The sequence below is a fragment of the Caretta caretta genome, chromosome 9, assembly GCF_965140235.1.
Source record: "Caretta caretta isolate rCarCar2 chromosome 9, rCarCar1.hap1, whole genome shotgun sequence".
Classification (NCBI taxonomy): Eukaryota; Metazoa; Chordata; order Testudines; family Cheloniidae; genus Caretta; species Caretta caretta.
In genome coordinates, this window is record NC_134214.1 from 54,219,346 (window position 1) to 54,285,795 (window position 66,450).

At 47.8% G+C, this 66,450-nt stretch overlaps 2 protein-coding genes across 2 annotated transcripts; one reads left to right on the forward strand and one right to left on the reverse strand.

Annotated features, from left to right (window-relative positions):
• The first annotated feature begins 34,123 nt into the window (after positions 1 to 34,123).
• LOC125642809 (galactose-3-O-sulfotransferase 2) lies at positions 34,124 to 42,138 on the forward strand. The gene is given in 4 exon segments (XM_048864618.2): positions 34,124 to 34,230; positions 35,878 to 36,865; positions 37,685 to 37,876; positions 37,879 to 42,138. Coding segments are annotated over 3 exon segments (1,614 nt in total). The 5' UTR covers positions 34,124 to 34,230; positions 35,878 to 36,085; the 3' UTR covers positions 38,521 to 42,138.
• A 2,092-nt stretch (positions 42,139 to 44,230) lies between these two features.
• On the reverse strand, positions 44,231 to 56,318 carry LOC125642534 (aquaporin-12-like). The gene is made up of 4 exons (XM_048864083.2): positions 55,712 to 56,318; positions 53,392 to 53,508; positions 45,752 to 52,524; positions 44,231 to 44,758 (listed from the first exon to the last, which is right to left on the reverse strand). The coding sequence occupies exons 1-3, from the start codon at positions 56,316 to 56,318 to the stop codon at positions 52,364 to 52,366; spliced, it is 885 nt and encodes a 294-aa protein (XP_048720040.1). The 3' UTR covers positions 44,231 to 44,758; positions 45,752 to 52,363.
• Positions 56,319 to 66,450: the final 10,132 nt, after the last annotated feature.

A 66,450-nucleotide genomic window follows, 5' to 3' on the forward strand; every position in this document is an offset into this window, starting at 1 on the left:
TTGCCCATTGCTATCACAGAGGGAGGGCAGGGAGGCTGGTAGCAGATGGTGCTGCTGGCTGGGAAAGCTATTCCTCTGCCAATATTCCAGGCAGGACTGAATCTCCATTAGACAAAGCTTAAAGAAGAGAATGACCTGAGTCACTCCCATTTATGTGCAGGCGCCCCTGACAGACTTTACCGAGGTCTGCCAGGAGCACCCATGTCCGACCAGGCACCCCAACCGACCTGACCAAGGCCGGTTAGAGCACCCAGGAGACGATGAGGACAGATACCAGTCATACTGCACCATCTGCTGCCACAGAGCAATGACCTGCTGCTGTGTAGCAACGCAGTCTCACGTCTGCCAGCAACCAGGAGACATACGGTGACGGTGAGCTGAGCGGGCTCCATGCTCGCCGTGGTATGGTGTCTGCACGGGTAACCCAGGAAAAAAGGCGCGAAACGATCGTCTGCCGTTGCTTTCACGGAGGGAGGGAGGGAATGGGGCCTGATGACATATACCCAGAACCACCCACAACAATGTTTTCTGCCCCATCAGGCATTGGGATCTCAACCCAGAATTCCAATGGGCGGCGGAGACTGCGGGATAGCTACCCACCGTACAATGCTCCAGAAGTCAACCCTAGCCTCGGTACTGTGGACGCGCTCCGCCGACTTAATGGGCTTAATGGTTTTAAGTGGGGACACACACAATCAGGGGTATAAAATCGCTTTCTAAAAATTTAACTTCTATAAATTCGACCTAAATTTCATAGTGTAGACATACCCTTAGACTCTATTGAGAGTCTTGTTAAATGCTGCAGAGCTGAAGTCACTGATACCTAGGTCTAAGTATTAGATTTACTTTAGAACCAGGTCTCTGATGCAAGAGACTGCCCAGTCTGCACTAGCAGCAAAGCTTTTGCACTAACAGGTGAAATCATTGAGAGCTGTGTTAAGTGGTGGAACCTGAAGACATCTTCGCAAGCTGGTGGAGAGGCGCAGCCAGCAGGGTAGCTGGCGGAAAGATGTGGGGAGCAGCCAGTAGGATGGCTGGTGGAGACGGCCAGAGCAGAGCCCTGCAGGGAGGCTAGCAGAGAGGGGCAGTGAGTGAGTGCCTGAACAGCGGACTGAGTAAGGTGCCTCCTTACCACCCCCTCCACCCAGGGTGGGAGGTGACCTCTGTAGGTGCACCTCTGAACTCTGGGGCTGCACTGACCAAGGACAGCAACTGTGAGTGGGTTGCAGGGATGGGCACATTAAAGGGACTTTTGGGTTGCTGGACTTAAGAACCTGAGGGGAAAAGGGCACTGCCCAACTTACTTGGGAGTTGGTCTTTTGCTCATGGTTTATGTTTATGAACCCTGTTTGCGGTGTTTTCCCAAATTAATGCCAAGTTACTTCCTTCCTTTTATTAAAAGGTTTTTGCTATGCTCAGACTCTGTGCTTGCGAGAGGGGAAGTATTGCCTCTTTAGAGGCACCTAGGGGCTGGTGTGTAATTGTCCCAGGTCCCTGGGTGGGGGTGCTCAAGCCGGTTTTGTGTTGTATTGTTGAAAAAGAACCCCTAGATAGTGAACCCGGCCCTTGTTGCTGCCAACTCTGACTGGGAGAAGGGTTACACAAGTTACATTTAGAATTGCTGGCCTCTACACTGCTCTATGCTCATCTTCTTGAAACTCTGGACCTCAACATGACTCTTCCTTCCCCAAGAGTCTGCACCATGCTGCACCTGGAGTCTCTCCCCAGGAGCTCTTACAGCTCAACTTCTGGTGCTCTACCCACACTCCCTTCCCCTCCTGCAGAGGGTCTCCCTGGTGCACCTTGCAGAGACCTCCATCACTTGTAACACTTTTCTGACTGATCTTGTCCCTTCTTGGTTCCAGAAGCAGAGGGTAAAGCCTGTTCTTGGAAAGCCATGATGCTGGGTGAACTGCAAAAGTGGGCTTTCTGGGAACAGGGCCAAGTGGAGAGGCACTCCAACGGCATTGCAATGCTTCGGTCTCATTCAGCATCCCCCCTTTGTTAACATGGCCCTGGTTTCAGTACATCACTGACTGCATCACACTTTATGCCGATCCTAAGGATCTGAGCTAGAGTCCATGGAAGTCAAAAATAAATCTTCCCACTCAGTACAGTGGGCTTTGGTGCTAATGGCTACCTGGGCTCTCTTCAGGTCTAGCTGGCACTCAGAGCAATAAGCTCACCTGGCAGGAAAGAGAAGCTACACAAAGACCTCAGGCTAGGCTGCTGACAGCAGGCATGTGAGGACTTTACCAGTAAGGAACTTTGGGTTCCTCCAGTCCCCACTGAGAGTCCAGGTATCTAGACCTGACGGGAGAGGTCTCGCTCATTTATCCAGAAATTACATCTTGGCATTTTTTGTTTGTTACACTGACATTCCTTGGCCAGTTCAGTGTTTTCAGTGTGACACTTCATGACAGTGAATAAACAGCTGGCAACACACAGATCTCGCTACACTTTACAAAGGGAGAAGTTGAATTTTTAGGGTTTTTTACATTTGAAAAAGCACAGTAATGACCCCCACTAGGTGGCGCTATAGCACAACAGCCACGGCAGGGTCCTCTGTATAGTGCCTGGACATGGCATTCAGAATGCAGCAGCCTAGCCCGTCACTTTGCCCACATCACCCTCTCTCTGCATCCCTCCACTGGCTCCCCCCTCTCTAGCACATCAAACATACGCTACTTGTCTTCACTTGCAAGGCCCGTCCCAGTCAATTCCCACCCTGCCTCTCATCTCTCACTGCCTGTGCTTAGCTTCAATTGGCCTGCCATGCCAACCTGTCCTGCTGCTGAATAGTCTCATTGTGTCCTTGTACTCCCCTGTCTGTATCCAGCTGTTGTGTCTTGTCTTAGATTGTAAGCTCCTTGGGGCAAGAACTGTCCTTTTGCTCTGTGTATGTACAGCACCCAGCACAGTGGGGTCCTGGGCCAGGCCTAGGCTCTATGATAACAATAAAAATAATCAGTGTATGCTCTTGTGTCAGAGAGGAGCTGGTTTGCATTTCTGCAATCTGTGTCCACCTGAGCTGAAGGTTTAAAAGCAGACAGCCTGGGAGAATGGGAACCTCTGTCACCACTAGCCAGTGCAGTGAAGTGTAGGATTAACTACATGAAGGTCAGAGATTTACTACCATTTTTAATGGGTAGATATTTTAGATGGAGCAGGGCCAGCCCTTGAGTTTACAGGGCTCTGGGCCAAAATAAGATGTGTAGGAAAGCACCATTTGCAGATTTCTGCACACTTGAGAAAGTGAGAGGGGCTGATGCCCACTGGAGTGCCTGGGGCAGGGCCCTAAGGCACTTGCTCGGGAGGGGTCAGATTGATTCTCAGGAGCTGGTAGGGTCTCCACACCTTGAAGGATGGAGCTGTGTTGTGTGAGAAGAGGAGGGGCTGTGGGGTGGGATCATGGCAAGCGGGTGGCCTTGTGGTTAAGGCACTCAATTAGTACTCAGGAGGCCTAGATTCAATTCCTAGCTCTGCCACAGACTGTGTGTGACCTTGGGCAAGCCACACTCTCTCTGTGCCTTAGTTCCCTGCCTGTAAAAGGGAGGATGATACCTCCTTGCCTCACAGGAGTGACATGAAGGCATTTCTGAAGTACTCACATGCTATGGTGGTGAAGGCCATGTAAGTAGCCTCAGTCATTGCTGCTGAAATTTGCTATTTTTTTCCACACCAGAAGCTCATGTCCACCCTGTCCTTCTTACTGCCCTTTGATGGTCCCACACCTGGATCCACCCCCAAACGCTATTCACGTGTCTGCCCCCTCTCCCTTGCAGCGCTCCTAGAGTGTAATGATACATGCAGATAGAACTTCACACAGTAGGGGGCGCTGTACCATAAAATTATCACCAACCCGTAGCCATGTGTGCACACTGCTGTTTAGCCAGCTGAACACAAAATGGAGGGGTCTCCCAGGGGCTTAAATAGACTTTATCTTGTGGGTAGAGACCCCCCCCCCCTCCTATGCAAAGTCCAGCTCCAAGATGAAGTTTTGGAGTCACATGGGCAAGGCACAAGTCCACGCATGACTCAGAACTTAGAGGTGGCAGCCATGGTTCACATGCTTCCTTGAATGTCCTCAGGTAGGCTTCTTATGTGGATTGCAGCCTTACAAGATTCATTGTCCTTCAAGTGTTTCTTGATTGGGTGCCTAATTTGCACATTCCTTTCTCAAGGAACTGACCAACTGCTCTACTAAGGTTATTCAGAAATCAAGCCAGTACACAGCCAATATTCATAACTTTGAATACAAAAATGATACATGCATACAAATAGGATTAATAGATTCAGTAGATCATAACCTTTACATAGATATGTTATATGGCATATGTAGCAATAAACATATTCCATTTATATCAGATATATATTAATAAGCATATTTCCATAAAGCCTGGTGGAGGCACCATCACAGAGATGTCATCATAATCATGGGTGACTTTAATGCTTAGATAGGAAAGGACAATACTACATGGGCAATCACAATTGGGAAGTTTGGTATCAAGCCAAAAAACAGGAATGGGGAGCAACTGCTGGAATTTGTGGCTGCCAATGAGATGGAGGTCACTGATTCACTTTTCTGTCACCCAGGATTTCACAACGAGATCTGGTACAGCCCAGAACATTTCACAAGGACATGGTCAGGAACAGTCCTAATTAACAGTCATTGGGGGCCAGTGGACATGCATGTACGAGTTTGAAGAAGTGCTGAACTTGACACTGACCATCAGCTTCTGCTGAAAAATCTGCACCTCTGATTTCTAAGACAGTTAATTGGCTGAAATTAGTTCAATTATCAGACTCTGATTATCACCAAGCTATCAGACCTTTTCTGTTTGGAACTGCTTGTGGCAATCAGCAATGGTGTTATTTCATCAGTGCTGACTGCTGTCAGCTCGGTACTGGGGCCTCAGCCCTTCAAACCCCATCCGTAGATCACTGAGGAGATGCTCCTGCCAGAGAGCGGGGTCAGGACAGGCTTGCAGAGGAGCCAGCCCAACTCCCCGGCAGCGTGGTGAGTGGGGCAGAGGCTAGCCCCTGGCCCCTCTCCTTCTGCTCCCCTTCCTCTCTGCCTCCCTCCCTCTCAGTCACAGTTCCCCCAACACCCGGGCAGCGTGGCTGCAACTCCGGCTGGGCAACACAGCTATAGCGCTGCCAGACCTGGTGCTCCAGGGTGGCGCAGTCAGGGGGAGTTCTGGGGGGGGGGAGGGGGGCAGAGGAGGCAAGGAACGGGGGGGGTTGCGGGGCAGTCAAGAGGACTGTGCCCTGCTGCCAGGGACAGGGGCAGAGCAAGCCAGGGCCCCCCTCCACCTCCAGCATGGTTGGCCCCTGTCCCCAGCAGCAAAGCCCAGACAGGGAGTGAGGCCTGCTTGAGTGCCAGGGAGAGCAGCCAAACGAGCAGGGGAAATGCACAGGGAAAGGATTGAGCCCCTTTCCCTCACCCCACAGGTAACGTGGGGCAGGGAGAGCAGGGAGGGTTGGATGGGGGCAGCGGTGCCCTAGGAGGGCAGTCAGGGGTGGGGAGCAGGGGAGATTGGATAGGGGACAGGCATCCCTGCGGGATGGTCAGAGGGCAGAGAGCAGGGGTGTTCGGATCGGATGCAGGAGTCCCAGGGGGCAGTCAGAGGTGTGGAGCAGGGGGGGTTGGATGGGGGTGGGAGTTCTGGGGGGCTGGAATGGGGGTGGGGGCCAGGCCATGCCTCACTGTTTTGGGAGGCATAGTCTCCCCCAGCCTTCCCTACCCAGCTCTCTATACAATTTCTATACCCGATGTGGCCCTAGGGCCAAAAAGTTTGCCCACCCCTGATCTAGACCATCCTTGACAGGTGTTTGTCTAACCAGCTCTTAAAAAATCTCCACTGATGGAGATTCCACAACCTCCCTGGGCAATTTATTCCAGTGCTTAACCCCCCCAACAGGAAGCGTTTCCTAATGTCCAACCTAAACCACCCTTGCTGCAATTTAATCCCATTGTTTCTTGTCTATCCCCAGAGGTGAAAGAGAACAGTTTTTCTCCCTCCTCCTTGTAACAACATTTTATGTACTTGAAAACTGTTATGACCCCTCTGTTTTCTCTTCTCCAGACTAAACAAACCCAGTTTTTTCAATTTTCTCTCATAGGTCATGTTTTCTAGACCTTTAATCATTTTTGTTGCTCTTCTCTGGACTTTCTCCAATTTGTCCACAGCCCTCCTGAAATGTGGCTCCCAGAACGGGCACAATACTCCAGCTGAGTCCTAATCAGCGCAGAGTAGATCAGAAGAATTACTTCTCATGTCTCGCTTACAACACTCCTGTTAATCCATCCCAGAATGATGTCCCCCCCCCCTTTTTTTTTTGTAACTGTTGACTCATATTTACCTTGTGATTCACTGTGACCCCTAGATCCCGTTCTGCAGTATTCCTTCCTAGGCAGTCATTTCCCATTTTGAATATGGGCAATTGATTGGTCCTTCCTAAGTGGAGTACTTTGCGTTTGTCCTTATTGAATTTCATCCTACTTACTTCAGATCTTTTCTCCAGTTTGTCCAGATCATTTTGAATTTTAATCCTATCCGCTGAAGCACTTGCAACCCCTCCCAGCTTGGTATCATCTGCAAACTTTATAAGTGTACTCTCTCTGCCATTATCTAAATCATTGATGAAGATATTGAACAGGACTTCACCCAGAACTGATCCCTGTGGGACCCTGCTTGATATGCCCTTCCAGCTTGACTGTGAACCCTCTGTGAAAGGTTTTCCAATCAGTTATGCACCCACCTCATAGTAGCTTCATCTATGTTGTATTTCCCTAGTTTATGAGAAGGTCATGCGAGATAGTATAAAAAGCCTTACTAAAGTCAAGATATACCACATCTACCTCTTCCCCCTGTCCACCAGACTCAGTACCCTGTCAAAGAAAGCTATTGGGTTGGTTTGACGTGATTTGTTCTTGACAAATCCATGCTGACTGTTACTTATCACCTTATCTTCTAGGTGTTTGCAACTTGATTGTGTAATTGTTTGCTCCATTATCTTTCTGGGTACTGAATTTAAGCTGACTGGTCTGTGATTCCCCGGGTTGTCCTTATTTCCCATTTTATAGATTGGCACTGTATTTGGCCTTTTCAAGTCCTCTGGAATCTCTCCCGTCTTCCATGACTTTCTGCAGATAATCACTAATAACTCAGATATCTCCTCAGTCAGCTCCTTGAGTATTCTAGGATGCACTTCATCAGGTCTTGGTGACTTGAAGACATATAACTTTTCTAATTTTAAACTCATTCTTTCCCTATTTTAGTCTCTGATCCTACCTCATTTTCACTGGCATTCACTATGTTAGCAGTGCAATCACTACTAGCCTTTTTGGTGAAAACCAAAACAAAAATCAGTCACTTAGCATTTCTGCCATTTCCACATTTGCTATTATTGTTTTTTCCCCTTGGAGTGATGGGCCTACCCTGTCCTTGGACTTCCTCTTGCTTCTAATGTATTTGTAGAGTGTTTTCTTGTTACCCTTTATGTCTCTAGATATTTAATCTCATTTTGTGCCTTGGCCTTTCTAATTTTGTCCCTATATACTTGTGCTATTTGTTTACATTCATCCTTTGTAATTAGACCTAGTTTCCACTTTTTGTGGCACTCTTTTTTGAGCATAGGCTCTTTCAGACAATCTGGTGCACAAATACCATCCAAGATGACTGGAAGAAGGGAGTTACTTTGCCTCTGTTCAAAAGGGGTGATAAGGCAGAGTAACAACTGCAAAGGTGTTATGCTATTGTCAGTCCCTGGAGAAGCCTTCACTTCCATGCTAAATGTCTTAAATCAACTGCCCTTTGTGGCAAAGTCTGGGATGCTCAGTATGGCTTTAGACCTGGTCATCTACTGTTGACCAGATCTTTACCTAGAGACAGTTTTTTGAGAAGATGGTTGATTTAGTTGGGGATTGGTCCTCCTTTGAGCAGGGGGTTGGACTAGATGACCTCCAGAGATCCCTTCCAACCCTGATATTGTATGATTCTGTGATTTGGTGCTTTGAGTGGGATCTGATGAGGAGTCCCTGGGAAGATAGGCTCAGTGATGGAAGAGCTCTATAATGGAACAGAAAGCTGTGGTCGAGTATGTGGCAGATACACGGCATGGTTTCCTATCTCCATGAGAGTTTGGCAAGGCTGTGTTCTGTCACCATCGCTTTCAATACCAGCAGATTGGCTGATGGGTAAGCGTGAGGAGGCAGCTATCAGTAGCATTGAGCTGAACACCATTCTGCTTTGTGATAGCATCATCAGTGCATCTGAGGTCTTTTTGACTCAGTTTGGTGAATCACTGCAACTGATGGCTGATCTGGTCAGGCAAGAAGCTGAGAGCATCAGTCTGATTCTTAATCTCAATAAAATGAAGCCCTGACCGTCACCATCAAGTAGCCTCCAGCTTCAGATTACAACCAGCTCACCATTAATCTGTCCAGATGGTACGTCAAGCAGCTGGCAGCTGTCAAATATTTAGGTAGGATCATAGACAGTGCCGGAGGACGCTTAAATAGCAGTAGCTGCTGCCATGTTTCAGGCCCTTCAACAGCCTCTGTGGGGACATCAAGACATCAAGCCTGCTATGAAGCTGTGGCTCTATAGAACCACAGTTATACTAACTCTGCTGTTAGTGAAACGTGGTACTGAGGAAGGCTGAGGAGCACTGGATTGACGTTTTCGATTCTCATAGTCTTCATCAGCTGCTCCATATTAAGCAGAGGGACAAGACCAGAAATGAGAATATGTGAAGCTGAGTCCAGAAACCACCTCCATCAGCACTGGTTCAGTTTCGGTGGCTTTCTTGGTGTAGACATATTAGAATGGAAGACCAACAAACTCGGAAGCATGTGTACCAAGGAATGCTGCTGTATGGCTGGTGATCACATCGGTGTCAAAAGCTTTGGAGGTGCGACAAGCTTGCTAGTGATGGACAAACTGAATATACAACCAGGCTGCCGTAAGCTCCTTGCCAGAGATCCTTGCCATGATGATGATGAAAATGATCATCCCATAGATGCAACTGGTCCTGCAGCCTCTGACAGAAGCTGTCATCCCAATTCTTTATTGGACCAGCTGGTGCCATCTTTCCTCTCAAGCACCACAAAGTTGAGTAGAGGCTGTGCAGATCGTGCCTGGTGGCAGCCTGTTCTCAACTGGCCACCCAAGGTGACCACCAGGATTCCTTATCTTCTTTACACAATGACTCTCTGCAGTCAAACCCGTTTACCTTTTGCTTTTGCTCTCAACCAACATGTCTGAAGATTCATATTGTAGCGTCTCTTTCTACTTAGCTCCAACTTCTGGGAACATCTCCTTGGTGATCCATGGATGGGGTTCAAAGGGCTGAGGCCCCAGCACTGAGCTGACAGTGCTCAGCACTGGTGAAATACTACCATTCCTCATCAGATGACAGAAGGAGTGAGACTTCTGTCTCTAATGCACTGATTGCCTTCAGCAGTTCAGAACAGAAAGCCATTGGACAGCGTGGTTGCAATCAGAGTCTCTGGTTGAATTGGGCTAATTTTGGCCCATTAACTGTCTGTCTTTAAAATTGGAAGTGCACTTTTGTCAGCAGAAGCCAATGGTCAGCAACAAGTTCAGTCCTTCTTCAAACTCATATTCATGACTGCTGGCTGCCAATAACAGTAAATGAGACATAGAATCATAGAAGATTAGGGTTGGAAGAGTCCTCAGGAGGTCATCTAGTCCAACCCCCTGCTTAAAGCAGGGCCAACGCCAACTAAATCATCCCAGCCAGGGCTTTGTCAAGCCAGGCCTTAAAAACTTCTCAGGATGGAGATTCCACCACCTCCCTAGGTAACCCATTCCAGTGCTTCACCACCCTCCTAGTGAAACAGTGTTTCCTAATATCCAACCTAGACCTCCCCCACATCAACTTGAGACCATTGGTTTTTGTTCTGTCATCTGCCACCACTGAGAACAGCCGAGCTCCATCCTCTTTGGAACCCCCTTCAGGTAATTGAAGGCTGATATCAAATCCCCCCTCACTCTTCTCTTCTGCAGACTAAACAAGCCCAGTTCCCTCAGCCACTCCTCGTAAGTCATGTGCCCCAACCCCCTGATCACTTTCGTTGCCCTCCGCTGGACTCTCTCTAATTTTTCCACATCCTTTCTGTAGTGGGGGGCCCAAAACTGGACGCAATACTCCAGATGTGGCCTCACCAGTGCCGAATAGAGGGGAATAATCACTTCCCTCAATCTGCTGGCAACGCTCCTACTAATGCAGCCCAGTATGCCGTTAGCCTTCTTGGCAACACGGGCACACTGTTGACTCATATTCAGCATCTCATCCACTGTAATCCCCAGGTCCTTTTCTGCAGAACTGCTACTTAGCCATTCGGTCCCTACCCTGTAGCGGTGAGTGGGATTCTTCCGTCCTAAGTGCAGGACTCTTCACTTGTCCTTGTTGAATCTCATCAGATTTCTTTTGGCCCAGTCCTCTAATTTGTCTAAGTCACTCTGGACCCTATCCCTACCCTCAGCGTATCTACCTTCCCCCCCCCCCCAGCTTTGTGTCATCCGCGAACATGATCAATAACAGCCCTAGTGAAATATCTGAGCCAAACCAGCTCTGCTTGTGGGTGACTGGAGAGCAAATCAGCAATCACCATATCATTGGAAGCCACAAATTCCAGCAGTTTCTCCTCATTCCTGTTCTTCTACCCAACTCCCAGACTTCCCAAGCATATTTGCCCAGATGTCATTAGCCTTTCCTACCTGCACATTAAAGTTGCCGGGGATCATGGTGACTTCTCTTCATTAAGGACTGATTGAAGTTGCTGATAAAAATTGTCTGCAGACACATATCCTGACCATACAGTGCAATGATGATAAGATGGCCACAGCCAGTATGGAAGCAGACACTTATCAGCCACTTATTAACCACCTGCCAACCCTGCAATGCCCATCAGGCATTGAGTGAAATACAACGGTCACCCCTTGCTGAAGGAATCTGTCAGGTTAGCCTGAGAACGGAAAATATATGGGCTTTAACTTTCTGTTCGCTGCTTCCTGCCCGAAGCACTTTACAGAAGGTAAAGATATCAATATTTGGGGTTTTCCCTGCTTGACGAGGAGGACATCTTGGGTTGTTTTGGACAATGTTCAAACATTCCAGGCACCAATTTGACATTTGCCACCAACATGCCAGTTACCAGAATGGCTCTTTTGCAAGTTTTTGTTGAGTATTTTTGCCTTAGCTCCAGAGAAACCCTTCGGCTACAAGGATAATTTACCAGATTGTCACAGGAGATGGGATGGCATAGAAACACCCTCACAACATGATGGGACTGACCCCGGAGCACAAGAATGCTACAATTTGGGATTTGCTATGATGATGAGGAGGAGATATGCAGGACACTTAAGAGGAGGCATCAAGAGAAGGAGGATTATTCCCAGAAGTAACAGGGACAGATGTTAGATTGTAGCAACGGCCTCAAATTTAAAAAGGAAAAATGCAAGTTGCAGAGTAGGAGAAATATCCCTACATTATTTTCCCTTCCCCTCTTTCTTTATTGTCCTCATATCCCTGTATCCCTAACTTGTTGCATTCACTCTGTCTCTTACCTGCGTTTTTCTTTCCATTCTGTACCAGCCTTTCACAGGTTCAGAGCTTTTCCCCAGGCACATGACCAACCCTTTTTCTACCTCTGTGATGCAAAAAACTCTGTTAGCTTTGTTCCACAGGTGCAAGAAGAGCATCCGTGCAACCTGGGGTGGCTTCTCACCCAGGTCTATGGTTAAAGGAGGAAAGCTGCCAAGCAGCAAACACATCAACTTCTATTGTTTCAAGATGAGCACAGGTGAAACAGAAAGGTGGGAACCTGCCCCTGATATGGCCGACACCTACATGTGGGGTGCAATGGGTAACAAAGACCCAAGTCAAGGGACACAAAACCTATTCCTCCAGGAGGAAAGTTCAAACACTGTGGAATTCCTTCTCTAGTGCAAATCACTCTTGCTAGATCAGCAGGGCCATGACTGCTTTTCTGTTGTAACTAACTTGCAACAACAGAAGTGAGGAGATGCCAAATTGAGGGGAACATAAGTAAAAATGGGACTAAACTGAATGATGTCCCTTAAACTAAGGGATGCTTGGAAGATCTGGATTTGTTAGGAGTGAGACACCCCCCCTTAAAGAACTCTGTGAATCTGGTAACAAAAAACATTCCCCACAGACTTTTCTCCTGGCTAGAGACCTTCCTAACAGGAGTGGAAGGCAGTGAGGGCAATTCAACAACTCCCAAGAGAGCAGGCAACAGCCTAGAGTGCTCTCCTGCTAGATTTTAAATCTGCATACAGGCTCGTTCTGCATGTGGCGGGATCTAGCAGTGCTGATAACCCAGCACACAGCTGGATGGCATAGCAGCAAATCTTACAGGGAGCTACTTCCACCACCAGCAGAAGGAACAAGGGAAAACATACCTACTGAGCACACTTCTGCTGCAGGCAGCTTAGTGAGTTTTAAAGTGAGATCGGAGTGGGAAAGCACTCCCCCAGGCTTGCTGTACCAGCGATCCCCACAACTCTCCACCTTCGTGGCTGGCATGCTGAGAGTTCTCCATCCTGTTGCAATCTACTCAAACAGCTGGGCACAAAGGGCTGCTGTGATTTGTGACATGGTGCTGGTGGGAAGTAGTAGTGTGGCTATGGGAGTGGAGTATGTACAGGAGCCAAACAAGATCATCCTGCCCCCCAGTCATCCAAGTGCCAGCATTTCACTCCCAGGGAAGGGAACCACTAATAAATATTGAACCAAGTCATTCAGTATCCAGATACCCTTCCCACCCTGTTGGCAAATAACTACAAACAACGCAGGGAAGTCTGTTGGCTCTCATTCAGTGTGCTATTTGGGTTGGGATGAAGGCAGGGTGTGGCATGCAGTGTTTCTGGGCTGGGGAAAAAACAGTTCCTGGATCAGCCCCTGGCTGTACTTCCGCTTCTCAGGGCTTGTCTACACAGAGGGGCAAGACGCTCTACACGGGTGCCATTCCCAAAGCGTGCTATCATGCTGCATGTTCATTGGTCCATGTAGCCCCTACTGATGGATGGGACTGGAGTGCTGTGTGAAACAATACTATGCCAAAGCGCATGAGTAACGAGTTCGTGCACACCACCAGGGGCTACCGAGACCAAGGAATGTGCATCACCTGAGCGCAGAGTAAAATCACACCTCCAATTGGAGCACACAGATCCACCACAGAGACAAGCCCTCACCCTCCAACTGAGCTCCTTCACCACAAGTGAGAGGATGAGAGAGAACAAACCCCACGGGCCAGAGGTCAGTCGCCTTTTTAGTGCAAGGCTGCAATTACTCATGGTGAGGAGTCCTGATGCTCTCCGCTGGCTTTTCCTACCCCTCTCATCAACACTAGTTGGTAGGCAATAATTAGCAGGCTCTCCTGATGCAGGCATCTCCAGAGAGTCCCCTACCTTGCCTGGGGTGGAAGCCATGGTGCTGGAAGGGAGCTGTGCCATGCAGGGCCAGCCTTAGGGAAAATGGCACCCTGGGCAAACTTGTATTTTGCGCCCCCCCATCACTCCCAGCCCCCACGGGCTCCCTGGGCTTCCACCACCCATCACCTCTGGGCCCTGTTGCTGGCCACAATGTTTAATTTGTATTGAAAGAGATGCCAGAGCTCAGCCCTGGTTCAAATTAAGCACTGGCAGGGCGGATTGATACTGGCGGGTGCTGGCTGGACACCCAGCTCTGAGGGCAATGCCACTGCCAGCAGCAGTGCAGAAGTAAGGGTGGCCTGGCATATCGTGTACTGCCACCCTTCTGCACTGTTGCTGTGGCTTGTGGTGCCTGATGCTCGGCATGTGGCTCAAGGTGGACTTCGAGCTGTCACACGTGGGCTGCATCTTGCCAGAACCCATGGCCCTCCTGCAGCCCTCTGACCACTCCTGGCTCACCTAGGGTACCATTTCAGATTTGGGGGGAGGAAACCTTAACCATGATTCTAGGGACTACTTAGGCACCTGAACACTCTGGTGTTTTTGCAGATAACAACTTAGGAATTAGCTGACAGGAGCACTGTATCTAATTGTTATATAAAGAAAGAAAAAAATACACAAATGCCAATTAAAGCCAGGTTTAAAGTTTATATGTAAATTTAGATCAGAAGATAATACAGCAAAATGTTCCCAATCCCAAGCCTGGAGGTATCAGTTCTGGAGCTTTAATGCAGATATCAAAAACACACGTTTGATACTTTGTGCACTATCTTTACTAGAGATAAATAAAAATAAATAAAATCTGCTTACTTTCTCTAACAGACACACGGTGTTACTGCTATTATCTCGTCTATTTTAGTCAATTGTTTTTCACTTAAAACATAATTTTAATATATGTGATTAAGGGGTTTTTTCCTCTTTTATTAAGAAAGGGAATTAATTTTTCTAATTATTTTGGCATTTATGTTTACCGATCACAATCATGTATGTGACTCATTAACATTTGACTCCATCATTGCTATTGGTATCACAGTATCATGGTATCAACTGCATTTATTTTCATGCAAATTTTAAGTTATTTTACAGATATAACTAAAAATACAATTTGAAAATAAGCGACCTTCATCTACACAGTGTCTATAGTTATGTGTTTAGCTAATGTTTTTTAAACTGACATTACTAAAGTAATGACTCCATGTCTAGTTGGCAGGCAGTATCAAGCGGAGTGTCCCAAGGGTCAGTCCTGGGGCCAGTTTTGTTCAATATCTTCATTAACGATCTGGAGGATGGCGTGGATTGCACCCTCAGCAAGTCTGCAGAGGACACTAAACTGGGAGGAGTGGTAGATACGCTGGAAGGTAGGGATAGGATACAGAGGGACCTAGACAAATTAGAGGATTGGGCCAAAAGAAATCTGATGAGGTTCAGCAAGGACAAGTGCAGAGTCCTGTACTTAGGACGGAAGAATCCCATGCACTACTACAGAATAGGGACCAAGCGGCTAGGAAGCAGTTCTGCAGAAAAGGACCTAGGGGTTACAGTGGACAAGAAGCTGGATATGAGTCAACAGTGTGCCCTTGTTGCCAAGAAAGCCAATGGCATTTTGGGGTGTATAAGTAGGGACATTGCCAGCAGATCGAGGGACGTGATCATTCCCCTCTATTCAGCATTGGTGAGGCCTCATCTGGACTAGTGTGTCCTGTTTGAGCCCCACACTACAAGAAGGATGTGGAAAAATTGGAAAGCGTCCAGCGGAGGGCAACAAAAATGATAAGGGGGCTGGAACACATGATTTATGAGGAGAGGATAAGGGAACTGGGATTATTTAGTCTGCAGAAGAGAAGAATGAGGGGGGATTTGATAGCTGCTTTCAACTACCTGAAAGGGGGTTCCAAAGAGGATGGATCTAGATGGTGCTCAGTGGTAGCAGATGACAGAACGAGAAGTAATGGTCTCAAGTTGCAGTGGGGGAAGTTTAGGTTGGATATTAGGAAACAATATTTCACAAGGAGGGTGGTGAAGCACTGGAATGGGTTACCTAAGCTAGGGAGGTGGTGGAATCTCCTTCCTTAGGAGTTTTTAAGGTCAGGCTTGACAAAGCCCTGGCTGGGATGATTTAGCTGGGGATTGGTCCTGCTTTGAGCAGGGGGTTGGACTAGATGACCTTCTGAGGATCCTTCCAACCCTGATATTTTATGATTCTATGATTCTAAGTGAGTACAAGATAAAGTTACATTCTAGGAGGATACTATTATTTGATTGTACCACTTTAAATAATGAATGACAAAGCACAATGTGATATAACAGTATTAATGATAATTACTCTAGCCAGGACAGGTTAGGCATTTTAGAACTCACTACTCAAAGAATTCAATGTAAGCATGAGAGAAATAAAATTATGAAATGCACAGACCAGTCAAAAAACTAAAATAGCAGCACTTTGAAAGAATAAAATTAGAGACAATATATGTGTATTGCAGGAAATACCAACAAGTAACAACAATATAAGTATGTGTTGGGGGGTGATGAGCGTGAAAGAGACAGCGTGTGTGAGCTGGGGGAGTGAGAGAGAGACCACGTGCTGCCCGGGGCAGCTCTAGACTAGCTGCCAGCAACTGGTGCCTAGGCGAACCATGCAATCGGCACCCCCCACCACCAAAACCCGAAGGGCAGATCTAGGTTGAGGTTTTTGGTAAACTTTTTTTCCTTTTAATGTTTTTTAAGCTTTTTTTTTTTTTTTTTAAACAGAGGCTTAATTATTCAGTTTGTCCATTCTTCCGTCTGTCCAACCAATGTTTCTGAGATCAGATAAAATAGAGACACAATTTTCAGAATAGATTTGTACACAACCGCTAGATGATATTTCAGTCCAATTTCAAATAAAAATGCATTAAAAATGTTAATTATAATTTTTAATACTACAAATCCAAAATCATCCATTATGCTATCCTGCTTTAACTGCCATTACCACCACATCCAATATAGAAAGAAATAAGAAAACTCTTCAACGAACTATAACCTGTATTTACAAAACAAACACTCTGTGCTCTTAAAACATGATTTTTCTTGCGTTAAGTTTTGAAAATTCAGTCACTAGTTCTTTTAGATCCAGTTTTCCAGCTATTTCATGCTCTATTGACATTACAGCAAGTCCAACATGTCTCTCTTGCACCATTCTTTCCCCAAAATATCCCCCCAAGCTCTACACACCCCCTTTCCTGGGGAAGGCTTGATAATAATCCTCACCAATTGGTACAGGTGAACACAGACCCAAACCCTTGGATCTTAAGAACAATGAAAAAGCAATCAGGTTCTTAAAAGAAGAATTTTAATTAAAGAAAAGGTAAAAGAATCACCTCTGTAAAATCAGGATGGAAAATACTTTACAGGGTAATCAGATTTAAAACATAGAGAATCCTCCTCTGGGCAAAACCTTAAAGTTACAGAAAACAGGAATAAACTTTCCTCTTAACACGGAAAATTCACATAAAACAAAGATAAACTATTCCACCTTGCCTGGCTTACCTATACTGGTAGCAATATTGGAGACTTGGATTAGGATGGGTTGGAGAAGATGGATTTCTGTCTGACCTCTCTCAGTCCCAAGAGAGAACAACAGGTAAACAAAGAGCACAAACAAAAGCCTTCCCTCCCCCCCCCCCCCCCCCCCCCAATATTTGAAAGTATCTTGTTCCCTTATTGGTCAGGTGCCAGCCAGGTTAGCTGAGCTTCTTAACCCTTTACAGGCAACAGGATGTTGCCTCTGGCCAGGAGGGATTTTATGGCACTGTATACAGAAAGGTGGTTACCCTTCCCTTTATATTTAAGACACCCTGTGAGGGAGGGCACTGGTGCTGAACCAGGTAGTCCTGTCCATGCTCTGGCACCGGCTCAACACCCTGAGCCCGGCCCCGAGAATCCTGGCCAGGCTCCAGATGATGGCTCTGGAGTTCTTCTGGCTGGGGCTGCACTGGGTTTCTGCTGGGATCCTGAGTCTCCCCCTGGAGGAGGGAGGACAGGGCCTGGTTTGCTTGCGCAGCCAGGTCCATGTCTTCCACCTCCAGGCCCTACAGAGGCTCCTTTATGGTGCAGGTAGTCCGGCGTGGAGCACATTGGCACACGCCTTCCTCTGCTGCCTCCGAGGTCTCCGATATGACCGGCAGCTGTTTTTTCGCCATCCGAGTGGTCTTCTACGAGACCTCTCCAAGCTGCCAGTCTTCTACCAGGACCTCCTCCAGACCTGGAAGCTTTTTTCGGTGACCAGGTCGTTTATGGCCACCGAGGGAGTGGACCTCCTCGCGGAGCCCCTGCTACACAACCTCAATCTGTGTGTGCAGGTGGCGGAGTCTCCCAGGGAAATATAAAGGGAAGGTTTCAGAGGAACAGCCGTGTTAGTCTGTATTCGCAAAAAGAAAAGGAGTACTTGTGGCACCTTAGAGACTAACCAATTTATTTGAGCATGAGCTTTCGTGAGCTACAGCTGATGAAGTGAGCTGTAGCTCACGAAAGCTCATGCTCAAATAAATTGGTTAGTCTCTAAGGTGCCACAAGTACTCCTTTTCTTTTTGCATAAAGGGAAGGGTAACCACCTTTCTGTATACAGTGCCAGGAGTTGTGAGTCCTGGGCAGGACGGGACATGTGGGGAAGACACTCCAAAGTATCCCACCGCAGAGGGAACTAGAGGCGAACTGGGACCCTGAGGCCTTGGACCAAGGGTGAATGGGAGCTGAAGCTGCCCAGACTGGCCCAGGCAGCTCTCCACAGCCGCATGCCAGACTTGCTGTGCTAGGAGTGTGAAACCAGCCTATTAAAGCCTCCCGTAAATGTGCACCAACGGAGACATGCTGTGGTACTTCGACCATGTGTTTTTAACTAGCCGAGCATGGGAATGGCTGGGACATAGAGAAGGCTGCCCTAGGACATGGCTTTATAAGGCACCTCTCCACCCTGAGCGAGGGCTAAGGAAAACTAAACAGAACAGCTCAGCTCACCTTGTGCACAGGATTTATTTAGCTGTTCAAAAGCTGTTCAAAAATCGATAAGGTGCCATAGAGATCAAAGAAGGACGTCTGTGGAAAAGGACAGAGTCCCAGCCCAGGCTAAAGACTAGTCCAGCCAGAGGGGAAGTGTGTCTGCTCAGCAATGCCTGTAGCATGTGCAGGTCTCTGTGCAGAGCCTCAGCTGGCTCTCTCTCCTCCTGCAACCTGACCACCAATCATAGACCCTGCTCTGGGCATGCAGAGACTGATGGACCACCTTGCTCCAGACAGGATGAGGCCAGAGCCTGCCTGCTCCTGTCAGACAGGCGGGGAGCCACCCGCTGCCAGGGGTATATCTCTGGGCTCAGCTCAGCTAGTTCAGCCACCCAGAGCAGCCAGGGCACTTTATTAAAAGCCCCAGCCTCTCCCCTCACTTTCCATCCATCCAGCCTCACGCACACGGACCTCTGCCATCAGCAGCACATTGACACCAGCACTGCATGGGCCAAACTTGCAGCCACTGCCAAGGTCAGTGGTTCCATATGGAGCCTGCTGCCTCCTTGCCTGCATTTTCAAAAGGCTCTGGTGCTCTCAGCTGCCTCTGTCACTAGGCACCTGGCTCCCGTATTAAATAGCTGATCACCAGTGCCCATCTGGCCCTAGAACCTATGAGTAAAGTCAAGAGGGTCTTTGTTCTGCCAAGTGCTGCCAGCTACCAGCACTCAGTAACACCTGGGGCTGAGCCACTGCTCAGCAGTAAATGGCCAGAGACGGCACTGGTATGGCTAGGCAAGCAAGCTGGTGTCAGAGAAAAACAGAGTTCTCACTCTCAGGTTGGGTGCAGCGAGTCAGATACACGTTATTACCTCAAGCAACTGCACAGAGGGAGAGAATGCGCTAGGACTCAGGGTTTCCCCCACCTAGGCAGGCCTCTCCCAGATAAACAATTGGAGCGAGTATTTACACCTTTATTACAGACAATAATAAGCAACAACTGCAGATTGTTTATACATATTCCTTCATGAAATCTTATTTTTCTTACCATTTCTCTTATAGTCTGCATTCTATTCTTATCTAATACAAGGTCACAACAGCCTCTTTCACCGTTGTTTTCCACTCGCTTCGCACTATCCCTGCTTCTACAAATCTTGCGTTATAAAAGCTAGAGTTAGCCTGACTCCTGCTCATGTCAGAGGCCTGCATCCAAATTCCCTTTATCTACTTCCACACCGGTGACTTGCTGGTAACACAGAAAGAGCTGAACAGGACTGTGGGGCTTTCCAGCTGGAGAGCAAGCTTGATTACATGTCCCCCACCTTGAAGGCTACATTAAACCTGGGTAAACATGAGGCAGAACACATGTTCAACTCTAATCTAACCTATCCAGGAATGCTGGAGTCTCTGCGAAAAGTCACCGAGAGATCGTTGTGGTAATTCAATGACTAGGTCTGTCCATCCAGGCAGTTGCAGTTACAAAGCAAATAGCATACTTCACTGGAGTGCTTTGTGGGAAAAAAGCCCTCCCTGAAGTTTTCCCAGTGGGAAAGTCCATTTTACCTGCAGGAAGTTTCTAAAGTGTGCTTAAAGGGGATTCTCTCCCCCTGCCCTATAACTGTTAAAATTTGAGGAAACAGGAAATGGGGCGGGGGGGAGGGAAACGCCACAAGTTCTAAACAAAAATTCTGAAAAATTTCAGTTTTTTTCCTCCCAAAAACTTCACTTCAGAAAATGCATTTAATCAAAAATGATTTTTCTACCCTCAGAATTTCATTTGATGAAACCATGTTTTCCAATAAAACACTTGGTCAGAGAATTTTTGTTTTAAATCAACTCTGCCTGCATGAACTGGAACAGGTAGAAAACCCGAGACCAACGGTCCACACCAGTTCTCCTGTCCTGTGTTAAGCTTTGGGCACCTCATTTCAAGGGAGCTCTAACAACTGTCTGGAAGGTCTAGGGAAGAGTCCTGTTGGTAAGGGGTTAGGGGTCCAAGCAAGCAGTGTAACAGAGCACACTGGCATGGCTAAACTTTCAGAGAGGCCGAAGAGGCGATTCTGTCCCATTCATAGCACTCTGGAGAGGTATAAGGGGCAGAAATACCCCTAGAGAATACCATTCCAAACAGGGCTACTCAGGGCTTCAGTACAGCCGAAAGGTGGCAGCTCCTGAAAATCAGAGCAACCCCAGGGCTGCTCTAACTTGTGCCAGGGCCAAACCAGCCCATAATGTGCGGTTCAGTTGACCTTTGATCTCCCCCTGCCTAGACTCTGACCCCTGTGAAGTGCAGCACAAAATAATGCTTGTTTTGCCTTCCTTACCCTGCTCTATCACTTTTTGCCATGATTCTGCATCTTGGCTCTGGAGAAGGGGGCCGGCACCATGTTTAACAACATTGGTCAGACTGAGCATCAGACTGAGATACTGATACAAGGTGGGGACTGGAAGGGGGACCTGCCTGTGGCCCTGCAAATATACAGTGCTGCTGCCCTTCTTCCAGGCCATGATCTCAGACGGGAGCGACACTGATCTGTTGGCTGTGGTTTGCTGTCATCACAGTTAGAGGCACTTTTGTTGATCTTGGCTCACCGAGATACAGATGTATGAAACAGAGCAAGACCTGTTTGTGTCTCGGACGTCAGCGCGATATGGCTCTGCCTGGTATACTTTCTTCCCTTGTGTTTCTGGGAACTCTTGTAAACAAACATGGGCCTTTGGTGGATTGGGACCAAACTTTATGGACTCTTGAGAACGGCTGAATGACAAACCCCACAGATTGCTTGCCGTGGGAGCGATCAGCTGCCTCACTGCCCCTGAAATAGCCCGACACCTCCCAGAGATACCCAGGGTTGAGGGGCACCTCGCTACCACCTGTCCTTCGCAGATCTGTGCCCGATGTAGATCAGCTCCCTGACTCCACCAGCCCCTGGAAGCACAAGCACTGCCTCTGCAGGCCTCACTCTCTCCATACAGGCTAACACCATGTCCACACCCTAACCCCTAAGTCCTCTGAGCATCCCTCTGGAGTGCTCAGGCCTGGCTCCCTGAATGCTCAGAGCTCTCGGATCCTGTACTCCCAAAGAAACAGGACAAACCAGCTTCCTAGGTTCAGCTCAGGACTCCACACCCGTCCACTTTGCACATGGTACTTACAAGGAAAACAAGGTACATTTATTATTCAAACAACAGAGATTTAAATGATAGTGAGTAAGACTACTGGAAACCAATGGGTACATGTAACACAAAATCATAACATGCTTTTCTAGAGCCTACACTTCACTCACAGGACATTCCTGTATGGTAGCTTACCCCAAGTCCTGTCCCCATGATTTTCAGCCAGCTAGCTGAGATGCCCACTCAGAAGATCAAGCCCACTGGTGGACTGAAGGATGCCAGAGCGTCTCTGCATCCCCAGATAGACCAGACCAGACCTTTGATGGTCACCTGAAAGCAGGGTGTCTCCCCACACCGCGTATCTCTTCCAGTTAATATCCTTCTGCTGCTTCATACCCACAAGCTCATCACTAGCATTTGACTTAGTCTACACTAATAGACTTCTCTGGTAAGACACACGGTACACAGTGGCCCACCAAGGAATTAAGCTTCTCCCACCTCCTATCCGGAGAGGTTTGTCTCCAGCCATGCTACTTTTGAGTGACCTGCCTTTAACTATAAGGCCTAGGGCAGTGGTTCTCAATGAGGACTATGCACATCCGTGGAGTGCACAGAGGTCTCCCATAGGGTGTATCAACTCCTCTAGATGTTTGCCTAGGTTTACAACAGGCTACATGAAAAGCACGAGCGAAATCAGTACAAATTAAAATTTCAGAGAGACAATGACTTGTTTATGCTGCTCTTTATACTATACACTGAAATGCAAGTACAATACTTACATTCCAGTTGATTATATGATAAAATGAGGCAGTAGCAATGCTTCAGTACTAGTGTGCTGGGACACTTTTGTATTTTAATGTCTGGTTTTGTAAGCAGGTAGTTTTTAAGTGAGGTGAAACTTGGGGTACACAAGACAAATCAGACTCTGGAAAGGTCAAGAGCCACTGGCCTAGAGAACATAATTTTCAGCATATACACATAACTCCTCACATATTTCCATATATACAGCTCACCGTGATTATAATGACCAGTGTGCCACAGGCTTTCATCACAGACCTAGCATGATCCCTTTTGGTGAACCCAGGGGATCTCTGTACACCAGTTGGCATCAGGAGGTCCTTGGATCACATATTCCAGAGAAACAGCCAAAGTGGGTGGGTTAAGTACTGTAAATGGAAAACATGGAAATTAAATGGTCAGAAAAAGAAGTGATGAGATTAGCATAGGGTGACTTCTCAGAGTAATGTTAACCACAATTAGCTTAAATTTTCAAAAGTGAATAGTAAAGCTGGTGGGAAAGATGGAAAAGCTAGTTTTATAACAGTGTCTGAAGTTGATCGTATTACAAAGGGTTTGACACAATACCCTCTTGCCCCCTGCCACCCCGCTTTTAATATTCTTTCAATTTTGCAGAAAATTTTAAGCAAAAGTTTTCAGAATTCTTCATTTTCCAGAAACGAGATTTTTTGGAGAAAAAGTAAATTTTTCCATGAAGTAGTGTGAATATTTTACACAAAAAATGGGTAACATTTACATTTTTTTCAGGAAAATTCTTTTTGGAAAAAAAAGTCCATTTTTTTCAATAGAAAACTCTTCAAAAAATTTCAGCCAGCTATTGTGACTTTTGATGCCCAACCCAAGGCATCTTAGAGGTGCCAGAATTTCAGAGAGTGGACAATCAGGTCCCTTTTAGGTGGACAGTCGGGTGCCCAAATATTAAGGACAATAGAGTTGCCAAAGTCATAACAGGTGAACACTGAACAATTTGAAAAGGGTGGTGGAAAGAGCAGATGGGTGTGTTTAACTGACACTGCACTGACTACAAGACATGACTTGTCATTGTTTAATGCATTGGCCTAACACTGTGAAATGGAAGAGAAGTTTGACTGGCATTGGATAAACTTGAGGCTGGAGGAGAAGGAGTTCTTTCAGGGTTCAATCTTTCTTTGTTTTAGGCTCTCTTATGAAATAACTCCTGATCCCCATGCATTCCTGTTACTCATTTACAATGTACAGCTTGCAGAATGAAAAGGAGTACTTGTGGCACCTTAGAGACTAACAAATTTATTTGAGCATAAGCTTTCATGAGCTACAGATCACTTCGTCGGATGCATTCAGTGGAAAAATTTATATACTCAGAGAACATGAAACAATGGGTGTTACCATACACACTGTAACGAGAGTGATCTGGTAAGGTGAGCTATTACCAGCAGGAAAGCGGTGGGGCGGGGGAGGTAACCTTTTGTAGTGATAATCAAGGTGGGCCATTTCCAGCAGTTGACAAGAACGTCTGAGGAACAGTGGGGGGGGGGGGGGGTGCAAGCCTAAGTTAATTGTAATTAACAAGCCTAAGTTAATTGTATCCAGTTTGCAAATTAATTCCAATTCAGCAGTCTCTCACTGGAGTCTGTTTTCAAAGTTTTTTTGTTGAAGAATTGCCACTTTTAGGTCTGTAATCGAGTGACCAAAGAGATTGAAGTGTTCTCCGACTGGTTTTTGAATGTTATAATTCTTGACGTCTGATTTGTGTCCATTTATTCCTTTAAGTAGAGACTGTCCAGTTTGACCAATGTACATAGCAGAGGGGCATTGCTGGCACATGATGGCATATCACACAACAGAACCACTAACCCAGGAACCTATCCTTGCAACAAAGCCCGTTGCCAACTGTGTCCACATACCTTTTCAGGGGACGCCATCATAGGGCCTAATCACATCAGCCACCCTAACAGAGGCTCATTCACCTGCACATCTACCAATGTGGTATATGCCATCATGTGCCAGCAATGCCCCCCCGCTGTTCCTCGGACGTTCTTGTCAACTGCTGGAAATGGCCCACCTTGATCATCACTACAAGAGGTTTTTTCCCCCGTTTTCCTGCTGGTAATAGCTCACCTTACCTGATTACTCTCGTTACAGTTGTTTTATGTTCTCTATGTATATAAATCTCCCCACTGTATTTTCCACTGAATGCATCAGATGAAGTGAGCTTTAGCTCATGAAAGCTTATGCTCAAATAAATTTGTTAGTCTCTAAGGTGCCACAAGTACTCCTTTTCTTTTTGCAGATACAGACTAACACGGCTGCTACTCTGAAACCTGTCAGCTTGCAGAATGTATATTAAAAACAAAATTATAACACGTATAAACAAAAACATGGACTTCTTTCTAACCCAAGTGAAGCAACAGGAATCTTTGAACCTTAAGCTGTATCATGGCTATTTATCCATCTAAGGAAACAAAGATGCCCTGCTACTTCATGTGTGCAAACCCACCAGCAATTCTTTCACTCGTTAGCAATTGTCACCATTTACCTCAGGTGCTCAATTTATCACTGCGCATCAACACCGAGAAGAGTCTCTCATATGCAGCAGGGACAGGAAATGTCACCATAGTCTTGTGAATCTTCAAGGCCACATATTGCTTCTGGAAGAGCAATGTGGATGGAGGTCGGTTCCTGTGCGATGACTCTGGGGCCAAGACTGACCTTACTGCTTAGGTTTGGAACTGCCAGACTGGATGAGACCTGTCATCCAGCTAGTCCAGTACCCTGTCTCCAACAGCAGCTGATGCCAGCCGCTTCAGAGGAAAGTGTAAAAAATGTTGTGATACTCTCTTACGGAATAACCTGCACCCAGGGAAAGTTTCCTCCTCAGCCACTAATTGGAGCTTGGCTTGTGCTACAACACTTAATGGGCTGCAGAGCTTCCTAGAGGCTGACTGCAACCTGTCTGCATGTCCCTCAAAGTTCACATGCTGATTCTTCTCCCGCGGACTTTGCTCGTTCTTGTTATGCCCTATTCACATGGCCTGGTGTGGTGTTTAGATGTTGCTTGTAATTATTAGAATTGGGAGCACTGGCTGTTGGGAGTCTGAAAGGACAGGAAACAGGAAGGAGAGGGGAGGAGTTGAAAGGCCGGGAGAAAGTACAGAGGGTGCAGCAGTAGCTTTGTAAAGAGGTTTCCACTTTGAAAATAAAGTCCTGTTGAAGCTTGAGTACCTTGCTTGGTTGATACAACATTTTGGCGACAAGGATGGATCTTCTGCCTCTGAACCCACCTGCACCCTTTCTGCAAAGTCCAGGTGAGCCTCCAATTGCTTTTACTACCTGGATCCATATGTCTGCGACTTATCTGTTTGCAATCAGTGCTACAGAGATTTCTGAAGTAAGAAAGCGTGCTCTGCTAATCCACTGCCTTGGAGCAAAAGGGCAGCATATATTTTACACTTTTCCCCTTGCAGATGATAAATATGAGACTGCACTCATTGCATTAAAGAACTTTTTTGTGCTAAAAGTGAATGTAGTAGCTAATTGCTACAGATTTCGCCAGCGTGAGCAGAAACCAGGGGAAACTATAATGCAGTATATTGCTTCCCTAAGGAGTCTGATTGTAATTTGTGACTTTGGGAATATGGCAGATGAGATCATTAGAGACCAGCTTATTGAGAAAATAACCATGCTTCATGTAAGAGACCGCTTACTTCTAGAACCACAACTTACACTAGAAAAAGCAATAACCATTGCTACTCAGATTGAGTCAGCTACAGCTGAAGCCAAAATAATGAGCATGGATACAGGAGGCACAGTCCAGGCTGTGACTCCTTTGCAGAAAAGTTCACTAGCGCTGCAGACACACAACTGAAGGAGGAAAACTAATGAAAAACCACCGAATCAGCAAATTCAAAAAACAGTAAAAGCATGCTTTCACTATGGATCCCCACAGCACCTTGCAAGCTACACAGGACGTCCAGCAAAAGTAGCTCAGTGCAATCATTGCGAAAAGATTGGACATTTTGCTAAAGTATGTCGCAGTAGCCAGTTCAATCAACAGGTGCATGCAGTTACAATACCATATGTTACTGTGCTGAGCGTTGACAAAATCACTGCTGCACATATTCCAGAACAGATAAAGTGCACTGTAAACATTTCCACCATACCCTCAGGCAAATCACACTCTATTCAGCTGATGTTGGACACTGGCTCAGCAGTATCTATACTACCTGATTCCATCTATCTACATTACTTCAAAGGTGTGCCTCTTACTGAACCCAAGCTTCACTTGGTGTGCTATTTGAAAAACCATATTCCAGTACGTGGCTGCCTGCCAGCAATAGTTACTTTTGGTGATTGCTATGTAACTGCAGAGTTCTACATTGTCCACAAAGGCACTCCTATCCTTGGCAGAGATTTATTGGCTGCTTTAAATCTCAGGGTATTTAATGGACAAATTGATCTTCCTCAGCAAAGTACTCTTGCGGTACACACACCAGTTTCAGCTGGGACCCAACACCAGATTGAGGAGAAACTCTGCTGAGCTTATGGGTTTCTGCATAATGTTAAAATGTGGAATAATGTGATGCCTGTATGACAGAAGTTACGGCACTTACCATTTTCAGTCAGGGAAGCTGTTTCAGAGGAACTTAGAAAACTTGTTCAAAAGGACATGATTGAAGAGATTGACCCCTCAGAATGGGGTTCACCTATAGTAGTGACGCAGAAGAAGGGTGGAGGCATTTGCCTTTGTGTGAACTTAAGGGAGCCAAATAAAGCTATTGTGATTGACAGCCATCCTCCTCCTCACATTGAAGTATTTGCAGAACTCCATGGAGCAAAGATGTTTTCTACTCTTGATTTGCAGAGCGCATACCACCAGGTTATGTTGTATGAAGATAGAGACCTCACAGCATTTATTACACGAGGGACTATTTCATTTTAAAAGAGTTCCATACGGTCTCACATCTGCCCCAAGTGCCTTTCAAAAAATGATGTCATTGATTCTGAAGAATCAACAAGGAGTTCAGTGCTATCTGGATGATATTATCATGTTTGGAAATACTTCTGAGGAGCATGACAATAACCTGCAGTCTGTACTAAACTGCATCAGCACAGCAGGCCTCCAGCTCAATAGGTCCCAATGCAAATTTAGGACAAACTGAACTCTCCTTTCTGGGGCATAGAATTTCACAGGCTGGACTAAAACCTGATCCAGATCATATTCTGGCAATTTCAAATGCTCCTCCTCCAACAGATTTGCAAACCTTATGTTCCTTCTTGGGTCTTACCTCCTGGTATGCACAATTCATTCCCAATTATGCTTCTGTCATTGAACCGTTATGGGAATTACTATGGAGAAGTCGGGATGAACTTTCTTTGTTTGATGGCTGTGTGCTATGAGGTACACACCGGCTCCTTGTTCCAGAAGAATTACAGTCAAAACTCATACACCTGGCACACGATACTCATCAAAGAATTGTCAGATCCAAACAACAACTACGGGATCTGTACTGGTTGCCAGGGATGGACTCTCAAACTGAAGCACTCATAATACCCTGTGTCACTTTCCAAATGCATAAGACAGCAGTGATATGTACCCTTCCATTACAACCTGTTCCTCTTCCTGAATCTGCATGGGGAAAAGTGGCGATTGACATTGTAGGACACTTTGATATTGCTCCAATTGACTGCCGTTATGCCATCACTTTAATACACTATTTCAGTAAATGGCCTGAGGTAGCGTTTACATTGCAAATCTCTTCTGCTACAGTAATTAAGTTCCTCTCTTCAGTTTTTAGCAGGGAAGCTAACCCCAAAGAACTGGTTTCAGATAATGGTAGTCAATTTACTTCCCTGGAGTTTGAAACTTTTCTAGCACAGAGGAACATTTTACATAGAAGGTCATCCCCATATTACCCTCAAGCCAATGGGGAAATCGAACGGTTTAACAGAAGTTTGAAAGAGTTTGCAAACAGCTAAACTGGAAGGGTGATTGTGGATACCCTTCACTACTGATTTCTTGCAAGCATACCGGGCTACATGGCATGCCACAACACAAAGATCATCTGCAGAGTTACTGCATGGGAAACAGATGAATACTAAACTGAACATTGCTGGATTGTTAAAGGCATAACCTGATGCCGCAGACGAGGATGATGTGAGAAAAACAGTTGAACAGAACAAAGCAAAGTATAAGGCTTTCACAGACAAGTGGCGGGGTGCTAAGGAACCAAAGTGGTTCCTTCGTTAGAATATGAAAACCTGGAATTTTACGCAAAGGGGACCATAAATTCACAGCTCCTCTTAAAATCATAGAGAAGAAGGGACCTTACACCTATCGACTTTCTGATGGGTGGGTATGGAATGCTTCTTATCTTGCACCTGCCTATGCACCAAGAGGAGATTATGCCAACACCCAGTTTACATTGGATGACTTCACCGTAGTACCAGCACAACAAGATATTGCACTGGAACCGGGGCTTGAGAGACGGCCTGTCAGACCCAGACAACCACCTGTCTGGACTAGAGACTATGTTATGTAGTACCTACAGTGTTTTTCATGTAATATTTCTGCCAACAGTATAGTGTCTTGTTTCATATTTGTTCCTGTGGTTAGAACAATAACGTTTATTTTAATTCGGAGAGTTTCTCAAGAGAGGAGGGAATGTGGTGTTTAGATGTTGCTCGTAATTATTAGAATTGGGAGCACTGGCTGTTGGGAATCTGAAGGACAGGAAACAGGAAGGAGAGGGGAGGAGTTGAGAGGCTGGGAGAAAGCTACAGAGGGTGCAGCCTCAGCTTGGTAAAGAGGTTTTCACTTTGAAAATAAAGTCCTGTTGAAGCTTGTTAGTACCTTGCCTGGTTGATACAACACCTGGCCAGTGCCTAGCCCTGGAAGCTACTGTGACTGAGCTTAGGGGCACATGGTAGCAACCACGAAGACTGAATGGCCAACTATTAGGATGCAGTTATAGAGAGAGAGAAGGCCCCAAGCAACCACGCTGGAGATGGAAGAGAAGGGACACAACTGAACCCTCCCTTGTAAGCACAACTGCAGAGTAAAGTAACAGAGATGTCCGAGCAAAGCCAGATAAAACGGTTTCCAGCATATGCAACCATGGCAGCGAGTACCATGAATCCGCATGGCACAGCTACCTTCCCCGCAGGGTACTCTATGAATTAGATGCACAGAAAGTAAACAGTTTGCAAGGACACTTGATGCGAAAAAGCCCAACTGTGCAAACCAACTATTATTTGTCTTTCAGTTGAAAAGGTGCTAACCCAGAGCAGTCTCTGGGTTGCTGGCAACGAGAACCATTCAGGTACAGTGCACGCTCTGGAATGTGGGCTCCATGCTCACTGCCTGAGAGAATAGTTGGGAGGGGCTCTTTGGAGCAGCCTCTCAGAAAAAGGCAAAACCTATTTGCTTGACACAGTTCGCATCTCAAAGCACTCCACACAGCTCTCACAGTAGGAGTCGGTGCTCTTGCGAACGCCCCAGCACACCATGCTGAAATTCAAAAGGCACCTGATCACGTAAGTGTATTTGATTTTATACCTTTGAAATAAATCCTGTTCCATTTTATTGATGCTGTGTCCACCTGTCTCTTGTCTGGTTCACTTGTGTACCTAGGGTGCTATGTAAGGACTTGAGTGTTGAGTATCAGTGGAACTCATTAGGAAGCAGCAGACATGCTCTGCAGGAATATTGGGGAAATTCAAACTGATGAGAGCATTGAAGCTTCACTAGGACATGAAGTAGCATTTCTCATCTCTGTTGGCAGGAACAATCGCTCTAAGGAAGCCCCAGGGCTGCAAAGGAGGAATGGCAGAAGTGAGCTCACTGGGGCAAGTCGGGCAGTAGCCTGTATTGCTTCTGCCTGCTTTAAAACTACTTTTTAAGCACAGAGCTCCCTAATCGCAAGTGTGTGTTGCCTTCTTCACGTTGGAATTGGAAGGAGACACACAGCCAGCTGTGGTACTCAGCAAATATGCCCGCTTGCCATACTCATTTCTATGGCCTTACTCATGTTCCCTGTTTTCCAATGGAACAACTAATTCTGTTCCCATTCTATTGGGACCGGGGCTGTTCAACACATTCATCAGTGAGTGGGGGAAAAGGAATGAACAGCCAGGTGGCAAAGTTTGCAGATGACACAAAACTACTCAAGATCATTAAGTCCAAAGCTGACTGCAAAAAGTTACAAAGGGATCTCACAAAATGAGGTTATTGGGGGGAAAGTGACAGATGAAAATCACTGTTGATAAATGCAAAGCAATGCACATTGGAAAACAATCCCAACTACACATACAAAACGATGGTCTTTATATTAGCTCTTACCACTCAAGATAGATCTTGGAGTCATTGTGGATAGTTCTCTGAAAACTTCAGCTCAATATGCAGCGTCAGTCAAAAAAGTGAACAGAATGTTAGTGTCCATTAGGAAAGGGATAGATAATAAGAGTCAATATCATAATGCCATTATATAAACCCATGGCACTCCCGCACCTTGAATACTGCATGCAACTCTGGTCACCCTGTCTCAAAAAGGATACATTAGAAATGGAAAAAGTGGAGAGAAATGCAACAAAAAGAATCAGGGGTCTGGAACAGCTTTATATGAACAGAGATTAAAGACTGGGACTCTTCAGCTTGGAAAACTGATGACAAAGTGGGGGGATATGATAGAAGTCTATAAAATCATGACTGGTGTAGAGAAAGTGAATAAGGAAGTACTTTTGCCCCTTTACATAATACAAGAACCAGGGGTCACCCCATGAAATTAAGAGGCAGCAGGTTTTAAAAAAATATATAAGGAAGTACTTCTTCACAGAAAGCACAATCAACCTGTAGAACTCGTTGCCAGGGGATTTTGTGAAGGTCAAAAGTGTAACTGGGTTCAAAAGAGAGTTAGATCAGTTCATGGAGGATAGGTCCATCAATGGCTATTAGCAAAGATGGTCAGAGATACAATCCCATGCTCTGGGTGTCCCTAAGCCTCTGACTGCCAGAGACTGGGACTGTACGGCAGAGGATGGATCGCTCTAATTGCCCAGTTCTGTTCATTCCCTCTGAAGCATCTGGTGCCAGGCATTGTCAGAAGACAGGATACTGGGCTTAATGGACCATTTGTCTGACCCAGTGTGGCCTTTCTTGTGAGACAGAGGGTTTCATATATGGAAGGGAGACTGCTGTTTATTATACCAGATACCACTATGCAATGGTACCTGGTCCTCCCCTCTGTTTATCTCTCCTCGTTTAGAATGTTCGCTCTTTCATGCGGGGACAATTTTGCTCTCTGTCTAGTTTCTGGCATGACAGGCTCTGGTCGGGACCCAGAGATGCTACTGCAGTACACAGAAGAAGATAAAACTCTGGGCTTTTTACTCCCTTGGAGTCTAGATTCAGACCCACACAATTGATTCAGAGTTTATCTACCCAGACTATTTCAGGGCGAGTACACCACCCAGGGGAACCTCTACCACACCAACATCCACAAGAGAAGATCGCATGGCCCCACTGAAGTCAATGGGAGTTTTGCTATTGTCTTCAATGGGGCCATGATATCACTGGAGGTGTTATGTTCTTCCTAACCTTCAGGGAAGTCAGCCCTGTTTTTGTGATTTGTTGACAAATGAGTGAGAAAGCAGTTTAAACTCTGTTCAAATCACCCTAGAAGAGGAAATTAGTCCAATTAATTTCATGAGAAACTGCATCTCGTTCCCTGGAGTACAGAATATTTGTCCCCTGTCATTAATGAAATAAGCCTCTGCCACCAACGCAACTTTGGCAATTTTGTCAATGCATCAGTATGAGTCATTGTGGGCTGAAAAGCAGAGGCAGCGTTTGAGAACTAGACAAGCAGTAGAGTATCAATGAATATTTGCTCATCACACTGTTAATTTGTATTGGTGTATTAACACTTCTGCATTGTTTGATTAATGGGATACAGCTGGGGAACAAAGTAACTATTTTACCAGGGCAGCAGCTGTCTCCACTCTGAAGGTGAAGGTTTGGACGGGATGAAGTTTAACAAGCATTGTAGGTCAAGTAAAGCAAACTCTCAAGAAAGGAGCTGACAACAACTCCAGGTTATTAACTATTATTAATTAGCAATGAGATAAAATCAGGTATAGGGACTTCTCAAGTTAACTTCTCATTTGAAGAATGCTACTTCTACCAACGTACATAGCCCCCCTCCACAGAACAGCCCTGCTGGATCTGCGTGTCTCGTGCCTGGGTCTGAGAACAGTTCAGACCAGGGCTAAAGCAAGAGAGCCTTAGCTCTTGTCAATCTGGGCTCCTTGCATCTCATGCATCACCACCTCTAAGGTTCTGCAAGGCAAATGGGGCTCTCCCTGACACCTGTGCAGCTATCACTTGTCACTGCTGGGTTTGACAAGTATAAATGATTGAGCATAGCAAACAGGTCTACACTGGCAAGTTTCTGCGCAGTAAAGCAGCTTTTTGCACTCAGACTGAAGATGTGTACACACTGCCAAGCCACCTTGTGCACAGAAACTCCTCAGTTGCAGAACTGCAAAAAAAACCCACAAAAAACCTTGACGAGAGTCGTAAAGCTATTTGCGCAGAGACTCCAGCGCTCTATTGTCAGTGTAGACACTTGATTGCTTTCTGTGCTGTAACTGGCCTCCAGAGCTATCCCATAATGCCTCAAGTGACTGCTCTGCTCATTGTTTTGAACTCAGCAGCCCTGGAGACATGTGCCCCTCCCCTTTCAAAGCCCAGGGAGGGAGGTGGGAGCTGATGTTGGGGATTCCCTCTCCCCCTGCCTCAGGACTGGCTGCTTCCTGCCACTGTCTGAACTTACAAGACAGCATGCTGACACACTCTCTGTTCCCCAAAACACACTCTCTCTCCCCCTCTCCCTCCATACACACAAACACACACACTCCTTCTCACACACTCTTCCCCCCCTCCCCCACTTCAGTCGAAAAGAAGCTGGCAATGTAGTAGGATGCCCATGGAACAATGGGATTGGGAAACCTGCATCATGTGACATTGTGCCTGCCCCATGAGGCACTGCAAACTCTTCCCAAAGGACCCTGCGGCCAGTTGTACAGTGGGATAGCTACCACAACGCACTGCTGTCTTTGCCATTGCAAGAGCTGCTAATGTGGATGCGCTCCAGCGTCACAAGGAACACAGTGTGGACATGCAACAGCAGTTTAATTCCAGCATTTTAATAAAAGTGGTATAACTTGCGGCATAGAAACTTGCCAGTGTAGACATACCCTAAGGTAAGCTGTTTGCGCTCTGGGCCGCTAGCAAGAATGAAAAGTAGGGAAAGCCTGTTTCTGTTGCTAAAATCAGTAGCTCTACTTTGAATACCCAAAGGGAACATGTCTGAGTGAGAAGGTGATTTCATGAAGTCACTTTCCAGAGCAAAATCTCATGGTAAAGGGTAAATGGAAGAGCCTGGCAAATAGGATTTCTAGCGTTTATCAGTGTTTGCTCTTCAATTAGCTAAAAATGTTCCACAGTTGGAAGTTCCCACTGGGCTGCTACAAGCTACACGGATTATTGCCATGGCTGACTCTGTGCCCCTTCCATTATACCACAGGGACCCTTGTAAAAAGTGTGACCTTCGGTTTAAAGAAGAGGAACAGAAAAGTATCTCTTTGGTCCTTATTCCACACTGCCTTGCACCTTGCACTGTCATTTTTACAGCTGGGCATGTATTGTAAAACACTACCAAGTTAGAGTGATTATATTAAACCTGGTACATGTGTTTCCCTTCAGGAAATTGAAACTGACGCACAACAGTCAGATAGGACGACTCTGGATTTCCCTCACTCTCCTCACCATCCTGTGTGTTACTCTTCAAATTGTGCGGAATCTGCAACCTACCCAGTAAGTTCCACATATGATGGAGAATATTTCACCTTAGAACTCCCAGGAGCCAGATTGAGAACTGGAATTGGCCAAATGCTGCCAACCCCCACACATCAAAATCAAAACATGTTTTCTATTCTGTTTCAATTTTCAACCAAATTTACTTCAGGTGTGTCTGTGCCCCTGTGTGTCCCTTTCCAAGAATAGCTCAAGAATGACTCAGGAATGTTTGCTAAAATGGTGGCCCTTAACCAAATATTGCAGAGCATTTGCAGAAAGTGAATCTTTTTTTGCAATCCCAAGCTTTGCTGGAAACCTGATCTTATGAGGCCCCTATCCAACCAGGGAACAGAAACATGCGATTTGAGCTGTGTGTCCAGTGGAAACTACTTGAATCTCAAATATCAGACACTTGCAACAAACCACTTATAAACAAGCTACAGACAGAGAATTTCACATAAATTTGGGGAAATCATGATTTATGGAGGCAATTTCCAAACAAAAGAAAATTAATTGAATGATTTATTCACCCAGCTCTGCTGACGGCTTATGCATTTGAATCTACCCTCTAGCATCCTAGAGGCAGCCAGTTTCAGCTTACCAGTATTGTCATGTCCTCAGTGTCCAAATCTAGCAAGTCACACTCAGTTTCTAGGAACAGCAAGATTCTTCATACCACAACCAACTAGCAATTTCCTACTTGTCACCAGGGTACAACAGGAACCAGGCACCATAACATCTGGGTCTTCAGACTGAGCCAAGAAGGCTAGATCTAGCATGATAGTAATAGATCTGCACACTTATTTCATAGTTGTCATAGATTTCAAGGCCAAAAGAGACCCTTTGATCATAGTGTTACCTTTATAACATAGGCTGTTACATTTCACACAGTTATCCTTGTGCTGAGTGCAATCACTTGGGTTGAACTAAATCATTTGCATCCTCAGGAGATAAACTTACGTGCCACAGGCAGAGAACAGGAGAGACAAAGGAGCCACTCAAGCCCTTGGCAATCCTTAGCACTCTAGCTAATATCCAGGTTGAGGTCACCAGGAGACTTGGAAAGTTAGAGAATCTGGGGAGACTGGACTGGATTAGGTGGCCTGTTGAAGGGTTTGGCAGCTGGAATTAGACTGGCAAGCTGTGTGTTGAGGGACAGTTAGGTAAGTGGGAGCTTGTCAGCATGCATAGGACATGTCAACAGCTGCAAGACAGGGAAAGTGATGTGTATCTGGGTTTCCCATCAGTCTGCCGGACTAAGAGAGATAGGGGTCTGGTGAGGACTAATGGGAAGATCCACTGGTAGGAAGTCAACCTGTGAAACTCCTTGCCAGAGGATGTTGTGAATGCCAAGACTGTAATAGGGTTCAAAAAAGAACTAGATAAATTCATGGACGATAAGGTCCATCAATGGCTATTAGCCAAGATGGGCAAGGATCGTGTCCCTAGCCTCTGTTTGCCAGAGGCTGGGAATGAGCGACAGGGAATGGATCACTTGATGATTACCTGTTCTGTTTATTCCCTCTGGGGCACCTGGCATTGGCCACTGTCGGAAGACAAGATACTAGTCTAGATCGATCTTTGGTCTGATCCAGTATGGCTGTTCTTATGTTCTTAAGATCACCCACGATGTTCTAAGGTGTTCTAATATTCTCCCTCTTACAGCAACTGCAGGTGTGACCAGAAACTCAAGCGACTTTCCCTCCAGCAAAGCACTGGCCGTGAGAACTTGTTCCAGCAGGAGAAGGGGACAAGCTCTGGCCACCGATTTCCTGAACCTTTGGAAAGTGATGTCCCACAAAACAGGCAGAAAAAAGTCATAGCCAAGCCCAGGTCTGCTGAAAGCATTCTGCACATCACAGAACTGGGCCAGATGTTCAGCCAGAACCAGGCCAGCACCTTGAACAGCCAAGATGGGGTCTGGAAGAAGAGTCAGAGAGAAGACAGCAAGGATGTGTGGATCCTTCAGACAACCAAGAGACTGAAATCCCAGCCCCAGGTCTCTGAAAGGGCACCCAAAAGGGATCATATGGATAGAACTGTGACCCCACCTCCAAGCAGGAAGCCCATGACTAAGGCAGCAGATCCCTTCAGCAAGAAACCAGAATCTGCAGCAGAGATCATTGCCAAGGAGCAAACTTCAAGGTCACCATTTGGGAAGGTTGCAGGGTCATTCCAGAGCCAGGCAGAAGCCACAGGCTCCCCCAGCCACAGGGGGGGCAGCTCTTCCACACCTGCTACAACAGCTGCCCCAGTACCAGACTGGGTCACAAAGGCAGAGAAGCAAAATGACGCGGCATCATGGAGTATGGACAGAGAGCTGCTTCAGAGCAAAACCACAGTTCCCAGAGCTGGAGGAGATGCACTTGCCCACATCCTGCCAGCTGTCTCCAACTCTTCTCGCACAGTAGCCTGCAAGCCCAAGACCCACGTGGTGTTCCTGAAGGTGCACAAGAGTGCCAGCAGCACTGTCATGAACATCCTGTTCCGCTTTGGAGAGACGCACCACCTTACCTTCGCCCTTCCCATCAATGGTGCCAGCCAGCTGGGCTACCCACACTACTTCCTGGCAGAGTCTGTGGAGGGATTCACCCTAGGCAATGCTTCAGCATTTAACATTACGTGCCACCACATGAGGTTCCTGCAGGCACAGGTAAGGGACAGAGCTTCAAGGCATCAGAAGGGAAATGGGTGGGGAGGAAGAGCAGCAGGATAGCAGTGAGATAGCCAGGACACCCCTCTCGGCTAATGAGCAGGGGTTGTCGAGAGGGAAGCTACAGTGATATTTAATTGCCCACTGCTCTTCAGCATCAGCAATGTCTCTCATCAGGCCTAACCTGGAAGCTGGAGATACTGCATCCTAGCGGTTGAGCCAGTGTCAACAAGCCTGACACCATCGTGTTGCTATAGTGGGGAATGATACGCTCAGGTGATGGACAGACTTGTCTCCTGGCATGTCCCATGGGCCAGTGGCTGAGTCGGGTAGTGGTTGGGATTGTGGATGCCATTTGGAGAAGTGTGTCCAATCCACCAGCACAGCTGGAACCAGAGCTAAGTGGGCATGAAAAGCAAACCCACCCTTTGGCCCCTAGAGATGACTCTTCCACTGCAGGTCAAGGCATGCTGGCAGAGCAGTGAGGGGAGCTCCCATTGCTGCTGCCCATTTTGTACATGCTCTGTGGCTAAATAGAGAACTCCAGGCTCCAGCATTGGCCCTGGGGCCCCTTTCACAAGCACTGCACTGATCCTGGGCATCTGGGCATATCCCTATTAAACACCCATCCTACAGCCCGTAAAGCCCCTTCCAAAGTAGCCGGTGGGTAGGACTTGCTACTCTGCCCACACACTCTAACTCACCAGTGAATTCAACTGACCTGTTAACCCGACTCCCATGGAAAGGACACATGGGTATATTAGACTGGCAGAGTAGGCTTCCCTCATTCTCTTCACCCCCTTCCCCTCACCCCTCCAGGTGCAGAGAGTGATGCCAAGCTCCACCTTCTACTTCTCCATCCTACGGAACCCCATCTGCCTCATGGAGTCCTCGTTCACTACAAAGGCAGGTCCCCCTTCTCCCGTGCCCAGAGCCTGGAAGAATTTCTCAGCCAGCCAGCCAGGTTTTATAACTCCTCAGCCCCCGACAGCCACTACGCCAAGAACCTCATGGCTTTCGACTTCAGCTTCAACCACAATGGCAATTTCTCTGCCAAGCACATGCAGCTGATGCTGCAGTACATCGAAGAGGCCTTCGACCTCCTCCTCCTCTCTGAGTACTTTGACGAGTCCATGGTGCTGCTGAAGGAGGCACTGTGCTGGGACCTGGACAGCATTGTGTCCTTCCCACTCAACAGCAGGGAGGGAAGCACCAGGTCACCCCTTTCAGAGAGCACAGCAGAGAAGATAAAGAGCTGGAACAGGCTTGACTGGGCAATCTACAGACACTTCAACAGGACCTTCTGGCAGAGGATCGACTGGAGCATGGGCTGGGAGCACATGCAGCAGGAAGTCAGGGTGCTGCGGGAAAGGCGGGAGCGTCTGGCCAAGACCTGCCTTCAAGGGCGGGGGAGTGTAGGCCCCCGCGAGCTCAGGGACAAGTCACTGGCACCGCTGCAGTATGGCAAGGCCACAATTCTAGGCTATAATCTGAAGCCAGGGCTGGACAAGGTGACAGAGCGACTGTGCCGGCACATGGTGACACCTGAGCTTCAGTACAGCAGATCCCTGTACAGGAGACAGTTCCCTGAGAAGGCCCAGCGGATCTACAGGCCAGCTCATCCACCCAGGATACGCAACGGGATAATGGGCTGAGAAAGTAAAAGCATAACGGCCTGCCCCAAACACTCGCCCCTGCTCCTGGTCTCCCCCTGAAACCTCTGTTGGTGGGCAGAACATAATGCAATTCAGGCAGCAGAACCTCATGGAGCCATACCAGAGAGGGGTCTCTATCTCCATCCATATGCCTCTTGCTGGTGAGGCAGGGGGAAGGTAAAGCCGGACCCATCTACATCAGGCTGAGGTGAAGCTGACAGGTTGCCAGCCTGGCTGCAGCTGCTTTGCAGCCTCAGAGCCATTTCAGCTAAACTGTTTAAATTCTAGTAGGTAAAAAAAAGTGTAGATCTGGAGCAGATATTATATTCTGTGGAGTTTGGGGTCACACAGGGCAGCAAGGCCTCAGGAGAGAGCAAGGTATCTTTGGCTCTGGAGCACACTCTTCATATTAATTATTTGTATTGTAGCTCCTAGGAACCCCAGCCAGGGACCAGGGCCACCAATGTGCTTGGTGCTGTATGAACACTGCACAAAAAAAGCATCAGACGAGACAACCGGTAGACACTATGATTGGTTGGACCCCACTTCTGGGGTGTCATCTGATGTACTGAGCCTCTCTTTCTCAACCAACCAGGGTTCCCTCTCCCGGCTTTGCTGAATTAGGCTCTCTGGCCTTTTGCTACACACACACACACACACACACAGGGAGGGCGACACCCCGCTGCAGTCACAGACTGAAGTCAACTCTGTGTGCGAGGATACCCCCAGTGCTCACGTGCACACCCCTTTTGGGAGATAAATTCAAAATATTACTGTCTTGCACTGTATAGAAAAATCTGCACAGTGCAAGCTCATAAAAATCCACCCTCTTCCTCAATGTGAAGAGAGATGTGCACAACTTCTTGCCCACCCCAGTTAGAAATTACATAAACTGAGTTTTATTATAAATAAGAAATAAGCTTATTAAGTACAAAAGGTGAATGTTATGTAGTTAAAGGGATAGCAAACAGAACAAAGCAGATTACTTTAGTAAATAAACAAAAACTGCAGACTGAGCTTAACACATTAGATAGATGGGTGGGAGGGATAGCTCAGTGGTTTGAGCATTGGCCTGCTAAACCCAGGGTTGTGAGTTCAATCCTTGAGGGGGCCATTTGGGATCTGGGGCAAAAATTGGGGATTGGTCCTGCTTTGAGCAGGGGGTTGGACTAGATGACCTCCTGAGGTCCCTTCCAACCCTCATATTCTATGATTCTATGAGGTAGGATACAAATTAAATTCTCACCCTGAGTGATAAACAGGCTGGCAGATTCTTAAGGCACAAGTTGCCTTGGCTTTCCTAGGTTTTCTTACCTAAAGATCTTAGCCTGGGAATATCACTTGTCACACTTCAGTCTTTGTTCCTCAGGTGTTTTCAGGTGTTGTAGGGAGAGTGAGGACCACTCATGTTGTCATTGTTCTTCTTTTATATCTTCCTCCCACTTGCTGGAAAGCTTTTTTGCTATGACCTGGGTCAAACAGTTCCCATTGTGTAGAGCTATCTCTGAGGGGTTTCTGTTTCACACAGTTCTTGGGATAATCTTCATGCTTGTGTGCATTTCCTCAATAAGCCACTAACATTGTTTGGCCTCATCCACCGTAACACATTTGAAATACAGAGACATGGTCAATATTCCCAGCTTCAGATACAAAAATGATACATACATACGAATTGGATAAACACATTCATAAATCATAACCTTTCCAATGATACCATACATGAGCCATCTTGCATAAAGTATATCTTAGTTGTACCATATTCATATTCTATCTAATACTCAAGATCCATAAACCTGGAAATCCTGGGCGCCCCATCATCTCAGGCATTGGCACCCTGACAGCAGGATTGTCTGGCTATGTAGACTCCCTCCTCAGGCCCTACGCTACCAGCACTCCCAGCTACCTTCGAGACACCACTGACTTCCTGAGGAAACTACAATCCATTGGTGATCTTCCTGATAACACCATCCTGGCCACTATGGATGTAGAAGCCCTCTACACCAACATTCCACACGAAGATGGACTACAAGCCATCAAGAACACTATCCCCGATAATGTCACAGCTAACCTGGTGGCTGAACTTTGTGACTTTGTCCTTACCCGTAACTATTTTACATTTGGGGACAATGTATACCTTCAGATCAGCGGCACTGCTATGGGTACCCGCATGGCCCCACAGTATGCCACCATTTTTATGGCTGACTTAGAACAACGCTTCCTCAGCTCTCGTCCCCTAACGCCCCTACTCTACTTGCGCTATATTGATGACATCTTCATCATCTGGATCCATGGAAAAGAAGCCCTTGAGGAATTCCACCATGATTTCAACAATTTCCACCACCATCAACCTCAGCCTGGACCAGTCCACACAAGAGATCCACTTCCTGGACACTACAGTGCTAATAAGCGATGGTCACATAAACACCACCCTATACCGGAAACCTACTGACCGCTATTCCTACCAACATGCCTCCAGCTTTTATCCTGACCACACCACACGATCCATCGTCTACAGCCAAGCTCTGCGATACAACCACATTTGCTCCAACCCCTCAGACAGAGACAAATACCTACAAGATCTCTATCAAGCATTCTTACAACTACAATACCCACCTGCGGAAGTGAAGAAACAGATTGATAGAGCCAGAAGAGTTCCCAGAAGTCACCTACTACAGGACAGGCCTAACAAAGAAAATAACAGAACGCCACTAGCCGTCACCTTCAGCCCCCAACTAAAACCCCTCCAATGCATTATTAAGGATCTACAACCTATCCTGAAGGATGACCCAACACACTCACAAATCTTGGGAGACAGGCCAGTCCTTGCCTACAGACAGCCCCCCAACCTGAAGCAAATACTCACCAGCAACTACATACCACACAACAGAACCACTAACCCAGGAACCTATCCTTGCAACAAAGCCCGTTGCCAACTGTGCCCACATATCTATTCAGGGGACACAGGGCCTAATAACATCAGCCACACTATCAGAGGCTCGTTCATCTGCACATCCACCAATGTGATATGTGCCATCATATGCCAGCAATGCCCCTCTGCCATGTACATTGGTCAAACTGGACAGTCTCTACGTAAAAGAATAAATGGACACAGATCAGATGTCAAGACTTATAACATTCATAAACCAGTCGGAGAACACTTCAATCTCTCTGATCACGTAATTACAGACATGAAAGTTGCGATATTACAACAAAAAAACTTCAAATCCAGACTCCAGTGAGAAACTGTTGAATTGGAATTCATTTGCAAATTGGATACAATTAACTTAGGCTTGAATAGAGACTGGGAGTGGCTAAGTCATTATGTAAGGTAACCTATTTCCCCTTGTTTTTTCCTAGCACCCGCCCCCCCCCCGGACGTTCTTGTTAGGCCCTGGATTTGTGCTGAAAATGGCCCACCTTGATTATCATATACATTGTAAGGAGAGTGATCACTTTAGATAAGCTATTACCAGCAGGAGAGTGGGGTGGGAGGAGGTATTTTTTCATGCTTTGTGTGTATATAAAAAGATCTTCTACACTTTCCACGGTATGCATCCGAAGAAGTGAGCTGTAGCTCATGAAAGCTTATGATCAAATAAATTGGTTAGTCTCTAAGGAGCCACAAGTAGTACTTTTCTTTTTGCGAATACAGACTAACACGGCTGTTACTCTGAAACATATTATAACCATATTTCCATGAAGAATATTGGGTGTAACATCACACCTGTCCCCTTAAATTACTGCCAGAGGATTGGTCACTGACCAATGCGGAGGCAGTGTGCCCAGCTTCCTCTTTTCTACACAGGGCATCTGCTACCATATTCTCCTTCTCTTTAATGCACACAATCTCCATGTCAAATTCCTGCAGCACTAGGCTCCAGCGTAGCAGTTTGGAGTTTTTGCCCTTGGTTCTGTTCAGTCATATTAACGGTGAATGGTCTGTTAAAATCTTGAACCTCCTGTTAAAGAGGTAAGGCCTCATTTGTTTAATAGCCCACACTATGGCATAGCACTCCTTTTCTATAAGAGAGTAATTCTGTTCATTAAGGGACAGCTTCTTGCTTCCTCCCGTTTGCAGCAGTAGAGCACCCAACCCAGTGTCGGATGCATCAGAGCACAATTCAAAAGTCTTATCAAAGTCAGGGCTGGCCAGCACAGGCTCTGCAGACAAGAGTGCCTTTGCCTTATCAAAACCCTTCTGGCATACCTCTAACCAAATTACCTTAGTAGGTTGATGCTTTTTTACACAAGTCCGTGATTGGGGATACAATGTTGCTGAACACTGCCCTCCCCCACCACCCACCCACCCAACCTCCTGTAATAGTTTGCCAAGCCTATGAAGGCTTGGCCCTGTCTTTTAGTTTGGGGCACAGGCCATTTGACAATGGCTTCCACCTTGAGAGGGTTGGGGGTTCCACCCACCCCCCCAACCCAATGTCCTAGATAAGGGATGCTGGCCACCCCATCTTGCACTACGGCCATGTCTACACTACGAAAGTACTCTGATTTTACAGAAGTCAATTTTTGGGAACAGATTGTATAAAGTCGAGTGCATGCATCCACACTAAGCACATTAATTTGGTGATGTGCGTCCACAGTACCGTGGCAAGCGTTGACATTGCAAGCGGGGCACTGTGGGTAGCTATCCCACAGTTCCCGCAGTCCCCGCTGCCCACTGGAATTTGGGGCTGAGCTCCTAATGCCTAATGGGGCCAAAAATTTGTCATGGGTGGTTATGGGTAAGTGTCATCAGTCAACCCTCCCTCCCTCTGTGAAAGCAACAGCAGACAATCATTTTGCATGCTTTTCCCTGGATTGCCTGAGCAAACACCATAGCATGGCACGCATGAAGCCCATTCAGCTCACTGCAGCAGTTATGACCATGGTAAACACCTCACGCATTATTGTGCAGTTTATGCAGAACGAGCACCTGGAAAACCCGGTTAGGAGGCGACAGCAGTGCAGTGATGAGGACATGAACACAAATTTCTCTAAAACTGCGGTCCACAGCAATTTGGAGATCAGGGTGTTACTGGGGCAGGCTCATGACATGGAATGCCGATTCTGGGCCCAGGAAACAAGCACAGTGTGGTGGGACCGCATAGATTTACTTCCCAGACCAGAAAATAACTGTTGGGGATGTTGAAATGCCTAGAGTTATCCTTGGGGACCCAGCATATCCCTTAATGCCATGGCTCATGAAGTCATACACAGGAACCCTGGACAGTAGTAAGGAGCTGTTCAACTATAGGTTGAGCAAGTGCAGAATGGTGGTAGAGTGTGCATTTGGACATTTAAAGGGTCGCTGGTGCAGTTTACTGACTCACTCTGACCTCAGCGAAACCAATATTCCCATTGTTATTGCTGCTTGCGTGTGCTCCACAATCTCTGTGAGAGTAAGGGGGAGACATTTATGGCAAATCACCTGGCCACTGAATATGCGCAGCCAGACACCAGGGCGGTTAGTAGAGCACAGCAGGAAGCACTGCACATCAGAGAAGCTTTGAAAACCAGTTTCATGACTGGCCAAGGTACCATGTGACACTTCTGTTTGTTTCTCCTTGATGAAAAACCGCCCCCTTGGTTGCCTCTAAATTCCCTGTAAGCCACCCGCCCTCCCCCCTTTGATCACAGCTTGCTTGCAAAGGAAATAAAGTTACTATCATTTAAAAACCATGTATTCTTTATTAGTTGATCATAAAAATAGGGAGATAACTCAAAAGGTAGCCTGGGTGGGGTGTGGAAGGAGGGTAGGAGGGAAGGAAAAGGCCACTTCAAAACTTGTTAAATGACAGCCTTCTGTTGCTTGGGCTGTCCACTGGGGTGGAGTGGTTGGGAGTCCGGATCCTCCCCACCCCCCGCATTCTTGGGCATCTGGGTGAGAAGGCTATGGAACCCGGGGAGGAGGGAGGGCGGTTAAACAGGGGCTGCAGCAGCAGTCTGTGATCCTGCTACCATTCATGATCCTCCACCAGACGCCGGAGCATGTCCGTTTGATCCCGCAGTAGCCCCAGCGTTGCCCCATGCCTCCTCTGATCTTTCTGCCGCCACCTCTCCTCAGGTTCATTGGCCACTTTCCTGCACTGTGATACTGTGTCCCTCCACACATTCTGCTGAGCTCTGTCAGTGTCGGACGACTGCATTAGCTCAGAGAACATTTCATTACGCTTGCATTTTTTTCGCTGCCTTATCTGAGATAGCCTTTAGGACGGAGGAGGGAGGCTTGAAACATTTGCAGCTGCAGGAGGAAAAAAGGGAGTGATGTATTTAAAAAGATACATTTTACAGAAAAATGGCTATGCTCTTTCACGGTGAACAACACTATTCACATTACATAGCACATGTGATTTTAGTACAAGGTCGCATTTTGCATCTTATATTGAGTGCTTGCAGCTTTGGTGTTAGAGATCATACACGCAGTGCCGGGCAACAGAATTCAGCTTGCAGGTGGCCATGGTAAGTCTTTTGCCTTCTGCAACCTTCACAACAGCAGCGCCCTCCTCTCCCATACCAAACAAAGCACGTTGAGTTGGCCATTTAGTGCTGTGATTTTCCTGTTAACATGCAGGGGCAGAAACCAAACTAACTCCTCCCCCCCGCATCCAATTCTCTGGGATGATTGCTTTACCCCTCACCCCACTGTGTGGCTGGTATCAGGGAAGATCACTGCTAGCCAAACGTGAACAGCTCAGCGCCAATGCCCTCCCCCACCTCACCCCATCCCGCCGCTTAGCTAACTGCAGGGAGGATTTCTTTTCAGCCACAGGCAAACAGCCCAGTAGGAACGGCCACCTCTGAATGTCCCCTTAATTAAATTCCCCTATTTCAACCAGGTTACCATGAATGATATCACTCTCCTAATGATAACACAGAGAGATAAAGAATGGATGTTGCTTGAATGCCAGAAAACACCGGGACCATAAGCTGCCAGGCTTTGTCGTGCAATGATACCAGATTACTTGCTACTAGCATGGCGTGGTAAAGTGTCCTACCATGGAGGACGGAATAAGGCTGCTCTCCCCAGAAACCTTCTGCAAAGGCTTTTAGAGTACCTCCAGGACAGCTTCATGGAGATGTCCCTGGAGGATTTCCGCTCAATCCCCAGACATGATAACAGACTTTTCCAGTAGCTGTACTGGCCACGAATGCATCCCAAGTCCTCAGGGCTACTTAATCATTAAAAAACACTTGCTTTTATAACATGGATTATATTTAAAAAAGGTACACTCACCAGAGGTCCCTTCTCCGGCTTGGTTGGGTTGGGAGGGTATTTCAGTCAGGGTGATAAAAAGATCCTGGCAGTCAGGGAGAACAGTGTGCTGTGTGCTCTCCTCAAGCTCATCGTTGTCCTCCTCATCCGCAAAATCCTCAGGCATGGCGGAGAGTACCCCATCATCGGAGTTCACGGACAGGGGTGGGATAGTGGTGGCGGCCCCCCTGAGAATTGCATGCAGCTTTGCATAGAAGCGGCATGTCTGGTGCTCTGTCCTGGAGCATCCGTCTGATTCTTTGGTTTTCTGGTTCGCTTGTCTGAGCTCCTTAAGTTTCACACGGCACTGTGTTGCGTCCCTGCTGTAGCCTCTGTCCCTGATGGCCTCGGAGATTTTTTGAAATGTTTTGGCATTTTGTCTTTTGGAACGTAGTTCTGATAGCATGGATTCCTCTCCCCATACAGCGATCAGATCCAGTACCTCCTGTTCGGTCCATGATGGAGCTCTTTGATTCTGGGACTGCATGGTCACCTGTGCTGATGAGCTCTCCTGACCAAACAGGAAATGAGATTCAAAAGTTCCCAGGGCTTTTCCTGTACACCTGGCCAGTGCATCCGAGTTCAGAGTGCTGTCCAGAGCAGTCACAATGGTGCACTGTGGGATAGCTCCCAGAGGCCAATACTCTAATTCAAAACGGTGATGTTGATTTCAGCACTAATCCCCTCGTCAGGGAGGAGTACATAAACCCATTTTAAGAGCCCTTTATGTCAACAAAAATGGCTTTGTTGTGTGGACAGGTGCAGGATTCATTCGATTTAAGGCTGCTAAATTCGACATAAATCTGTAGTGTAAACCAGGCCTAAGTGTGGTTTTTGTCTGTCTTTACAACTTCACATTTTGCCCTACAGATTTCTGAGAGCAGTAGAATTCCAGTAAAGATATAGCATAACTTGTAAATCCAGTTTTCCTTTCCCCTAGAGTTTCTGGAGCAAAATATCTTGTTCACAGTCCATGCAAGAAGCTGCACTGAGCTTTGTGGAAGTTCAAAGGGTGAAAATTAGTGTCAATCTACCACCTGTATTTGACATTGAAAGGTTTTGCTTTTACTTACAACTGAATGTTTGAGCCTTTTGCCGATAGCCCCCGCTTGCCAATAAGTGATGTCATTTGTAACCCAAGCAGCATCAGCAGCATCACCAATACATGTTTAGGACTTGCTTCCTACTAATCCACAATGTTCAGTGTTCAAAGAGTTTTTTTCCAGCATCACAAGAGATTTATTCAGATAAATTAATAAGTGGAACTACCTGCAATACGCTGGAAGCTGCACATCAACCATCTTTAATGGGGTTGCATTACCCTTAAAACTCCAAATAAATAGGGTTGGAGTATTTCGGCAAATGAGCAGTTGAGATTTATTTTGGGGAAAAACATTTAACTTGATGTACTCTATTACCCTTCACATTGCTATCTGGGGCATTCAGTGCCTACTACAGGGCTAACTCTATCCAATGGCTGGAAGTTGAAGCAAGACAAATTCAGACTGGAAATAAGGCGAACATTTTTAACAGGGACAGTAATTAACCACTGGAACAATTTACCAAGGGTCATGATGAGCTCTCCATCACTGACAATTTTTACATCAATACTGGGTGTTTCTCTAAAAGCTCTGCTCTAGGAATTATTGGAGGGCTGTTCTGCAGCCTGTACTATACAGGAGATCAGACCAGACGATCACCACAGTCCCTTCTGGCCTTGGAATCTATTAATTTACTTGTTAAAAAGGGCTGAGATTTTTCAAAGCAGTCTGTGGGATTTAGACACATCTTTCATTGATTTTAATGGAATATGAATCTAAATCTCAGACCGTTTTGAAAATCTCAATCTGGGGTTTAAAATACCTTGCAGGTCCCCTTTTGCCCTCCCTGGAGCCAACAGGACAGGATGCAATGAAACAGACAGAATCAAGTCCTGGCAGTTCTGTGCAACTCACATTATTCACCAGTTTTTATCTCCAGCGCAAACACTCCTGGTACCAGAGTTTTCAGTGCTCGGCTAATCAAGAAGCAGCAGCTATTCGCTGGGAGAGCTTGAAGGATCCTTTGAACCTCGCAGGGTCTCATTCAATCCTGCTGCTAGATCCCCTCCCTGGCACATTTCTGGCTATGTTTGAACATACAATTGTTTTATTCAGAGATTCATAGATACTAAGGTCAGAAGGGACCGTTATGATCATCTAATCCGACCTCCTGCACAACGCAGGCCACAGAATCTCACCCACTCACTCCTGTGAAAAACCTCTCACCTATGTCTGAGCTACTGAAGTCCTCAAATCATGGTTTAAAGACTTCAAGGAGCAGAGAATCCTCCAGCAAGTGACCCGTGCCCCATGTTACAGAGGAAGGTGAAAAACCTCCAGGGCCTCTTCCAATCTGCCCTGGAGGAAAATTCCTTCCCAACCCCAAATATGGCGATCAGCTAAACCTTGAGTCTATGGGCAAGATTCACCAGCCAGGAACGAATTCTCTGTAGTAACTCAGATCCCACCCCATCTAACATCCCATCACAGGCCATTGCGCCTATTTACCATGAATAGTTAAAGATCAATTAATTACCAAAAACATGTTATCCCATTATACCATCTCCTCCATAAACTTATCAAGTTTAATCTTAAAGCCAGATAGGTCTTTTGCCCCCACTGCTTCCCTTGGAAGGCTATTCCAAAACTTCACTCCTCTGATGGTTAGAAACCTTTGTCTAATTTCAAGTCTAAACTTCCCAATGACCAGTTTATATCCATTTGTTCTTGTGTCTACATTGGTACTGATCTTAAATAATTCCTCTCCCTCTCTGGTATTTATCCCTCTGATATATTTATAGAGAGCAATCATATCTCGTCTAAACCTTTTTTTAGTTAGGCTAAACAAGCCAAAAAAATAGGAACTATGTTAGCAATTCTCCAATCATACAGTACAACCCCTGAGTTTACAGATTCATTAAAAATTCTTGCTAATGAGCTTGCAATTTCGGGTGCCAATTCCTTTAATATTCTTGGATGAAGATTATCTGGGCCCCCTGATTTAGTCCCATTAAGCTGTTTGAGTTTTGCTTCTACTTCAGATATGGTAATCTCTACCTCCATAACCTCATTCCCATTTGTCATGCTACCATTATCCCTAAGATCCTCATTAAAGACTGAGGCAAAGTATTTGTTTAGATATTTAGATCACATAGACCTGCCTTTTCCTGGTGACGGTGCTATTCTCCAGTTTATCCCCTGTTCCCTCTGGCTGCAAGTTCTTTCCATTCCTATTCTCCCTTTTAATCCTCTTCAACCCAACCTGTATCCTCCTGAGGCTCATATTTGGTGTAGTCTCCATTGACTCTTCCCCTTTCCTATAGGACTAACCGCTCTTCTCCTCTTCCTTGCCCTTCCACCTTCAGTGACTACCTGCTGAGCCCCTTCTTCATTTTCCAACTCTGCAAACCTGTTCTTAAGCTCTATTTCTCCTTCACTAGCCTGTCTTTTCCTCTACCTGGTTCTTTTAGTCACATGCTTCCACTGACCACTTTCCTCACCCAGCAGTCTCCCCTCAGAATTCCTCAGTCCTGCTTCCATCTGCAAGTCTGAGCTTTTCCCTTCAGATTCTTCATGTCTTTGCTCCATAATCTGCTCGAACCCCTTTCTAAACTCAACCAGACTTTCCACCTGCATCTCCAAACCTCCGATTTTTTCCTCCATCAGCTCTATCAGATGGCATTTCATGCAGAGAAAACTCTTACCAGGTACCCCCTCCAGGATCATGTACATACCACAGCTTCCACATCCAGTCATCTTCATTGTGTCTTCCACTACATGGGTCACTCCCACTGCTGCCTCTGCCACAGCCTTCCCACCTAAATCCTGTTAATCTTCTCCTCCAACAGAGCTCCCACTGAAACTCCCCTGTTTACAGCTCTCTTTGCTAGCTCCTGTGCCGCTGCAGCTGTCTGTTATTATTTGTGCTCCAGGAGCACATAGGAGTCCAGCCAGGGACCAGTCCCCTCACTGCGATTTTACCAAACCAGCTCTTAGTACCAGGTAGGAAAAGGGGCTGATGGTAAACCACGGTTTTGCCCTTAAAATGTCTCCTGAGCCCTTAAAATGCTCAGTTAATTCTTAACTCTGCACCCTTGAAGGACTCACCCCAGTATCTGCACTTCTAGCAGAGAACTGGCCAAGCCACACTCTTGTAGCTCAGTGCAATGCTCAAATTGGGCCCAGGGAGCACTGTTGAGCAGCACGTGGTGTTCCTTCTACAGCCCTTCCAAGCCCTGCTGTCCAGCTGGGTCTTGGGTCTGGATTGGTCACATGAGGTGGCCCTGTTTACAGCTTAGACGCTCGTCTTGACCATTTATCACAGAACAATCACATGTGCTGGAGGGATGCTGCCAGGGGTGAAAGTAACTTAAAGGACTTACCGGTACGCCAGAGTCCTGAGTGGGGGCGTGGTCTCAACTGGAAGAGACGATTTAAAGGCCCCGGGGCTCTGGCTGGGAGCCCTGGGGCCTTTAAATCACCCTGGAGCTACCAGCTGCAGAGGCGGCTAGGAGCCCTGGGGTTCAGCGGTGAATTAAAGGGCCCAGGGCTCCAGCCACTGCAGAGCTCCAGGCATTTGAAATCCCTGCTGAAGCCCCGCTGCCAGAGCTCTGGTGGTGCTTTAAAGGGTCCAGGGCTCCCCGCAGTGGCAGGAGCACTGGGCCCTTTAAATCATCACCAGGGAAGCCAGTCCGGTCCGGCATGGCGTACTGGCTTTTGCTGGTAAGCTTTATCAGATCGAACCTGCTTACTTTCACCTCTGGATGCTGCACGTGTAAACCCAGCCCATGCTACACAATCACTGTCTCATGACCCCCAGAGAAGAGAATCACCTTGCACACTGCAGGAGTTGATAAAACCATTTGGAATTCACAAGTGAGACAACAGTTTTGTCCTCAGTTTGTGCATTTGAGAGTTCTTGGCTCTGCACAATATTAGGGACTCTCCCATGAAGGGGCAGGTATTGCATAACAATTGGGGAGCTTGATCACAGGGCCCTCAGATCATAGAACCTCATCATTTCCCTTGTCCCCTTCTGGGTTCTGCGTGCAGATGGCAAGGCTGGGCACAAGAGCTCAAAGTCAGCGTGCTGAATGAACCGGAGTGGGGGCCTCACTTGGGAACAAGACCTAGTGGAGCCTCAGATTAGTCTGTATAACTTCCCTGGCATACAGCACAGCAATAGAGGAGCATGACTGGCTCACATGTATTGCAAACCCACTCTGTTCCCTAGCACAGCACAGCTGCAGGGCCATCCCGGCACCCTTGAGCAGGACCCAGCACTCACTTTGCCAGCCAGTCAGTGCAGTCAGCAGATGGCTGGATTTACAGATAGGCTCTTAAGGCACATGAAAATAATAGTTTCATTAACAAGGCCTGTCCCCTCTCCTGCTGGGTAACAATCTCTGGGGTGCTAATCAGTGGCCAGACTTTGCCAGCTTTGTTTCTCAGCTCCACAATCAGGAGAAACCATAACTGAGAAAAACAGCAAGTTCAGTCATCTCCAGAGCACACCGAGCTGTTCTCCAGGGCTGGGGCTGCTCATGGTCCACCTGATCCTGTAACACAGGGTGTGGGAGTGGGTGTGGGTGTCTCCTCCGTGGTGAATTTCCCCCTTAGAGTACAACCCGTTATCTAGGGGCAGCAATTACAGCCGACTTTCCTGCTCAGCTTGTATCACTGTTGGCAAAGGAGAAACAGACAGCCCCTGTGGGGCTGGGCTAAGCCTGGGACTGGATTCACCATCAAGGCTGGAGTGAAGCAGGAAAAACTTTCTGACACCCGAGCCCCTCTAGGACAGAGGGGCCAGTTGTGAAACAGTGCAGGACACTTTGGAATGGGCTGTTTCACTGAGCAGTCACTGCTTTGCCTTTCTGTTTTTAAAAGGACAGTGCATGGATGTTCCAGGGGAAGAAATTAATGTGCCACTAGAGACAGATGCCTTGTGGGGACTTGCTCCACTATCTGGAGGTAACATTTGTATTCAATGGCAGTGACATGACAGAGTTTGAGCCAGAGAGTGGACAGACACGTGTGGGCGCAGCCCTGAGACCCTGCAACAGCAGCAGCCCTTCTGGTGGGGAGCGAGATGGGTGGATGCCTGGCTGCACTGAGGGAGCAGAACGGTGGTGGTGATTTCGTTCCACCTGGGGAGACAGGCTGGGGAAGGTCAGGAAGGAGGGGTGTGCACTGGATGGAAGGCACGTGCCCTTTAGGTCGTGCTTATGGCACAGTATTGGAGCCTGTGATCTGACCAGCAGCAGAGTGGTGTGGTGTGCATGGTAGCTGGCGACGTTCTGTTTCACAGCCAGATCTCCACAGGCCAGCACTGAGGGATTGCTCTCATGTGGCCAAAACAGCTGGTACACTTACACAGGGGCATGAAAAGCCGGTGGTCCCCCCAGCGAGCGCTTGCTCACACATCACAGAGCTGGCCAGGTGTCTTCAGTCCCAGCTCCTGTCACTCTGGCCATGGGAGGAGCCCAATGGAAGGGAGAGATGGGCAGCGGCTAGGGGACCCTCTCACACCCTTCACTCAGCTCTGGGGCTTGGTTCACAGCTGCGGCTGCCCTTCCCCATTGTCTTCTGTCTTTTTGAGCCCAGGCACAGCCTTCCCCTTGGGGGTCCGGTATTTGCTCTTCGGGCTGTAAAGAAGGTTCTTCTGGAAGAGCCTTGGGATTGTCCCCTGGTACAAGAGAAGGGATGCGAGCATCCCTGAAAGCAGAAACAGGGGGATTAGGCCATGTCATTTACCATCTCCCTGTCCCATCCTTTGACACACACCACACAACCTCTCCTCGGGCCAGATGGCACCTGCCCCAACTGGACCAAAAGCCGCTGGAGTCCCTGCTACTAGCACATGGTACTGTCAAACGCCAGAACAGCAAGAGCATTTAACAGAGAAGTGATCCACCTGCAAAAGCAGGGCTGGGATTGGTCCAGGTCACAAAAGAATGGCCTAAGTGAATCAGTTTTCTTTGGAAGCAGCCGTCTGGTGCTGCAGAATATAAGATTCATTTCACAAATTACAAAATCTGGGGCTTATGGGTGTGAGGATAACCTTCAAATTACAGACCGAGTGAAATTGCCACAGCATGGTCTTCCTTCCATGACAGCCTGCAACAATATAGCTCCACGAGATGTGATCATCACCATGTCTTTAACCCTGTCATCTCTCCCACCCCTCTCAGTCCCATCTGCCTCATGCTTTGCAAAGTGCCCCCCCTACCCTAGCCAGTGTTTGGCAAATGACATTTAATGCGGCTCATTTTTGGTGTGGCAGAGTTCCAGCCTGGCTGATGGGGAAGAGGGGTGCTGGGAAGGGCAAGGAGCATCTGGCTCCAATGGCAAGACTAGCCTCCCCCCATAATAAATAAGAACACAAGGAGTTGCAACATACCAGCCGGAGTTCCCAATTTCTATGCTCAATACTTGTCCCTTTCATGCAGGTTCACTAACATGGCAGACATGCTAGGGAGGCTCCACCCCAGCCACATCCTCTGCCCCACTCTCTAGGTTGTGGTCCAGCATGGCCAGTCAGCAATACCTCCTGCACCTACTCGTACCCTGAACATAGCTCACCTGTGAGGGGTCCCAGCCAGTAGACCTGGATGTATTCTTGCAGGATGTTCCCAGAGCAGTGAAAAGTAACCATGGAGGCCAGGGTGGGGTTGAAAAAGGCCCCTGTGAAAGGCCCAGCTGTGAAAGAAGAAAACAAATAGTGTAATGAGTCTCACTTGTTTGACATGGATTTGAACAAATGGGCATTGGGCAACAGGCAGGATTTGAGAAGTTCTACTGCCAGAACTTTGTGTTTGAACTTTCTGAAAAAGCAGAGTCAAGTCACCTTGAACATCCTTAACTCAGCCCAACGCGCCTGCCTCCATGTCAAATAGATACACACCCCGCTTCCTAGCTGCACAATGTCCAACCTCTGAAACCGACACAGTTCAAACCACAAACCCTACTAGCACCGGACAGCCTGACCCTCATGTCCACTGTGGCTAATGCGGCAGAGTATACATTACCTAACTGCAAGGGTAAACAGCATACGAGATATCTGCAAGGAAAGGTGATGAGTGAGAAGTAAAGGGTTAAACTGGCTGTAAAACATCACCGCCTAGCAGTGGAAGGTGAAATGACTCTTGTGGAGGAGCTAGAACTAAAGGCGATCTCTGGAGGAGACCCCACTGCCAGAGATGAGCGGGTGGGTAATGTGCAGGTTCACATGCTGAGTACATGCAGCGCAGCAGGGCTGAGTGAGCGAAATTGTTAAGAGGTGACTTGGTCACAGTCTACAAGAACCTATGTGGGGAAGAGATTTCTGACAGGAGACAGACAGCTTTTCAGTCAATAAGAAAAAGGCAAAACAAGGGCCAGTGCTGAGAAGCTGAAACTAGACAAATTCAGAATAGAAATATAGGGTTTAAAAAAAAAAAAAACATTGAAGGTAAATAACGACTGGAACTGACTTGTCTAGAGGCACGGTGGATTCTCCATGACTTGAAATGTTTAAAATCAAGACCCGGATATTTTTCTACATTGGTTAGGCACAGAAATCCCCGAGTGAAATCCTTTGGCTTGTATTACACAGGGGGTCTGGCTAGATGGTCATAATGGGCCCTTCTACCAATGAACTACCAATCCTGGAGATGTATGGTGCATAGGCAGTGCTTAATTTGTGCTGGGACTTGCCAGGGCTGAGCCCTGGCACCTCTGGGCCTAGCAGTTCAGAGCCCCGGCAGCACCACTGGGCTTGGCCCATCTGTTATGAAAGTAAAAAGAATTGCTTGAGCCCCACCCCCTCTTTCATTACACATTAAACGTTGTGTCTAGGTGTCTAACTACCAAGATCTTGGGAGGAGAGTGGGTGGTCACACAAAGGTGGGGTTAAGATTGTTTTGTGGGGGGAGGTGAGGAGTGGAGAAGAGAGGTGACGTTAACTGTGCATTGCTGAGCTTCCTGATGTTTATTTTTGGAGTGTAAGCTTCCCTTTGAATTTTCCTGGCTTCGAGGCACGTGTGTTGGTAACTCTTCCCCTTTGGTTTATGGATCTAGAATTACAACCTTAGCTCCATATTAGCAGCTGGGTCTGGGAACTGCCTTTGGTTCTGAGCTATTTTCCCATCCCCTGAGCAGTAGGTCAGCAACCCCCGATGTACTGCACTGATTTGAAAGCTCAGTGCTGGTCGGGAGCTTGACAGTCCCATGTGGGCCAGTCCTCCAGCTGTCTCCTTTTGACCAGCCAGAAACTCCACCGAACTGCACCCTAGCTTGGCTCCCTCCCACTAAGCCCCTCTCCCCCGTGACAAACACATCCTTCTGTGTCCTGGGCTGGGGGTCTCCAGGCTTCACAGAAGGCAGCAAAGCTCAGTGTGCAAAATGGTACTGTGCTTTGGGTCCTAGCTTGGGATGTAGGTTCAAGTCCCTGCTTCATCACAGACTCCGTTTGACTCAGGCAAGTCACTCAGTCTCTCCGCTCCCATCTGTACAATGGGGATAACAGCACTCACGCCATGCGGGGGGCTGGCTGATGCGCTCGGATATTACTGTAAGCGGGGGCCATACAAGAGCCACAGGTAGGAACATTTGTCCTCTATTCAGTGCTGCACTCTGTTCCCCTAGCATGCAGGGGGCTCCTAATATGTAGTGGATGTACCAAGTTCATGGGAAGCCCCATCTTGAGTAAAGACTGCCAGCTGTACCTGCTCGGATGCTGATTTTAGCAACATGAGTAGAGTTGAATCCAAACTAGCACTGGCTGTGAGCTAACCACTACGTAGCTGTAGGTCCCTGGAGCTGAAAAGCCAATGCATTAGCTCCCCGAGTTTCATCCATGCTCCTTTCCTGTATTTACACCAAGGTGTTACAGGGGGGAAAAGAAATGTAGAAAGCTCCTCACCTGTGTAAGCCAGGGTGGTCACAGTCGCTGCCAGGATGGGCGCTCTGTACCGAGGGTCATTGTGCTGGAACTTGAGAGCCACCAAATGGAAAAAGAAAGAGCAGATGCCTTCCACAAAGATGCCATGGTACAAAGAGGTATGGATAGAGGAATTGCAATCCAGGGCCATTAGATTCTGGATGAGGTGGAAGTCAGTCAGCTCCCAGGACCAGTAGTGTGTGGTGAGAATCCCAGCTGCCTCCATTCCCACAAACTGGACCAGAAGTTTGACAGCAGTAACCACAAAGGAGGAATCCATGACCAGGAATTCTTGGAGAGAGACAGTGGGGTTAGCAGAAGCTCCATCAAAAGACACACCATGAATCAAGTAGAGAATGAAGTGGAGGGTCAGAATCACATCTGGGCCAAAGCCACCACCCCAGGGACCAATATCCATCAGCATCCTCAGCTCAAGGCAGCAAGCACACAACTGTAATGAGCTGACCAGTTCTCTGACAAGATCATGGTACACTCCAAGAGGAAGAAGTCTCTTGGAAACCTGCCTGACCACCTCACAAATAGCCACAACTGAGAGAAAGAAGGCAATGGAAACATTCAAACCCGCCATAACAAGCCCAACAGAGATGGCAAAGCATGAGTGTCACCGTCCAAAGAACAGATCAACCTTTTCTTCCTCTTCTTTATAAAGGCACTTTTAAGCCAACGTGGCACAGCCTGACAGGCCCCCAGTCAGCAGGGTCAAGGGAGTCTTTGGGAAAATCCACACGTGTGGCTACGCAAAGCTTTTAAGGAGCAGACAGTGAGATTCTCCTACCTACAGTATCAGCTTCAGCCAGTGTTGTTAATGCTTGCTGCTCTCTGCTACCCCCACCAGCCTGCCTGTCCCTGTGCCTTCACCCCTAATCAGAAGGGAGACAACCACAGACCCCATGTGACTCACATATCCTCTCCCCTCCTTCTGCTTTAACCATCAGCACTTGCTGCAATTAGAGAACCAACGACCTGCAGCCTGGGGTTTGTTCAGAACTTGTCTTCAAAGTTACACTGCTGGTTTGTTTTACAACTGGATCTAGCAAGTGGATCCAGCAGCTCTCACCCCATGGCAGTAAATCTGGGAAAGCCCAGCTCCTGCCCCAGGGTTATTTTTTGCGAGGCTTTGTTATGAGCCTTTGGCTGCTTTGTTCTGGCCCAGCGGGTCATTCACTGCATAGATTTGCAAACTGGAGCAGAAAGCAGCACTTATGTCGTCTTTGCTTCGGGTGGGCAGAATATTTGGGCAGCTTCTCTCTTTGTTTCAGTGTTTGGGATTGGTTATTGTACAGCACCTTAATGGTTTTTAGATAGTTAGGAGCAGGGAGCTCACGGTGAAAGCCCTGCGCAGTTAACAAGGTGGTGATGAAATGCAAAGGCAGCACAGAGCTTGGGTATGTGTAGGGAAGGACAACAGATGGAAATCTCTTTGCATACCCAGGCCAGGGAAGGCTAACTACATGGAATCCTGAAGAGTCTCATCACTGCATTCCTTTTAGGTCTCCTCCCTCCTCAGCTTCTAAAATACAACTGTATCCTCCAGGCTTGAGAAGTGAAAGGCTCTCCTCTGAGAACCAATGTTCCATGTTGATCAGGTGCCAGGACACACTAAAGTTCAGGTTTGTCTTTCATTGCCCTCTTGCCCCAGGAAGACAAAGCATACCCTAGGAAGCAGCATAGAGTCCTTATTGCATGCTGGATACAACAGAAAGAGGATGGAGGGAACTGAGACACCAACAAGGAAAAGGAAAACCAGAGCAAAGATGATTTAGGCCTGGTCTACAGTAGGCTTTTATATTGGTATAGCTACCTCTCTCAGGGGTGTGAAAAATCCACATCTGAGAGATGTAACTAAATTGATCTAACCCCGATGCAGACAGCACTTGGTTGATGGAAGAATTCTTCTGTCAAATCCACCTTGGGAAGGTGAATTACCTACACCGACAGCATAGGTAGCATCTACATTGAAGTGCTACAGCGGCTGTAGCATTTTCCCCGCAGTGATCCATGGGTAGGAGACAAGCTCAAAGACAAGTTCCCAGCTCATTCTCCCAAATGTGATAGATTTATTTGATCCCTGTCTCTAAAGGAGCAGTGGAATGGATATGCTTAGCTATGCACTCCACCACCATGTCCTGAACCCCCTGAAACCAAACTCCACACACACTGGTCTTTAAATCCTGGAATACCTGAGGAAAGCAATAGCAACTAGCAGTGACGTGATGCACCTTGCTTGTTACATATACAATTCCAGAGGCCTATAGCAGTGGGTCGTCTCTTTAAGTAGGGTTGTTCCTAGTGGGCCACAGAAAGATATTAAGAACTAAACTGTGGCAGGGTTGAATGAAGGAGATATGTGATTTGAACTCTTATGATGTAGACAATCAAATGAACAAACTGAAGCACAGACCTATGAAAAAGACAGTTACCTTTTCCATAACTGGTGTTCTTTGAGATGTGTTGCTCATGTCTATTCCACAATAGGTGTGCATGCTCGCCACATGCACTGGTGCTGGAAGTTTTTCCCCTAGCAGTACCCATAGGGGGAGTGCCCTAGCGACCCCTGGCTTGGCGCCTCCATGGCACAGCATAAGGGGTGCTGCACTCTCCCCCCCACCTTCAGTTCCTTCTTGCCAGGCAACTCCGACAGAGGGGAAGGAGGGCGGGGTGTGGAATGGACATGAGCAACACATCTCAAAGAATATCAATTACAAAAAAGGTAACTGTCTTTTCTTCGAGTGATTCGGGGGGAGGGATAGCTCAGTGGTTTGAGCATTGGCCTGCTAAACCCAGCGTTGTGAGTTCAATCCTTGAGGGGGCCATTTAGGGATCTGGGGAAAAATTGGGGATTGGTCCTGTTTGAGCAGGGGGTTGGACTAGATGACCTCCTGAGGTCCCTTCCAACCCTGATATTCTATGATTGCTCATGTGTATTCCACAATAGGTTATTCCAAGCTATATCTGTTGGAGGTGGGAAGGAGTTCATAAAGTCTCAGGACAGAGAACAGCCCTACTGAACCCGGCATCCTCCCTGGTCTGAGAGACAACTGCAAAATGTGAGGTGAACATGTTAACTGAAGACCACGTGGCAGCCCTACAAATATCCTGAATGTGGACATGGGCCAAATAGGCAGCCGATGAGGCCTCTGCCCTAGTCGAGTGCGCCTTCACAATTGGTGGCGGAGGGATTCCCGCCAGGTCATCATAGGTATGGATGCACAAGGTGATCCGGTTGGAAAGCCGCTGAGTGGAGATCAGCCAACCTTTCATGCACTCGGCCCAGGTGATGAACAGTTGTGAGGACTTTCTGAATGGCTTAGTCCGCTCCAGGTAAAAAGCCAGAGCCTGTCTCACATCCAGCATGTGGAGGCGGTGCTCCTCACTGAACGCATGGGACTTGGGGCAGAGGACCAGCAGAAAAATGTCCTGACCCATGTGATAGACGGAGACCACCTTCGGGAGGAATGAAGGATGTGGGCGAAGCTGGACCTTATCTTTATGAAACACCGTATATAGGGGCTCAGAGGTCAGTGCCCTGAGTTCCGAGAACCGCCTAGCTGAAGTGATTGCCACCAGGAAGGCCACCTTGCACGAGAGGTGTGACCAGGAGCACATGGCTAGCAGCTCAAACAGGGGCCCCGTGAGACGGGCCAACACCAGGTTTAGGTCCCACTGGGGGCCTAACATATGGGAAGAGACAATCCAACCCCTTAAGGAATCGGCCAGTCATAGCATGGGAAAATACCCTTTAGCCCTGTACCCGCGGATGGAAAGCTGATATGGCCCTAGGTGCACCTTGACTGACGAGGGTGCCAGGCCCTGGGCTTTAAGGTGAAGGAGGTAGTCCAGAATAAGATGGATTGGGGCAGCCACTAAGGAAATGCCCCACTTGTCCACACATCTGGAAAACCGAGCCCACTTTGCCAAGTAGGTTCAGCACGTGGAGGGCTGCCTGCTTTCCAGGAGGACGCGCTGAACCCCTTCCGAACATGTCCTTTCCTCCCTACCTAACCATTGAGCAGCCATGCTGTGAGGTGGAGTGCCACTGGGTTGGAGTGGAGGAAAGCAAGTCCTGGTCCTAGGAGATCAGGTCTGGGCGAGATGGCAACGGCCACGGCGGGGCGACCGCCAGGCCCATGAGGGTCCCGTACCAATGCTGCCTGGGCCATTCTGGGGCAATCAGAAGGACCTTGGCCTTGTCTAGTCTTTATCTTTTCCAGGACCTTGCTGATCAGCGGGAATGGGGGAAAGGCATAGAGAAACTGACTTGACGAGGTCAGGAGGAAGGTATCAAAGATAGCGCCCCGTCCCAGCCCCCTCCTGGAGCAGAACCGGGGACAGCAACGGTTCTCCTGAGTCGCAAACAGGTCCACTGGGGGAGTTCCCCACACGTGGAAGAGTGTCTACCACTTCTGCGTGGAGAGGCCACTCGTGCTGAGTGGAGAAGTCCCTGCTCAAGTGATCCACCCGTGCATTCCGGGTGCCCGGCAGATGGAAGGCCTGTAGGAAGATGTTGTGGGCTATACAAAAGTCCCAAAGCCTGCGGGCTTTACAGCCGAGGATTGGGCCCCACCTTGCCTGTTAATGTAGAACACTGAGGCCGTGTTGTCTGTGAGGACCCTGACCACCTGGCCCTCCAGGTGCGAGTGGAAGGTCACACATGCCAGCCGTACCACCCTGAGCTCTTTGACGTTTATGTGGAGGGTCAGATCCTGAGCCAACCACAGACCTTCGGTCTGAACGTTCCCCACATCCCGTGAAACGGAGGAAGCATCTGTGCCCCTTGAATATATGAACGTGGAACTACGTGTCCAGCAGCTCAAAGGTGGTGTACCACTCCCTGGCATCCAGGGAGGGGACGATGGAGGCCAGGGAGACCATGCAGAACTTGAGCTTCACCATGTACTGGTTCAGGCCTTGCAGGTCTAAGATGGGCCTGACCCCCGTTTTGGCCTTCGGGATAAGGAAATAGTGGGAGTAGTACACCTTGCCTTTGAACTCCCCCGGTACTGCTTCCACAGCTCCCGGGCCCAGAAGCCGCCCCACCCCCTGCTCGAGCAGAGCCTCATGTGAGGGGTCCCCCAGGAGGGATGGGGGTGGAGGTCGTTGGGCGGGAAGGAAGTAAACTGGAGGGTGTAGCCCTGGGAGATGGTGTTGAGGACCCATCGGTCTGAGGTCACCCGCGAGCACTCCGGGAGGAGAAAACACAACCAATTGGAGAAAGGAAGCTTTATTGAGGGTGGATCCCTGATGAGAACTGGCAGGGTGCCCCTGGGCGTCCCATCAAACCACCTTTTCCCCGCTTGCTTGCTCTTGGAGGACCCAGGCTGGGGGGCAGGCAACGACTGCCTCTGTGGGCACCTCTTATAGTCCCGTGACTTCTTATAAGCAGTCTCGTATTTTGAATGGGTGGCCTGAGCGAGAGTCTGCTGCGGCTTGAAATGAGGTTTAGCCGGAGCCAGAACATAGAGACCCAGAGTCTGGAGAGTCATGCGGGAGTCTTTCAGGCCATGCGGCTTTGTATCCATTTGTTCCGCAAACAGAGCTTTGCCGTCAAATGGCAGGTCCTGCAGGGAGGTCTGTGCCTCGATGGACAGCCAGAGAGCAGGAGCCATGACGCCCTTCTCATGGACACTGCAGAGGTCATGGACTGCACAGCCGTGTCTGCTGTATCCAAAGCTGCGTGCAGGGTTGCCCTGGCAGCCACTGTGCCCTCCTCCACCAGCGCTTTGAACTCCTTCCTGTTGCACTCCTGGAGGGAGTTCTTGAACTTGGGCAGGGAGCCCCACAGATTGAACTCATACTGGCCCAGAAGAGCCTGGGTGTTCGCCACCCATAACTGAAAGCTTGAGGATGAATACATTTTTCTTTCAAATGAGTCCAGCCTCCTTCAATCTTTATTTTTCAGGGTAGGGGCTGGTTGGCCCTGCCATTCCCTGTGGTTGACCGACTCGACCACCAGGGAGTTAGGAGCAGCGTGGGTGTATAAGTATTCATGCCCCTTTGTGGGTACAAAATCCTTGCATTCTGCTCTCTTAGAGATGGGGGCCAATGAGGCCGGGGTTTACTACAGGGCATTTGAAATTTTCACCACCCCTTCGTGGAGAGCCCAGGCTACCCAGCACAGCGCAGAGGACGACAGTACATTAAACAGGGAGTCAGAGGGCTCCTCCATCTCCTCTGCTTCGAGGTGGAGGCTTGATGCCACTTTAAGAGTTCTTGATGGGCCCGAAAGTCCTCCTGTGGGACGGAGGGAGGAGTGGCCGTAATTGCCTCATCCGGGGAGGGTGAGAAGGACGGTGTGGTACTTTGCATGTCCACCGGCACTGGAGGGTCCACCACCTGGTCCGTCTCCGGGTACGGTGCCGAGGAGGACACTAAACTGTGAGGAGTGGTAGATACGCTGGAGGATAGGGATAGGATACAGAGGGACCTAGACAAATTAGAGGATTGGGCCAGAAGAAATCTGATGAGGTTCAACAAGGACAACTGCAAAGTCCTGCACTTAGGATGGAAGAATCCCATGCGCTACTACAGACTAGGGACTGAATGGCTAGACAGCAGTTCTGCAGAAAAGGACTTAGGGGTTACAGTGGACAAAAAGCTGGATATGAGTCAACAGTGTGCCCTTGTTGCCAAGAAGGCTAACGGCATTTTGGGCTGTATAAGTAGGGGCATTGCCAGCAGATCAAGGGACGTGACCATTCCCCTCTATTCGACATTGGTGAGGCCTCATCTGGAGTACTGTGTCCAGTTTTGGGCCCCACACTACAAGAAGGATGTGGAAAAACTGGAAAGCGTCCAGCGGAGGGCAACAAAAATGATTAGGAGACTGGAACACATGATTTATGAGGAGAGGCTGAGGGAACTGGGATTGTTTAGTCTGCAGTAGAGAAGAATGGGGGGGGATTTGACAGCTGCTTTCAACTACCTGAAAGGGGGTTCCAAAGAGGATGGAGCTAGACTATTCTCAGTGGTACCAGATGACAGAACAAGGAGTAATGGTCTCAAGTTGCAGTGGGGGAGGTTTAGGTTGGATATTAGGAAAATCTTTTTCACTAGGAGGGTGGTGAAGCACTGGAATGCATTACCTAGGGAGGCGGTGGAATCTCCTTCCTTAGAGGTTTTTAAGGTCAGGCTTGACAAAGCCCTGGTTGGGATGATATAATTGGGGATTGCTTTGAGCGGGCTGTTGTACTAGATGAGCTCCTGAGGTCCCTTCCAACCCTGATAGAATCATAGAATATGATGTATGTCCCACCGACTCCTTCCTTGGGGGTCTGGAGAGGGAGGCCGATGGTCCTTCTGAGGCTCTGGTCACTGAGCAAGCCCCCACCAGGGCTGCTTCGGGGGCCATGGTGCCCACTGGTACTACTGGGCCAGCCACGGGGCCCGGTGCTCCTGCACCTGCTGGGACACCGGTGGAGCTGGCTGTTCGGCCTGGTCCATCGATGGATGACTACGAAGAAAGGCTGGGCTGACATACGACCTGCTGCTGTCCCTGGACAGGGAGGAGCGGCGGCATTGGGAGCGATGCCGACTATGGGACCACAATCCTGACATGGAGGACCGATACCGTTGGTAACAGCTGCTCCGCGATCAGCTCCAGCAGGCAAACCCGCGAAGGCAGTGCCGTAGCAGGATCCTGGAGCAGGATGTCAAACAGGAAGGACATTGACGTTCATGCCGTGACCAGCTGTGATAGCCCCTCCGAGACAAGGACCCTTACCGTTGTCTGCCTCGGTCCCATTGGTGTTCGCTACTCAAGGCGGAGCCGTGCTGAGGGTCTCAGTCAGACAGAACCCAACCAGCCTGGTGGGCATTGAGGGCAATCTGCGTGGACTTTGCCCTGAACGGTTGCTGGGCGGTGAATGGCGTCATGAACGTTCCCTCAACTGAGACCGGTACCGAGCTGCGGGTGACTGTGGAGATCCCAGTGGCGGCTTGCCTCTGGACCGTGGGGCCGACATTGGCTGTGTTCCTGGTATTCACATGGACATAACATCCCGGGCCGCCTGCAGGGCCTCCGGTATGGAGGTGTCAAGGTTCCTTCCCCACTCTGAACTGTAGGGTACAGATGTGGGGGACCCGCATGAAAGACCCCCTAAGTTTATTTCTACCAGCTTAGGTTAAAACTTCCGCAAGACACAAAGTCTTTGCCCTTGGATTAGGTAAAACACTGCCACCACAAAGTGTTTTCGACAAAGAACAGGGAAAGGACCACTTGGAGTCCTATTCTCCCAAGCCCTACACCCCCTTTCCTGGGGAAGGCATGATAATATCATCGTCACCAATTGGTACAGGTGAACACAGACCCAAACCCTTGGATCTTAAGAACAATGAAAAATCCATCAGGTTCTTAAAAGAAGAATTTTATTTAAAGAAAAGGTAAAAGAATCACCTCTGTAAAATCAGGATGGTAAATAATTTACAGGGTTATCAGATTCAAAACAGAGAATCCCTCTAGGCAAAAGCTTAAGTTACAAAGAGACACAACACCAGAAATACACATTCGCTCCAGCAGAGTGAATTTACAAGCCAAAACAAAGAAAAACCTAATGCATTTTCTAGATAGATTACTTACTAACTTTACAGGAGCTGAAGGGCTTGTGTCCTTGATCTGTTCCCAGCAAAGGTATCACACAGACAGACAAAACTCCCCCCCACCCTCCAAATTTGAAAGTATCTTGTCCCCGCATTGGTCATTTTGGGTCAGGTGCCAGCGAGGTTGCCTTAGTTTCTTAACCCTTTACAGGTGAAAGAATTTTGCCTCTGGCCAGAAGGGACTTTATAGCACTGTATACAGAAAGATGGTTACCCTTCCCTTTATATTTATGACAGGAGGGCATCCAGACATCCAGGGAGGCCTGCTCCAAATGGGCCGGGCTACTCCGCTCGACTTGAGTCGGAGGCCTAGAGGCTGGTGGGGATCCAGGACTGCCTGACATTGATCTAGCCTCTGTCCCAGGTTTACTCTGGTGCCGCGGTGAAGAAGTCCTCTTCCTAGCCTTCTTGGTGTGCCACGTGGATGGGGAGCGGTGCCGACTAGTCGATGGTGCCGAAGGGTTGCCGCGCACCAACACTGTGGCGCCCAGTGCCAACTTGGAGCGGCACTCCAGAGCCAGGGTCAGAGCCAACTCCATCAGAATAGCCCGGAGCCTAATGTCTGTCTCTCTCTTGGTCAGAGGCTGAAACAACTTGCAAATCTTACCGTGATCGCTGAGATGGGTTTCCCCCAAACAGCATAAACAGTCAGCGTGTGGATTCCTCACTGGCATAGATCACCTGCAAGTGTCGCAAGACTTAAAACCTGGGGCACAGGGCATGCCCTGGCCTGGGCGCTCTAGCCAAACTAAACTAAACCAAACAATTAACTACAGGTACCAACACTGAACAAACAAACAGTTTTGGGGACGAGCTACAGCAAAGCTGGAGCAGAGCAGTTCTGAAGCACCTTCACTGGCCGCAAGAAGGAACTGAGGGTGGGGGAGCACACAGCGCCCCTGATACCATGCCATGGAGGCGCCACTCCAGGGGTTGCTAGGGGAAAAACTTCTGGCACCAGTGCACATGGCGAGCATGCATACCTATTGTGGAACACACACGAGCAATCACTGGAAGAAGAAATCAAGTTTGGTATTAGTATTAAATATTTACATGAAAGCTAATAGAGAGGAAGAATGACCCAGTGCTTTGGGTATTAAGTTTGGGACTCTGGAGCCCCAGGTTGAATTCCCTGCTCTGCTACAGACTTTTGCATAACCTGGGGCAAGTCACTTTGGTGTTTCTCAGTATCCCATCTGTACAATGGGGATAAAAGTACTTCCCAACCTTACAGAGTGCTGAGAGAATAAATACACTGAGTGCTCAGAGACTATGCTCCTGGGGAGCATACAAGTACCACAGAGAGAAATGGCAACACCTAAATACCCCAACAGGGATCATGGCCCATTGTGCCGGGCACTGTACAGACACAGAAAAGAGAATCCCCTTAACCAGACACTATCACCTTCTTCGCAAGGGTAAGTCTCTCACATTGTGTAATCAGCATTTTAATATCCACAAAGAAACCAAGGTCCCAACACAGCTGTATTTAGTTTTATTTTCCCCTTTGTACAATCCCGGAAGACAGGTATTGAATTAACCTTGAGCTGAGCTTTAGGCACTTTACAGTTCAAAATGGCTCCCTTGTTACTGAGTTAACTTGCAGAACACACCAGGACATGAAGACAGAGTATGTACATATTAAACCAATCACAGAACAACTCCTTGACCCCTCCTCCCACCTAATTGTTATTGTGGTGGAAAGGAAACAAGGGTTCTTTTCAATGAAGGCACAATAGTTAATTGTGAAGATATAAACAGCCACCCTGGGTTTCTTCCCCACACCGGTGTTTGCAGAAAGAATGCTTATGTCCCTCTATTTTCACCTTTGACTGCTGCTGAAATAAGCATGTGTTGTGCCAGGCATTCCCCTCATGTCTGTTAATACCCAGGCACCCATCATGGCAGCAGCACAGTGCTCTTGTTTTAGAAATTCTTGTATTCAAAGTATGGGACAGTGCAATCTCCCTATCATGGGCTGGGCCCCTGAAAGGCAGAAAGCCAGCTTGGGGGGTTCTAAGGAAGGCCTCCCCACAAAGAAAAGCCTCTTATACTGGGTTCTCTGCATAAGCTTTTCAAGCTCACAATACTGCAGCCAGGCTGAT

Coding starts and splice junctions, on each gene's coding strand:
- LOC125642534 (XM_048864083.2), bottom strand. CDS start 56,318: ATGGCGGGTTTGAATGTTTCCATTGCCTTCTTTCTCTCAGTTGTGGCT. Junction 53,509..55,711: donor GACCACCCTGGCTTACACAG/GTGAGGAGCTTT, acceptor CTTCTTTCACAG/CTGGGCCTTTCACAGGGGCC. Junction 52,525..53,391: donor CTGGCTGGGACCCCTCACAG/GTGAGCTATGTT, acceptor TTCTGCTTTCAG/GGATGCTCGCATCCCTTCTC.